Source organism: Populus alba, chromosome 3, assembly GCF_005239225.2.
Source record: "Populus alba chromosome 3, ASM523922v2, whole genome shotgun sequence".
Taxonomy (NCBI): Eukaryota; Viridiplantae; Streptophyta; class Magnoliopsida; order Malpighiales; family Salicaceae; genus Populus; species Populus alba.
The window spans coordinates 15491115-15554805 of NC_133286.1; the positions used below are offsets into that span (position 1 = coordinate 15491115).

At 34.8% G+C, this 63691-nt stretch overlaps 10 protein-coding genes across 12 annotated transcripts; 8 read left to right on the forward strand and 2 right to left on the reverse strand.

Annotated features, from left to right (window-relative positions):
- Positions 1-777: 777 nt before the first annotated feature.
- On the forward strand, positions 778-1775 carry LOC118028490 (protein LURP-one-related 4). The gene is made up of 3 exons (XM_035032082.2): positions 778-1046; positions 1160-1378; positions 1484-1775. The coding sequence occupies exons 1-3, from the start codon at positions 813-815 to the stop codon at positions 1616-1618; spliced, it is 588 nt and encodes a 195-aa protein (XP_034887973.1). The 5' UTR covers positions 778-812; the 3' UTR covers positions 1619-1775.
- A 3454-nt stretch (positions 1776-5229) lies between these two features.
- On the forward strand, positions 5230-6189 carry LOC118028489 (protein LURP-one-related 11). Its single transcript, XM_035032081.2, has 3 exons — positions 5230-5543; positions 5638-5871; positions 6004-6189. Exons 1-3 carry the CDS (start codon positions 5292-5294, stop codon positions 6136-6138), a joined length of 621 nt encoding a protein of 206 aa, XP_034887972.1. The 5' UTR covers positions 5230-5291; the 3' UTR covers positions 6139-6189.
- Positions 6190-8852: 2663 nt separating this feature from the next.
- Positions 8853-11870, reverse strand: LOC118028488 (tubulin beta-5 chain). Its single transcript, XM_035032080.2, has 3 exons — positions 11241-11870; positions 10532-10801; positions 8853-9741 (listed from the first exon to the last, which is right to left on the reverse strand). Exons 1-3 carry the CDS (start codon positions 11632-11634, stop codon positions 9065-9067), a joined length of 1341 nt encoding a protein of 446 aa, XP_034887971.1. The 5' UTR covers positions 11635-11870; the 3' UTR covers positions 8853-9064.
- Positions 11871-12905: 1035 nt separating this feature from the next.
- LOC118028487 (actin-depolymerizing factor 1-like) lies at positions 12906-17313 on the forward strand. The gene is made up of 3 exons (XM_073408366.1): positions 12906-12992; positions 16787-17049; positions 17163-17313. Exons 1-3 carry the CDS (start codon positions 12906-12908, stop codon positions 17311-17313), a joined length of 501 nt encoding a protein of 166 aa, XP_073264467.1.
- Positions 17314-22280: 4967 nt separating this feature from the next.
- LOC118028485 (probable copper-transporting ATPase HMA5) lies at positions 22281-27542 on the forward strand. Of its 2 annotated transcripts, none has more exons than XM_035032076.2 (7): positions 22281-22387; positions 23206-23539; positions 23995-25389; positions 25499-25753; positions 25968-26090; positions 26268-26747; positions 26843-27542. In XM_035032076.2, exons 2-7 carry the CDS (start codon positions 23246-23248, stop codon positions 27257-27259), a joined length of 2964 nt encoding a protein of 987 aa, XP_034887967.1. In that variant the 5' UTR covers positions 22281-22387; positions 23206-23245; the 3' UTR covers positions 27260-27542. The 2 variants fall into 2 exon arrangements, with proteins under 2 accessions (XP_034887967.1, XP_034887969.1); XM_035032078.2 differs by lacking the exon at positions 22281-22387 and adding an exon at positions 22765-22942.
- A 4126-nt stretch (positions 27543-31668) lies between these two features.
- LOC118028486 (probable copper-transporting ATPase HMA5) lies at positions 31669-36778 on the forward strand. The gene is made up of 6 exons (XM_035032079.2): positions 31669-32189; positions 33587-34978; positions 35084-35338; positions 35423-35545; positions 35646-36125; positions 36208-36778. The coding sequence occupies exons 1-6, from the start codon at positions 31905-31907 to the stop codon at positions 36622-36624; spliced, it is 2952 nt and encodes a 983-aa protein (XP_034887970.1). The 5' UTR covers positions 31669-31904; the 3' UTR covers positions 36625-36778.
- An 871-nt stretch (positions 36779-37649) lies between these two features.
- On the reverse strand, positions 37650-40943 carry LOC118028484 (glutathione S-transferase T1). Of its 2 annotated transcripts, none has more exons than XM_035032075.2 (7): positions 40748-40933; positions 40519-40592; positions 40251-40314; positions 39962-40015; positions 39346-39425; positions 38903-39108; positions 37650-38108 (listed from the first exon to the last, which is right to left on the reverse strand). In XM_035032075.2, the coding sequence occupies exons 1-7, from the start codon at positions 40810-40812 to the stop codon at positions 37953-37955; spliced, it is 699 nt and encodes a 232-aa protein (XP_034887966.1). In that variant the 5' UTR covers positions 40813-40933; the 3' UTR covers positions 37650-37952. The 2 variants fall into 2 exon arrangements, with proteins under 2 accessions (XP_034887966.1, XP_073264423.1); XM_073408322.1 differs by having other exon boundaries at positions 38016-38441; positions 40748-40943.
- A 3055-nt stretch (positions 40944-43998) lies between these two features.
- On the forward strand, positions 43999-48686 carry LOC118028483 (multiple C2 domain and transmembrane region protein 7). The gene is made up of 2 exons (XM_035032074.2): positions 43999-44028; positions 45269-48686. Exon 2 carries the CDS (start codon positions 45329-45331, stop codon positions 48356-48358), a length of 3030 nt encoding a protein of 1009 aa, XP_034887965.1. The 5' UTR covers positions 43999-44028; positions 45269-45328; the 3' UTR covers positions 48359-48686.
- Positions 48687-51078: 2392 nt separating this feature from the next.
- On the forward strand, positions 51079-53379 carry LOC118028482 (probable phospholipid hydroperoxide glutathione peroxidase). Its single transcript, XM_035032072.2, has 6 exons — positions 51079-51375; positions 51878-51954; positions 52226-52287; positions 52570-52688; positions 52865-53032; positions 53142-53379. Exons 1-6 carry the CDS (start codon positions 51118-51120, stop codon positions 53172-53174), a joined length of 717 nt encoding a protein of 238 aa, XP_034887963.1. The 5' UTR covers positions 51079-51117; the 3' UTR covers positions 53175-53379.
- Positions 53380-57432: 4053 nt separating this feature from the next.
- On the forward strand, positions 57433-59849 carry LOC118028481 (acid beta-fructofuranosidase 2, vacuolar). The gene has a single exon (XM_035032071.2). It carries the CDS (start codon positions 57806-57808, stop codon positions 59750-59752), a length of 1947 nt encoding a protein of 648 aa, XP_034887962.1. The 5' UTR covers positions 57433-57805; the 3' UTR covers positions 59753-59849.
- Positions 59850-63691: the final 3842 nt, after the last annotated feature.

The following is a 63691-nucleotide window of genomic DNA, read 5'->3' on the forward strand; positions in this document are numbered from 1 at the left end:
AAAAAAAAACATCTAAACTCTAATGATAACATTCTCATTATCATATATTAACCAACAAGTGAGTATGTTACTATTTTTAGATGACATGTGTGGCTGACCATTAGCTCTAAAATCAACTTGTCATGGTGTCCATGAATTAGTCTTGTTGGTATCTTTGTGATAGTGTTAGGAGTATTATCATTAGGGTTTTATTGTGTTTTCAGCATCTTATTTTTTTGTTTTTTTTTTATTTTCTCTTTTTTCTTTTGTGTTTTTTTGCAATGTCAATTTTTTTTTTTATAGTCATTGGATTAATTTTTTTAGCTGTGCAGAAATATTTTATCTCATCTGGAACTATCCTTAAGATAAGTCACAACTCCTCTTCCTTAGTGGGAACAAAACAAAGAAGAAGAAAAAATCTCTGAACAGCGACGGTGGCCAGAATAAATGAGAGCCGGAGGCACCTGATGTTAGGTTATACTTTAGAGCGTGTTTTAACTTTTAATTATGTCTTATTGTGATGGTTGAGTTGGTGACATGTCATCCACGTGTCTTACATTCAAAAAAGTGAATTCGACATCATCAAACTCTTGTTAATTTCTAAAATTGTAAAAGCGGAATGAAATTTGACTTTAAACAATGGCCGACGGCCAAGGAAAAACTTGAAATTCTAGGAAAGGAAAGGGTATCCGTAGGCACCTGATGTTGGATTTTTGGCATAAACCAATTAAATAATAATAAGTTTAACCGAGCCACACCAACTTCATTGGAACATAAATTACCCCTAATACATTACTCTCCATTTTCGAGACCAAGTTTCTTTCCTTACTTTAATGGCTAAAGTGTTTCCTCACAGTCAGGGACCTGTGTTAGACCCTTTCGTGTCTTTAGAAAAAGAAACATTCACTCTATGGATGAAATCACTTGTGTGCCAAACTAATGGCTGCACCGTCTTTGACTCCAATGGAGACATTGTTTATCGCATCGACAACTATGATAGGAAGTGCAGCAGTAAGGTCTATCTCATGGATCTTCGAGGCAGAGTTCTTGTTACAATACGAAGAAAGGTATTACGATCTCAAGCTAGCGAACTTGTTATAATTATTGGTTTGATGCAATTTTCTGATCATTTTAATGGATGGGGATTTTCTTTTTTCTTTTTGGATCGGTATCCATGCAGAGGTTATTACAGATTGTAGGATGCTGGTATGGTTATAGATGGAATCCTGATGCCGGCGAGGAGAAGCCATGGTTTCAAGTGAAAACATACGGCAGACTTATCTGTACGGGAAGCTCTGCCTGTCAAGTTACTGTAGGATTTGACAAGTATTGGGTGGTGAAATTGGGCAGCAAACAGGCATTTAGAATCGTAAACATTGATAGAGAGGTTATTGCAGAGGTAATTAGTATATATATATACCGTTTCTTCATATTGATTTTATGTTTTCCTTGTTGCAAGCGCAGGTTTAAGGTTTAAATTCTTCAGATTGCTGGTTTAATGCAGGTGAAGCAAAAACAATTATCTTCAGGAATTTCACTGGGGGATGATGTACTAACTTTGGTTGTGGAGCCTCACATAGATCATTCCCTGATAATGGCAATTGTGACTGTCTATGGGTTGATCAATTATAAACTATAGGATATTACTGTCTTTTGCTTTTGATGCACAGTGAGACAGCAGTGATATTCATAGCCTTCAAAGACCAGAAGCCACTGAGCATCTCAGCCATTGTAGAGGCAGCGAGAGGAGAGAAGTGTACTAGGATAGGTATGAAAGTGTATCGTCCCGAAATGTCCTCGTCGTTGTTATTTTTTTTATTTATTTTTGTAGAAAATTTTGCTATTATTTGAGCTTAATTAATCTGTTCTCTGTTCAATTGTTTGTCTTTTGCTAACAAAAATATCTTTCCAAAAGAGGGCTAATAGAGGTGCACACACGCAAATATTCATTTGATGATCTCCGCGAGGACATCATCAGCATTATTATGGAGAAATTTTTACGGAATAATAATAAAGGGATTACTCTCATACGGTGGCCAACCTTGATAATTGATGTTTCATTCCAAGAAAGCTGCATGCGTACGCATCTCTCTTTGAATACATGCATTTAGACAATGTCAAGAGCATCATATCCACTGTTGCATAAAATTATTAGTACCTTGTTTATATCATGAGAGACTTTGACTTACAATATTTGCATCTTTATTCCCTGCATTGGACACCAAAAACATTGAGAATACATGGTTGCATGTTCTCTTGTAATTATATAATGATGAAGTCCACGTACAAATATGATTTTTCATGCTCCAATACGTGCAAGTTGGGCTTCGAGTTTCGACTTTAGTATTCCTAAAATAATAAATCCTTGTGGAACAGGAGAAAAATAATGTAAAAGAAAAATGAGTTTTGCAATATAAGATAAAGTCTTGCAATGTAAAACAAACGGTGAGTAGATATTTATGACATGAGAAGCTATTAAAGATATTTATAAGTTTTGATCATGTTGGTTCATCTTGAACGTAGAGGGTAATGTTATGATTGATTGGTAAAAATGTTAATGTTCATCATATATTGTAGTATCTGACATTGTTATTGATAAATAGCCTGATGAATGTTCAAATTAATTGGTGGAAAAGTTAGTGTCTATCATAGGTTGTAGTGTCTGCTATTAATATTATATGTGTGGACTGTGTGTGGGTGCCGTGTTCTTACTTTTCAAAAAAATACCCCAAAAAAAAAAAAAAAAAAAAGAGCTGCTCGTTTGAGTTGGATCTAAATAATATGGGTGTTGCCGTTGAGATCACGACTCAAATGGTAACAAAGTTTGTTGTCATTTGAGCCACATTATCAATTAACTACAGTGATTTTTATTTTTTAAAAAAAAAACTATTTTGATTCGTGTAATATATATATAAATAAAAAAAAAACAGAGAAATGTGAGATTCCGCTTCTAAAAGTCAAAATTGTGTTGCTCTATATAGACTATAGTAGTAACATACAAAATTGTTTTTTTTTTTGTTATAAGAGCTATTTTTCCAAAAGGTTCTGCCCAATAATCAAAATTGTCATACAGAACAGCAAAATAGAAAATTAGCTACCAATACAATATTTCGTAAGAAAAAAATACCTACCCATGATTAAAAGTAGCTAGTAGACGCTAATTTCACAACAAAATACATTTTGACGATGATAAAGAGATTAATTTGCTAGCTGTATGAATAATCAAAACTATGGATTGGAATAATCAAAATGCACATGGCACAAAACTATGGATTAATCAAAATACTTATGGCACAAAACTATGGACATTAACACGTACAAATTAATTAAAGGTATAACATAAATGCTAGTTGTGTGAGTAATCAAAATTAAAAGAAACTATATTCGACTGATCTATGCATCAATTGAAATATCAGATTGGCCATAGGGTTCCGACTAATTATTTGAACTATCATATAGATTAATATACTTTATTCTCTAGAACAAGAAAGAAGTATTTGAAGATATCTTTCCACGACATCAATTCCCCAAAACAAAACAATAATTCTACAAGCTATAAATTATGCAAATCCCCCCGGCACCCTCCATGCATGTGCTACAATGTAGTATTTGCCCAGTCCTAAATATTTATTTTTTGAATTCAAGAAAACCTCACCTCTCAGAAAATGTATTTTGTGAGTTTAGATAAAGAATAAAACCATAACTATTTTAAATTTTTATAAAAAATGAATACTTTTTCGAATTCAGGACCTGCTGTGCAGATCTTAAACTCTTTATTATCATGTTACGCCCCCTGAAGACCCCATGTGCTAATAAACGTTATTAAACGTTATTAGGTATAGATCAAATGTACGTGAAAACTAGTAAATAACATCCCACCTCGGTCTTGTTATAATTTAGGTTTCCCTCTCTATATATAAATATTTTTGGTATCATGAACATGCGTTCTCAAAACATATATACTGTGTTCTGCCCTTGGATTTAAGGTATGGTATTGTTATCATTTTGTTGATTTCTGTTCTTTTATGTTGTTGCGAATACAGACACATGTAACATGAAGCACTTGAATATTTTTCTGGTCTCCGGTCTGCAAAAATATTATTTTCAACGACCAAATCAAACCAAGTACAAGCATAGCATGTGTGTTTCTTTACATTTCATACTTTCTTTAAACACCATTCGGTTTTTAATGAACACTAGCGCTTTGTCATCAGAACAATTTTAAATGTTGTGCATCAGATTCCATGAAAAAGACACCAGCTCCGTCGCTTTCTTTTCTATTACATGATCCAGAAAACCAAGTGTTTTTGCTTGTTGGATCAACTACATGAACATTAAACCATGCGGCTGAATCTCTTATATATAGGGTTATCAAGGTATATCTTTGAATGAGAAAATAGAATCAAGAAAACTCAGAAGCTTGGTGATAGGAATCACCTCCAAAAACAGTACTTGAATGGCTATGAGATCTAATTCATTTGACAAAACCCTTTTTGAGAACTTGCCAACTTCTAGAGAGAAGATCATGGCATATTATAAAGTTGGTAGTCCTCGAAAGGATGCTCTCTAGTAGTCTGAGTTTAGAATCCAAATTTGTTTCTCCCTGATCTTGAAGTCTCTTGGGAAAAGAGGCTTATATCATTTTCAAGATTGACTCGGATGAGCCGTGATCTGATACTATTCGACCAGCAATTAAAAAACCATCGAGTTAATTAATCACCAAAGTATAGCTGTCTTCTTCCTTTGTACAAATAGACAATAAATGTACTTGTTGAAACTGGTCTAGGAAAGAGCTACCTACTCTATCCATCTATATTTGTCCCGGTACAAAGAGATTAGCAATTGGATTTGATTAATTAAACCATGAAACAGTCATGGTTTGAGAAAAAAAATAAAGGATGGCTTTGGATTAGGTTGAAGCAGCAAGTTGCTGTTTCTCATGTCATTCAGAATCATCCAGATAGTGAAAAGAAAACAATCCCATTTCAAATCCATGGAAGTTTACCACAAACCAGTTCTGCCAAGTGAAGAAGACAAGGAATTAATGAACTGTCGTCATGGATGACAACCTTCGTGATATAATACGCAAACACATCGAAGAGTAAAGACCTGTGCATACCATATATAAACGTGTGAGATTGAAATAAATTATATATAACCATAAGCGTGTCCTTATCTTCTCTTTTAATGGCTTCACTATATATACACACATTACAACACGCATAAATGTTATCAAGTCTCATTCTCACATCAAGCATCTTCAAAAACCCAGCCTAACTCTTCATCCACTAGCTAACCAAGCTTTGTTTCAGATGGCCAAGGTTCATGCTTTACCACAAGTTGATTCTTCTTCTTGCTCTACCTCTACTACTTCTTATATCTCTTCAAAGCCGGAAACATTCACTATATGGATGAAATCACTTGTGATGCAAACAAACGGCTGCACTGTTTATAATGAAAATGGTGAGGTTGTTTATCGAGTAGATAATTATGACAAGAAGGGAAGCAATAAGGTTTATCTCATGGATCTCAAGGGCAGTGTTCTCTTCACTATACTTAGAAGGGTATGTTCATGATTTCGAATTGTGATCAGTCTGGTCATTTGAAAGACTGCCCTTTTGTCACAAGATTTAATGTTTTTATCTTTAATTTATGCAGAAACTATTCTTTTTCAGACAGTGGCGGGGTTATAAAAGTAATGGCTTAAAGTTAAGAAATCAAGAGCCTTATTTCCAAGCTAAAAATACAGAAATATTCCAAGGCAATTTATCTTGTCGAATTACTGTTCGATCCAGCGAAGCTCCTGATCAGAGAAGCCACTACAGGCTAGAATCCTTGGCTGGAAAATTAGCATTCAAGATTACAGACAGCAATGGTGAAATTGTTGCAGAGGTATCCTTCTGATTCTTCCTGAAATATAATTGATGATTTGGGACCCGGCTATATATTATATAGTTCGGTCTCTTTATACCTTATGTCATGAGAAATATTAACATTTAGTTTATGTGTTTGGTGCTTGGGCAGGCCAAGAGAAAGCAATCATCCTCGGGAGTATTATTAGGAGATGATGTACTGACCGTGGTGGTGGAGCCTCATGTTGACCACTCTTTTATCATCGGACTTGTGACTGTGTACGGTTTGATGCATCATAAACTGTGAATACTCTTCAAAATAATCACAAGATTTATATAGATCAGGAGATTTTTATATAAATCGATTTGTTTTTTTAATTTTTTACCAATTCAATCCATGAGAACTTTAGCCAATGTGTAATGGGGGTTTCTTTCTGCGCCCCTCCCTTTTTTTTTTTTCCGGTGCCAAATTTTATTCAGATTTTTCATTAATTCAAAGTCCTTTTGTAAAGTAAGACAAATTAGACCCATAAATTATCTAACTATTTGTCACTTAATATTCCATGTTAAGTGTTTCTTACCGCTACAAGCAATGCCTATATTTCTTTACCCAGCTCAATTCAAATTAAGTTGCATTAAAACTTTTTCTCAAGGTTGAATCTTGATCAGATAAATTGTCACAGTGCCTGCACTGTTTAGAATTGCATTCCAAATAGTATTTTATGAAAATTTCAAAAACAAGTTTTGCTTAAAATTATTTTTTTAAAGAGACCTGATATAACTAGCCTGAAGTATTTTTAAAATCGGTGAAAATTCTATCAAAAGCAAAAAAAATAAAAATAATAGAGTTAAATTTTTAATTATATAAATATTAAAAGATAAAACTGAAAAAAACATGAACTTGAAAAAAAAAAGGGAAACACGTAAGCCCGGACGAACCTCTAAAACCTTTGTTAATCTTGAAAACTCGCAACTCATGAATTCTAAAACTAGTCTTAATTAAAAAACTCAATTCTCAACTAATTTAATATTGAAGGATGAAATTAAAAAAAAAAAAAAAAAAAATTATCAAAGTAAAAAAAATAGCAATAAAAAAAATAAAAATCAAATTCTGATAGGAAAAAAAAATATACATAAATGATTGAGTAAAAAATAAATAAATTATGCAAAGCTGCATATATAAAAAATATTATAAATAAATAAATATTAAAAAATACAAATTTAATCTATATAAAATTAAGAAAAAAATAACAAATAAATCATACCTACCTCTTTAAAAATTAAATACACTTAATATCATTAAAAAAATCATCAAAAATTAATTAAAATATAAACACAAAATTTATTTGAAAAAAAATATCAACTAATGGATTAGTTTTTTTTTTAAATACAAATTAAAAAAAAAAGTATCATGCTAGGCCTGGTAGACAATGCCTAGTGCCTAACCCAATCAAACAACAACCCGCATAGGGGTCTATATATATATTTTTAAGTATAATGGCATGGATGACGCGTCGTCCGCCCCATGCATCAGGAAAAAAAATTAATGTGTTGCCTGCATCAGCAAACGATGCGTCGTCTATTCATCCCTAAAATCCAACCATTATAGTGGCTAGAAAAACAAGGCCTTTTGTTTTCTTACTCGAAAACTCATTTTCAACCTATATTTTTTGTCCAAAACACCTAGGAATACCCTATAAACCTTGTTAAACTAATTCATGTCCACGAAAACATAAAAAACCACCCTAAAACTTGAAATCCACCCAAACACAAAGAAACTTCTCAAGCTCATATCTGATTTTTTAAGTGTTTTTAAGTTTTAAAAAATATCTAGTTTTAATTTTTTCTCATCTTATGGAACCACTTAACATAAAAAAAACAACCTTTTGGTGGATGAATTCTTCACCAACAAGCATTTTTTCTCTCTAAGCCGTAATCTGACGCAATCCTCTCTCTTCTCCAACAAAAAAAAAAACTGAAAATGAGTAAAATGAATTTTTATACCAAAATTATATTTTATAAAATTCAAGGATCAGTCATCTAATAAATAAAAAAAATAAGGGACTCAAATGAATTTTGACATAGATTTTCAATATACCTATATTACCAATTTTTTTCACTTATGACCCCTTTTCTTTCAATGAACCCTCTTTTACAAAATAAAACATGCAATTAGACTCAAATTTGGTTTAGAAATGACTTAATTATACAAAAAAAAAAAAAGTTCAATATCAAATTGAATTTTTTTTAAAAATTACACTATTGTAATCAACGGAAAAATATGAGATGTTAAATAGTGTTTTGTGAACAGTAAAAACACCTTAGCCTTATATATATATATATATATATATAAAGATTTGTCTCACATGATTGGATATTTGGCTGAAACTTTGTCATACCTGTGGCCTTTTGGGCCAGAATCCAGCACCATCATTAAAATTATGCCCAAAACATAATCCAGTAATTTTAGGGCCAGATACCTAACTAGGAACTAATATTCTCGTTAATCACACTTCAAAAGAGGCATTCCTGACTAATTCTAATTTTCTTCTTCATTTTCAGTTTTTATTGTCAAATAAAAAATGGTTCATTCCTTACCGTCTCACCATGTTTTTCTAAGCTACAAAATTAGAGATAATCATATGAATTTACTTCATCATAGATAATCATATGAATTTAAAATCAATACAGTTTGAATATGAAAGTTTAAGCAACAAAACATATATTGAAAAAAAGAAAAAAAAGATATGCAAGGAATGGAAGTGAAAAGAGAAAAACACAACCCTTCATTCAATAAAGAGTTGGAGAGAATAAAAAAATGTTCTCCGAGTTACAGAACAAAACTAGAGAATTAGAAAACACGCTTTCCCAATTTTCTAATTAAAAAATTTTGAACATGAACAAGAAACTCTCTGTTTTCTGTTTTTATTTTTTTCCTGAAAAATTGGAGTATATCTGCAATACCGAGCTTCCTATACCCCGGCCGTTGAAAAACTAGAACATGCGCTTCTGGAAAAAATATGAAAAAGAAAGACCATTCAAGCCCAATGCGTTTTGTAAGCAGCGCAGAAAACAAAACCAATTTAAGAGATGCGCACACCCAGAAACAAGCAATGCACCATTGCTTGTAAATAACTCCGAAGCACATGACAGATAAAAAGCATACAACAGAAGGAAACCATACACCCGTATATCCTATAAGCAAACGAAGGAAAGACAGATATCTCTCATCTTTAATCCTCGTCCTGGTATGCTTCCTCGTCTTCATACTCGCCTTCCTCGTCAGCAGTTGCGTCCTGGTATTGCTGGTACTCTGAGACCAAATCATTCATGTTGCTCTCAGCCTCTGTAAATTCCATCTCATCCATTCCCTCTCCAGTGTACCAGTGCAAGAAAGCCTTCCTGCGGAACATGGCAGTGAACTGCTCGCTAACTCTTCTGAACATCTCTTGGATTGATGTTGAGTTGCCAATGAAAGTGGAAGCCATTGTCAAGCCTGTAGGAGGAATGTCACAGACAGTGGACTTGACGTTGTTGGGGATCCATTCAACAAAGTAGGATGAGTTCTTGTTTTGAACGTTGATCATCTGCTCATCAACTTCCTTCGTGCTCATTTTGCCACGAAACATCGCAGAGGCTGTGAGATATCTGCCATGGCGAGGATCAGCAGCACACATCATATTCTTGGCATCCCACATTTGTTGGGTGAGTTCAGGTACAGTTAGGGCACGGTATTGCTGAGAGCCACGGGAAGTGAGAGGTGCAAAGCCAACCATGAAAAAGTGAAGACGGGGGAATGGGATGAGGTTCACAGCAAGTTTGCGAAGGTCTGAATTGAGCTGACCAGGGAAACGAAGGCAGCATGTAACACCACTCATGGTGGCTGAAATCAGGTGGTTCAGATCCCCAACTGATAAACAAAATTTTCCAGTTAGTTACCATCAACGATAAAGGCATCTATCACATTGATCATCTCATCACAGTGAAAAATTATATAACATAACAGGGGAAGGAAAGTTTCCAAAGACCCAACTTTTTAATTCTGCGGTTGAAAGTTCTTTTTTTCTCAAAATGCAGGCTTATGAATGAGAGAAACGGTAACAAAAGAAGGCTATAACAATGAGCATATCAAAACAAGTGTTGGTTTAGCTGAAGCTACTACCAAAGCATTACTAAAAATGGCAAAAACCTATGAAACCTGACGTTTTATATCTTTATGAGCTAAAACAGCTACAGCAAGCGAGGCCCATGTGCACTCACAACTGTATTTGTGCATCGAGACAGAAGAATATGAAACCATGTGGCTAAAACCGTCCAAAGATGGTCACTGAAAAATTGAGGATATATTTGTGCACCGACCATGAGCACACGGTTATTCTTCTAGGTACACTAGAATATTGTTTCAATTATGAGACAGCGAGCTCCCCATTTAAATAAAACCCAGATCAAATTAACATATTACCATCTCACATAAATCATGATTATGAATACCTTTTTTGCCTTCTTCAGTGTCCAGGTATATGAAAGGGAAGAAACTGAAACCTTTAATTCAAGCAGCACATCTATGATAAATTAAATTAAAGCTCCTACTAAAATTGCAAACGAAGTGCACGACAAACACACGCAAAGAGAAGCAAATCAAAGGAAATTGAGACCGGGAAAAAAGAGATAACGAGAGGGGGAGGGGGAGGGGGCCTTACAGCTGGGAGTTGTGAGCTTGAGAGTACGGAAGCAGATATCATAAAGAGCCTCATTATCAAGAACCATACACTCATCAGCATTCTCAACAAGCTGGTGAACAGAGAGAGTTGCATTGTAAGGCTCAACCACAGTGTCTGAGACCTTTGGAGATGGGAAGACAGAGAATGTCAGCATCATTCGATCTGGGTATTCCTCTCTAATTTTCGAGATCAAGAGCGTTCCCATTCCAGACCCTGTGCCACCCCCAAGTGAGTGGCATACCTGAAATCCTGCATTTTTAAACCAACAAATTTATTTATTTATTAACTACTTATCAAAGCCAAAACACAGACAAGAGTCTCTTTTATTTTCTGAATCATTATCAGAAACAAATAGCCTTCAACGAGATTAGAGTAGCAGATGGACCGACAAATTTTATGAAAGCAACTCGCTTCTTTACTTAATTACATTAAAAAAAATCATTTATTATATTTTCTCTCTAAAACAAAAACTATAGTTAGAAACTCTTTGTTCCATTCTCCTCCATTTCCCTCAATTTCACGAACCAAACAAACCGTATAACTCAACTTTTCCTCATTTTCCGAAGAAACAAACAGAAAAGGAAAAAAAGAACTCCAGGTCCACTTTCCTGAGAAACAAACAGGAAAACCGTATCGCTTTCCATTCCACTTTTTTGAAAAACAAAAAATGAAGACCAAAACTCCTTACCTTGCAAGCAGTCACAGTTCTCAGCCTCCTTCCTAACAACATCAAGAACAGAGTCGATCAACTCCGCGCCCTCCGTATAATGCCCTTTAGCCCAGTTATTACCAGCACCAGATTGGCCAAACACAAAATTATCCGGTCTAAAAATCTGTCCGTAAGGACCGGATCTAACACTATCCATAGTACCCGGTTCAAGATCCATTAAAACAGCACGAGGGACAAACCTTCCACAGCTGGCTTCATTGTAGTAAACATTAACTCGCTCGAGTTGGAGAGCCGAGTCACCATGATACCGACCGGTTGAGTCAATCCCGTGTTCTGCACATACTACTTCCCAAAACTTTGCTCCTATTTGGTTGCCGCATTGGCCTCCTTGGATGTGAAGGATTTCTCTCATTTTCTCGGAAAAAAATTTGAGAGGGGAAAGTTTTGGGGGTTTTATATAAATATGATTTTTTTCTTTCTGTAGAGGAGACTGGAGAGGATGCAGTGTGTGCTCTGTGGTTTGATTCTTCCTTGTTTGTGTATAAAAAAGAAGGAATTTGACGGTTCTGTTAGTTGACGGCGAAGAAGGGATTGACGTTTGGTTTTAGTGGGAACTTGAAAATTTTAAAATTGGGTTATGTTTCTCTGGTGAGGTAGTAATTTATTAGGTTTGTACAGTTGGAGACGCGGAAGGAGGTGATTTGTTAATGGAGGAGTTTAATAATTTGGCGGAAAGTGGAATCTGGGTTGTAAATAAATGGTTGTCGATTGGATTGGGTTTTTTATATAAAATAAATTTATAAAGGGTGAATTATTTTATAATGTTTGTGTTTTGAAAATTAAATTGAATTATATTTTTAGTGTTAGGTTATATAATAGAAAATGATTTAAAAAACTAAATTATTGATATTTTTTTAGTTTATTAAAAAATAAAAACTAAAATTGATAGATGAAAAAGTGAAAAGATGATGAAATTGAAAAAAGATATAATTTTATAAGTTATTTCAAATAAAATAAATAATAATAATAATAATAATAAAAGTAATTAAATGTGACATATAAAAAAAATTGAAAGAGTATAAAATTAAAAAATAATTTAATTTTATAAACTATTTCAAGTAAAACAAATAGATATAAAAAAAACTAAATATAACAAATAAAAAAGTTAAAAGATTGATGAAATTAAAAATAAATAAATTTAATTTTTTAAATTACTTCAAATAAATAAATAAAAATTAAAAAATAAAATAAAAATTGTATTAAAAATAAAATTATAATAAAAGAAATTAAAAAAATCCAAATAAAATATATAATAATTTAAAAAATTAATTATTAAATTTAATATGATTTATAAATAATATAATAATAATAATAGTTGTTACGTTGTTAGTTTTGGGCTCTCTGGATAATGCGGGAGTCTGTGAGATACTAATAATAAGTAGTATTAATCAAAGATAAATGAATAAATTCATTATTGATTGCATCAAACGGCTAAGATTGGTTGGTTCTGCGTGGACCTGTCCCCCTGCAACTGTGTGGGTGGGTGGGGAAACTTGGGTGTTGCTTGAGCAGCGATGATCCAGTCCAGGGGACTGACAAAAGGCAGGGGACCACAAGCACAACTGCAAGTAGCAGAAGCAGGATTGCAAAGTGTACCCTAAGCAAAGAAAAGCTGTTAGGAACATGACAGCTATGAAAGAGAACGGACTTCTCTATCCATCACAGCCACGTGATCAAAGGTCAGAGGTCAAAGGTCAAGGAAGGGATGTGGTATTGGGCCTTGTCATGGATCCTATGTTGGGCATAATTAACGGGGCAGTGATGGCCCACTACAACTGATAATTAATATGCTCTTTTTCATTTTGCTGTGAGGCTACTTCTTTCTTCTCTTCTGACAATATTCCAAGTGGTAGCCTTCGACTGGAAGGCAAGCTAGGCTATCTTTATGCTCCTGCTTGAAAGCTCTTGGGTCATCTTTTGCTTTTTAGGTTTTTTTTTTTCCTCCATTTATTATTGGCCAAGTTTCCTCGAAATGGATCCTAAATTTCTAATCAATTGGTTTTCCATGCTTTCCCGTTACGTTTCACCAACGTCATGGGGTGAAGTCTCCTCCAACATGAATTGGGACGTACGATGATATTTTCTCTTGACAATTCCTTATTTGCACTAGGCAGGCTTATGGCAGTTTGAAATGCAGTATATAATCTGTGTTTTTAAAATAATTTAATTTTTTTTAATTAATATATTTTTAAGTGTTTTTGAATTATTTTGATGGGTTGATATTTAAAAATAATTTTTAAAAAATAAAAAGAGATCATCTTAATGCATTTATAAAAGAAAAACAATTTGAACACCAACCTCTACCATAATTCCAAAATAGTTAATTAGTAGTGTTTGGTGTTGTTACCATTTTAAAACCCAGCCTGGCAAGTCGATCAGGATCCGACTGATTCAGGGCTGGAATCGAGTTTGGTTTAAGAAAAAATAAGAGAAGTTAAAAAACCTGGTAGACCCAGTAGGTTAACCTGGTCAAAAACCCGATTGCAACCCATTAATTATTTATTTTTTAAACCAGAACAACACTGTTTTGATTTGTAAAAAAAATTGGGTTGACTTGGATGATCCGATGACCTAATCAAAACTATCTGGATCTTAGGGCGGGTCTACCATTAGACCGGGTTTTAAAACTCTAGATATGCTACCAGCCTCATTGCCAAACTAGTTCTTCAACTAGAGAATATCACAAGACAGAACATGGTTCTATTTAATGTTTGACTTCTTTTTTTAATTATCTTGATGATTGAATTTATTTTTGTTTTTGTTTTGATTAAAATGGGTATTCAGGTTAATTTATGTGCATTTTGACTAATCCTATTATTTCTAAAATTAATAATCATGTAAGTTTTTAATGACTCTAAAATTGATTGAACATTCTTTGATCATCTTATATGTTGCACTTTTACTTGATTATTGTCCAGGTTCCCTCAATTGTTTGAAATAAACTACAAAACAAATAGATTATTGGAATAATTCAGTGTAAGAATCCAATTTGATGGTATCATTACCAAACTTGCCAAATAATCAACTGGTCCAGGCATCTAATCCTTTTATGCAATATCTTAATCAGGTTTGATGGAAGAACGTTAAAAAAAGAAGCAACTTTAAACCAACATTCTCTCCTATCATGCTCTCATGCTCAATGTTCAGACTTTCATTCCTATATATTTAGACTTTCAATGTTGCATTATCCAAAACAATATTACAAAATAAATTGATTTTGCGGTGTGTCATCTGGTGGTCTAGTGGTAAAGAGCCTGGGATTGAGGTTCTGCTTCGTCTGTGGTTTCTCGACTAAGTTGTTCATATGATCACTGGAGGCTTATATGGTCATTAACTTTAATTAGTCGAGGTGCGTGCAAGCTGACCCGGACACCCACGTTAAACTAAAAAAAAAATGCAAAAATAAAATTACATTATTTAGTCCCTTAATTTTTTACTTTTATTTTTATTTGGTCATTATAGTTTTAGATATTCATATTTCACTCCAAAAAATTATTTTTATTATGTTTCAATTCTTAAGAGAAAAGACAAGAAGTCACGGCAAAGGAGGAAAATAGAGAAACATTTTATAATTCACATTCTAACAATAAAAAACATCAACCTTGGTGTAAATAGGTTTTTTTTGAAGAGGGTATTTAATGAAAGTGGTTTGGATCTTAACATGTAAAAAAAAAAAAGATCGGGTTTTGAATATATTTGATATGACTTATTTTTAGAATTCTAGATTAATTATATAGTGTTTTAGAGTTATAAATGAGGTTATTGAAGTTTATGTACTGATTTTTAGAAGTTTTAATGTGAAACTGAAATTAGAATTTTTAATTCAAATAACTTGAAATCTAATTATTCAATCATTGTAGATGGCTGAAATTGCCTATCAGCTGAGGCACATGAGCGCCTAGCCTTACTTGGCCCTCTTCTTCTTCTTCTTTTAACGTTCTTCAAATTTTTAAATAAAATCCTGTTTAAATAAATAAATGTAATTATTTTTCAAAAAATTTAAATTATATCATATTTCTCAAATAAGATTAGAGGATTTTAATTAATGGTTATATTTGTAATTGTTTTAATAATTGCATGTGAAACTAACATGCCTAGCATTAAAAAGAAATTACACATGAATATTCATTGATAATAAAATATTTTTTAATATCAATGTGTTTATATTATTTTCATGAATTACTTATTTTCTTCATGCAGTTGTATAAAAATGATTCGAGATATTATTTTTTATTTTTTAATGAAAATTGGTTCACAAGTCATGATAAATTTTGTTTTGAAAAATCATAACCCTGATAAACATCAAAATTAAAAATAGATAAATAACGAAAAAGGAGATTTTGCTAAGGAAATACATTTGTCCTTCTAAATTTAGATTTTTTGAATTCATATGAATTTGTATTTTAATTTCTTTAAGTTATTATTCAAAAAATCACGTTGTTGATGAAAAATTCACTGTTGCTTTAAATAAATAAAAAACGTTTACTCATTGAGATTCCTTCGAATATTTTTTTAATAAAATCGTTATAAAAAAATAAAAATTGATTTTGAGAATTGAAAAAAAAAAAACACCCTAAAAATAGATCGTTTCAGCTTAGAAGTCTAGAAGGTAAGACATAATCAGCAAGGAGCCAGAAATTTCCAGAAAGAACACCCTTCATTTTCTCCTCCAAACTCTCTCATATTTCACAATCTCATTCCACCCTAGAAATTTCACCTCTCAAGACTCCAAAAAACAAGGATCTCCATTCTATTTCTTATTCTTACAACTCTCATTGATCATCTTTGCTTCCTCTACCTCTTCACAATTCACAAGGCCCGACATTCTTTGGTGGCAAAATGGTATGTGCTTCCTTCCTCTCTACCTCTGCGTTGCACAACAATGTATCAAATATTGCTATTGAAAGCTACGATGCATGATGGCTGCTACTGCTAAACTTAGAATTTCATATGATTAGTTCATTCTGATAATGTCACGATCAACAGTGAAACAATTTAGTCTCGCAAACTTGTCTGGTTCAAGATGGTGGAGCATGTTGTTGATAGAGAGAGATCTAATATTTGTGTCTCATTAATCTTTTTTGGCATTAGTTTGAGTTCCTTTAAGGTGACATCCACCATCCTCTTTAGCCATTCTGAATACAAGATTATTATTTCACCTCAATTTATTTTTTCTCAATTTCAGGAAAAATTAACCTCCCCGTGTCTAATATTATATTGCATGAATCTTCCAAAGCTATATATATATATATATATATATATATATATATATATATATATATATATATGAAAGATGCATTAGATTTAGCAAAAACCAAAATTTGTATCGTCTGTGTTATGTTAAAAACAATATAAATGTTGATTTTTCATAAAATAATAACATAAAATGTTGAAATGATTACTAACAGTTCGTCTCAGCTTAAGCAATTTGTCGGTGACAATTAACTATTAACTGTATCGAGCTAAAGTTATATTTCTTTTTTTCTTTTTGGTCTATGGTATAGGCAAATTCAGCATCTGGAATGGCTGTTAATGATGGGTGCAAGCTGAGGTTCCTGGAACTAAAAGCGAAGAGGAGCCACCGATTTATCGTGTTCAAGATTGAAGAAAAGACTCAACAAGTGGTGGTTGAGACACTGGGAGAACCTCAACAGAGCTATGATGATTTTACTGCCAGTTTGCCAATCGATGAGTGCCGATATGCTGTCTACGATTTCGATTTCACCACTGATGAGAATGTTCAGAAGAGCAAAATCTTCTTTCGTTCGCATGGTAATTAACATCAAATATTGCAATGCAATCATTATTTTAATACAATTCTTTTATATATGCGAATTTATCCATTTCTTCATTTAAAATATCATACATATTTGGCTCCAGGTCTCCTGATGCATCGAAGATAAGGAGCAAAATGTTGTATGCTAGTTCAAAGGACAGATTCAGAAGAGAGCTTGACGGGGTTCAAGTTGAGTTACAGGCCACAGATCCCAGTGAAATAAGCTTGGATATTGTCAAGGAACGAGCGTTTTAAACAAAGGCTTGATTAGGGTTTCTTATACTTGGCACTCTAAATCATTAGTGCCAGAGTTTCTGTACTCTTACCTTACAAGCCTTATTATTGACCATGTATGGATCACTTGAGTTGTGGAAGAATTCGTCAGGTTACGACAATTTCTATTATCAACTGAATTTTTTCTGCTAGATTTGCGACAGTGGGATCTTCATCCTTGAACATGGCTTTCAGAGTTTATATACCCTGCCAAGAACTAGTGAGTAGTTAGCTCTGTAAGACAATCGGTGCCACTGCTATTTTAGAATCAACCTCAAGGTTGGCCATGCGATGCCGCCCTAACCCTAGGTGAGGTTTAGTTAACCTGCAGCAACTATCACACCCCACTTTAGAGACAAGAAATCATGTGTGAACTTAAACCGCTTTAGAGAGAGTGGTTCTTACTTCTTAGCATGCACAAACTGCTACGACTAGCTAGATGAAGAACATTTTATACAACTATATATGCATCAATGTTTACATATGATCAGGTCCATAACTTGCGTGAGCCGAAATGTTGCGGTCCTGAACTTACAAAATTAAGTACAAAAGGGCACTAAGGTCATAACTTTCCATCATTTGCGTTGTTTGATTATGTCATAAAAAATAATCTGAAAAAATAACTTATGAAGTAATTAATGAAATTAAAAAAAATAATTTCATAAATTATTTTAAATAAAATAAATAGAAATAAAAAAATCCGATATATGAAAAATTAAAAAGATAATGAAATTAAAAAAAACATAAATTATTTTCAAATAAAATAAATAGAAATCAAAATTAAGAGGATCAAATTTGATAGAAAAAAAAATTCAATTAAAAAATAATATAAGAGAAAAAATAAATAACAATAAAAAGAATGAAAACCAAAATTGATATAAAAATAAATTAAATCAAAAGATTGATGACCAAATTTAATATAATTAACCTATAACAAAAAAAAATTTTAATTTTTTATAATTTCTAAAAAGTAATTTTTTATACGAAATAAAAGATAAATACTTTATTGAAAACAAAACCAAATTTTTTTTAACTAAAAAATATTTTTTATTCATCAATTTTTTAATAATAAATAAATATCTAAAAAACAAATTTTAAAAATAAACGGTACATGATATGGTCAAACAAAGTCCAAAAACCTGGGTTTCGAAGGTCAAGGGTCAAGAATTGCAGGGCGAGGATAATGAAATGGAGCAAGGCGAAATGTTTGGAAGGGTTATCAGGCTCAAACATTAGGGAGTTTATAGGGCAAAAAAAAAAAAAAAAAAAAATCTAAATCCAAATCCCAAGCAAGTTAAAACAGTACATTAAACGTTGTCAGCTAATTTCTCGTTAGGCCAAGAGTCAATGGTAGGTAGGGATCGAATTAGAAAATGTCTTGTTCTTTTTTTAAGGAGTTAATAATGTCAACAAAAGTAGGATGTGAGAGTTTGTGTTTGAATAGAACACTTCAAGGAAAATGATTAACAAATTAATCAGCCTTACCAAGTAAATTAATTAATTAGCATTTTACATCGTACGTTGTCAATTGCTATATGGTTAGTTGCTGTAATCAATCTTGCTTCCGATCGAGGATGCCATGAAAACTCATCAAGCATTGTTTATTAGCTGCTATGGCGTCATTCTAGGAAAGAAGAACTCTTTGAAGTAACACTACGTGGGTCAGTCAAATAAATTTAATAATGTTTTAGTATTATATATATATATTGTCTGTTTTTCTTCCAAGAAGTTTTAGATTCAGGCAACATCTTACATATACTTATAACAATAAATAAATACGATATTCTTCGTTGATTTTTGTATTTTAAGGGAGTCATTATCAATGCAGTTAATTGATTTTTATACAAAATACAAGTGCTAATCCATTTCATTTTGATTTTTGACCGTAGAATTCTCCACTGCTTTTGCAAGTAATTAAACTGTACGTACTAAGTGAATTAAATCGCATTGCCAATGGGAGGCTGGATGCATGCGAGAACCCAAAGGACACTGGGATGATCTCTAGCAGCTAACAGGGTCTCCATTACGACCATAGCCTCACTTGAAAGTTAACTTTCTCTGAGGTTGAATTTGTGTTTTAAATTATTACTTTTGATTTAAAATTAAATTTTTATATTATAGATTATTCTGATATATTAATGTTAGAAATTATTTTTTTAAAAAAAAATACTTTAAATTATAATCACTACTACTACTAGAATATTGAATCCATGGCTTAATTAAAAAATTAATACGAGGTTTGAGTTTTTACTAAGCAAAGCACCAGCGGGGGAAATGCTGAATAGTTACGACAGGGTGATAATTTATAGATTTTCAAACACCACAATCACAGTTATTTCATCAATCATCATCGAATGACTCGTATTTTCGTAGCAACTACGGCATTGACTATTTGAATGAAGCCAAAATTTTGGCCGAATTAAAAAGTGTTATTTGTCAATTTAATTACATATTTATCTGTCTTCTTTCTTTGTTTTTCTTAATTAACATGAATATTTAAACCAATTTATTTATGCTTACATTAACTAATTTTTTAAATTTTAAAATTAACAATTATATAAATCTTCAACAAACTAACAAAATTAATTTATAAATGTCTCAGACACAAGCGCAAATTCAGCATTAATTAACGAGTTGTCGGCCCACTAAAAACCTAGTCAAAACTCGTTGGAGTTTGCAAAATTATGATGATACCCCAGTGCCTTACTCCATCCATTGACCATTAGTAAATTAAATTACTGATTAAACCTTCCAGTATCTTTTAAAACTAATTTTTGTGTTTCCTATTGTTATGACTTCGTGACAAAAAGCAATGTGATTGATTAATTTATTTGACACAAACTTCAAAGGAACCTCCTTTAGGGGTGACCACTATTCAAAAAAAAAAAAAAAATCCATCCAAAATTCTTAAACCAATTCAGTTTAAAATTCTTCCTAGAAAAGTATATTGCTTACCATAACTCCGGTCAATGTAATTTTTTTTTTCACGATAAAAACAATGAATAAGTTTTGAATATAAGCAAATGAAATTTAAAGTTCACAAAAGAGGAGGTTGCTTGTAAGATAATATTGACGATAAAATCATCAATAAAAATGCCTTTGTTTTGGTGGTATCGGGTTTTTAAATTTTTTAAATAGAAACTTACAATTAATGCTTGGTTCGGAAAGTTTCAAGTTAGTATATGTATAAATAATTTTTTATTTATTTAATTTGGTTAGTTTTAAAATTTTGATAAACTAATTATTTTTTTAAAATTGATATTGTAATAAAAAAATTTACTTGTCAGGAGGCTAACAATATTATTGCTAGGAGAGTATGAGAGAATTATACGTTATTAGTAAGATTGAATTCAAATTGTGATATTTTAAAAAAATTGTTCAAATTTTATTTTTCTTTATCTTAACTAATAATATTTTTCTATGAACCAGGTTGCATGATTTATGGTAAGGCGTAAAAAAAATAAAAGAAATATGCAAAAGAAAGTGATCTTCCTAGGTTTAGAAGGTATGGTCGTGTGTAGGGATTTCAGACATCCACACATCTCGAAGGCTATCTGGGACGCTTATATACAACATGTAACATCTAAACGTTTCGTGTAGTGGTCGCAATCTAGTGTAGATAACTAGAACAAAGAGATTCATAGTCTCATTACCAAGCACATTGACAGATCTATTCCATTCGTTTTGCATACAAAGCGGATGATATGCTTTTTTATAAGGTTTTTTTTTTTAAAAAAAATTTGTTGTAGTATATAAAAATATTTAACTAACAATAGCTTTTTTTTGTAGGCTATGGTTCTTGAATGCGATCCAAGATCAATGAAGCTTTATGTTGAAACTCACATGCAAAATGAGAATGTCGGGATGGGATGCAGAAACTCATGGATAATCAGGCTAAAAAGTTCATGGTAAGTTGAATTTCAACAATTTTTTTTGAAGTTATTATTTTTTTGAAGTTTGCTGACTTGTTTTTTTTTTTTTTTGATAAAATATATAGCACCCGATTATAGAAGAGATATGAGGATGATCCTTCGATACATCCAGAATTTAATCTAGATTTGTGGTTGGAGATTGGATTGTTATGTGAACCCGATAGAAATCATGTTTATGGTATCTCCAACACTACAGCCGAGGATATGCGGATAGGCTCTCATGTATTGACTGTTGGTCATAACCAAGTTCGAACTAACAATCTTTGGTTGTCTAGCCGATTGTATGAGAACAAGTTAGATCTCAGACGATCTGACTTAGTGTTGAGACTTCCCAACTTAGGTTTGATATGGTCAACCTTAGAGATAAAAAGAATGTCCTCGAACATTTTTTGTCAACCCTCACTGGTACATGCGGCCAACATCAAGGCCCTCCTGGTTTCGGCGAAGACCAGTCTCCTCTTCCTCCTCCTCTAGCTTCTATTCATTAGATAAATTGTATTTACTAATATTTTTAAAAAAATTAATGATATTTTTTTTTATTTTAGTTTTTTTTTTATTCCTTTTTCCTCGTTTTGTTTTGCTTATTTTAATTTCAATTTTTTAAAAAACTATTAAATAGAATACTCATGGAATCACTGCAAACTTTACATCATCGACGAACTAAGTTCATTGGAGAGTTCCAGAAAGTTGAAAATAAATTGCAGGACTTTACCACTAACAGTTATAGTTAGAATTACCGATGAACTAAGTTTATCAAAAAATCCCTAAGAGATGGAAAAAAAAAATTATAGGGTTTACAACTGTTAGATGTAATTTTATGATAATTTATTTTTATTGATAATATGCATATGATCACCAATAAAATTGCCAATAATTTATTTTGTTGATAACTATATCCACGGGTTGATAAATACTGTATATATCTTATTATAATTCCCTAGCAGTTTTTCTTTGGTGGCTGTTATGATTAAACGAGATCCAAAGGGAAAGGAAGGAAACAATTAATTTAATTAATTATTAATATTTTGTTAGAATGTTTGGTGGTTCGAGTCTATATAAATCAATGCTTGGAAGGCAGACTACTACGAACAGGAGTGTAAATCAACCGTCGACATTTCTTTCAAGTAAAGTTTCTCTCTCTTTCACTCGCAATAGTCTCTAAAGTTTTCGCTAGTGCATAATTAATGCACTCTGCACAAGTTTTCACAGATGTATAATTTTCCTGTGCATTTGCTTACTGAGCATGCTTGCAGCTGATACTGGTTTTCTTAACCGGCATCAAGAGCTTCCGCTAAACCATTCGGATATGTCCTCTTTACAAAAGCAGGCTAGTATAGCTTTTCATTTTCGTAACAGGGCCAATTCAGTTCGTTACAATAATACAACTCTTCCACTTTCCTTGTAACTACTAATTATTATGATTAACTCTTTAATTGTTTAATCATTGATGTGGGCGGCAATAATACTACTATATACAGCAGAAGAAGAAGAAGAAGAAGAAGGGTTTACGTGCAGTTCAAAACTATCCATTAATGTGGACGGCAATAACAACACTTAAAAGAAAGGATTTGAATATATAAATAGTTTAAAGATTGATAGAATATTGAATTTCTTCTTCCACTAAACTTGCGTTTATCCTATACAGACAAGTATCGAACTTGAGCTCCTTTCAATATATAGTAAGTGATATATTGTTTTCCTCGCTCAATTTAAGGATCGAGCTATATATTCAAACCATTAAAAAGGTGCTATCAGAGGTCAAACTTCGAAATTAAGCTATGAGAATTCATATTCTCATGAATTTCTTAATCATAGAGACATGGAGTGAACAGCTAGCCTGCCTTCTAGTATATGAAAGTCTCCTCCATTACAGAAATCCCCTTTCTTAAGATTTCAAACACAACAACATCTCCTATATATTTATGTCTATATACTTGTGCAGGTAATTGAAAGAACGTACGTATACATAAACACTTTATTTCATGGCAACCAAATTCTTGGCATTAGCATGCATTCGCAAAGAGAGTACCTATGGGGATTTATCACCAAGGCCAAGGTATCCTTCGATGCCGAAGTACCCGAAAGGGGTTTCAGTTCGAGAAACGAACGTGGAAGGATCAGAGGCAAAGGCAGTGTTTTCTGTGATGGGAATGACATGTTCTGCTTGTGCTGGATCTGTTGAGAAGGCTGTCAAGAGGCTTCCTGGGATTAGAGAGGCTGTTGTTGATGTCTTGAATAACAAGGCTCAAGTTCTGTTCTACCCCAGTTTCGTTAACGTAAGCTATTAATCTTTTCTCGATCCAACTTTTTTTATTTTGTATTATGCGTGAAGGAAAAGCAATTGGAATTCTTTAATGTTCTTAGTTTGAAATTAAGAAAAGCGAGAGGCAGAAGGAACTTTTATCATTTGCTCTTCTTCTTTTGAATCTTACAGTAATTTGTAACTAATTTGTTTGTAATTTTAGATATTAAGTTCCTTATTGTTAGTTAATGCCATCTGAGAGTCCTTGTTTTTGTGAAAAAGGAGAGAGTTATTTAAGGTTGAGACCATGTCATGTTCCCAATCCCCAACCTTCAAATATGTAGATAATAACAAAGTATGCTCAGTTCCTTATCATTAGCTAGCTATAGATGGAATACAAACATGTCTAGTGCTCCTTCTAAGTTGTAAAATCTTAAGGTGTATTTCCACTTCCATCAATTTGTTGACATATTAATCGGATAATGATAGGAAGAGACCATTCGTGAGACTATTGAAGATGCTGGGTTTGAGGTTACATTGATTCAAGAAGGGACCAGTGACAGATCCACTCAAGTATGTCGAATTCGTATTAATGGAATGACTTGCACTTCTTGCTCCTCTACTGTTGAACAAGCTTTGCAAGCAATTCCAGGTGTGCAGAAAGCTCAAGTAGCCTTAGCAACCGAAGAAGCAGAAGTTCATTATGATCCAAATACCCTGAGCTACAATCAGATATTAGAAGCAATAAACGATACAGGATTCGAAGCCATACTACTTAGTACTGGCGTAGACATGAGCAAGATAGGGCTCAAAATTGGTGGAGTAAGAACACAGAATTCAATGAGAATAATTGAAAATTCTCTTCAAGCTCTCCCTGGTGTTCAAAGTATAGACATAGATCCTGAAGTCAACAAAATTTCCATTTCTTACAAACCTGATGTAACTGGTCCCAGAAATTTTATCAATGTGATTGAATCAAGTGGGACGTCAGGGCGATTCAAGGCAACGATATTTCCTGAAGGAAGAGGAAGAGAAAGCCATAGACAAGAGGAGATTAAACAATATTACCGATCTTTCCTATGGAGTTTGGTTTTCACAGTTCCAGTGTTTTTAATATCCATGATTTTTATGTACATTCCTGGAATTAAGCATGCATTAGAATCCAAAATAGTCAATATGCTGTCTATAGGAGCAATCTTGAGGTGGGTGCTATCTACTCCAGTGCAGTTCATCATAGGCCGTCGATTTTATACAGGTTCTTATAAAGCTTTGAGGAACGGTTCTCCTAACATGGATGTGTTGATCGCCTTAGGAACAAATGCAGCCTACTTTTATTCAGTCTATTCGGTGTTGAGATCCGCTACCTCTCCAAGTTTTGAGTCCACAGATTTCTTTGAGACTAGCTCAATGCTTATCTCATTCATTCTTCTCGGGAAGTATCTTGAGGTTCTGGCTAAGGGAAAGACATCCGAAGCCATTGCCAAGCTTATGGACTTGACACCCGGCACTGCAACATTGTTGACTTTGGATGATCAAGGAAATGTGATCAGAGAAGAAGAAATTGATAGTCGGTTGATACAAAGGAACGATGTGATTAAAATCATACCTGGTGCCAAAATAGCTTCAGATGGTTTTGTTATTTGGGGGCAGAGTCACGTCAATGAGAGCATGATAACAGGAGAAGCACGGCCAGTTTCAAAGAGGAAAGGTGACACAGTGATTGGAGGGACTGTGAATGAGAATGGGGTGTTGCATATTAAGGCCACGAGGGTTGGATCGGAGAGTGCTCTTTCACAGATTGTTCGGCTTGTTGAGTCAGCTCAGATGGCTAAAGCTCCTGTCCAGAAGTTTGCTGATCGTATCTCCAGATACTTTGTTCCTCTTGTAAGTATTAATTCGAATTAACCATTAATTTCATAAGTTGATTTGAACTTCTGTCACCAGTATTTCGCATAAGCATTCTACCTTGTTAATTTCTGGTCAACGTTTGCAGGTCATTATTCTTTCCTTTTCAACCTGGCTTGCGTGGTTTTTAGCTGGAAAGTTCCATGGATATCCAAGCTCTTGGATACCAAAGTCCATGGATAGCTTTCAGCTTGCTCTCCAATTCGGAATCTCTGTTATGGTCATAGCCTGCCCTTGCGCTCTTGGATTAGCAACTCCAACTGCTGTCATGGTTGGTACTGGAGTCGGTGCATCTCAAGGTGTTCTAATCAAAGGTGGCCAAGCTTTAGAAAGTGCACATAAGGTTAGCAAGAAATTTCAAATTTCTATTTCTATTTACAGAACCATGAAATTATAGGCATTGTCCTGAAGAATCCACGTAATTCTTCAAGATCATTTCTGGCAATCTGAGAAACTGAAATGTGTTCTAGTTATTAAACTTTTTTTCAGTCCTATGAAATTCTGTACATGAGGCACTAGCCTTTCAGGGACTCCTTTCCTGATAAATGATTTTTCAGGTGAATTGCATTGTCTTTGACAAGACAGGAACTCTTACGATTGGAAAGCCTGTGGTTGTTAGCACAAGACTCTTGAAAAATTTGGCACTGAGGGATTTTTATGAGCTCGTAGCTGCAGCTGAGGTAAGCTTTTCTCCTTATATGAACTCACTGTTAAGGTGTCTGCTTACCAATATAATCTAAATCTTTGGCCCTTCTAGTGTCTCTAATGAAGCATAGAGAACCTGGGTTAAAGTATCTGCTTAATGTTTAATGCGTGATGAACATTGATATAAAGTCGGTGTTGCGCAACCACCTCAGGTAAACAGTGAGCACCCATTGGCCAAGGCCATTGTAGAGTATGCCAAGAAATTCAGAGAAGATGAAGAGAGCCCTAAGTGGCCAGAAGCACAAGATTTTGAGTCCATTACCGGACACGGAGTGAAGGCTATCGTCAGAAACAAGGAAGTGATGGTGGGAAATAAAAGTTTGATGTTGGAAAACAATATCCCCATTTCAATTGACGCAGAAGAGATCCTCGCAGAAACTGAAGGGATGGCTCAAACTGGGATTTTGGTATCCATTGATAGGGAAGTGACTGGAGTTCTAGCAATATCAGATCCATTGAAACCGGGTGCTCATGAAGTCATTTCCATTCTCAAGTCCATGAAAGTTAGGAGCATCATGGTGACAGGTGACAACTGGGGAACTGCAAATTCCATTGCCAGGGAAGTTGGGATTGAAACTGTTATTGCAGAAGCTAAGCCTGAGCATAAAGCTGAGAAAGTGAAGGAATTACAGGTACATAATTGAACTTTGTTTTTCCTTTTCTCCATTAATATACTAGTTAAGAAGATTTTTTCTGTACTTCAATTTTGTTTTTTTTTCATTCATAGGCTGCAGGCTATATAGTGGCAATGGTAGGTGATGGTATAAATGATTCACCAGCACTTGTAGCCGCAGATGTTGGTATGGCAATTGGTGCAGGCACAGATATTGCTATAGAGGCAGCTGATATAGTTCTAATGAAGAGTAACCTTGAGGATGTGATCACTGCCATAGACCTCTCCCGGAAAACCTTCTTCCGAATTCGCCTGAACTACGTTTGGGCTTTGGGCTATAACCTCCTGGGCATTCCAATAGCTGCCGGGGCCCTTTTTCCAGGCACTGGATTTCGCTTACCACCCTGGATTGCTGGAGCTGCAATGGCAGCCTCTTCAGTCAGCGTTGTTGTGTGCTCACTCTTGTTGAAGAATTATAAAAGGCCCAAGAAGCTGGAAAATCTAGATATCGGTGGAATAATGATCGAGTGATCAATAACTACAATGGTTTTGATTCATTTTTATTTTTTTTCCTGTGAAGGAGTGGAATTTGCCTTGTAATAAACTTAAGCATGTGTTGCTTGAGCAGTGTAGATAGCCTGCACAAAGTTGTTGATGCTTGTTATTATTTTTTCTGTATAAATACATTTGCTAGTGGTAACATGCACCGTCGATTCTTCTTAAATGCCAATGCAAGTACTAAGTATCAAATGAAGGCCTTCAGGAAGATCAGCAACCAAAAAAACCTTTTCTGATGCATGTAATTACTTATTCAGTTTGCTCTTTTTTCTTTTTCTTTTTCTTTTTTTGATAATCATCCCAGCAAGACTGATGTAAACCTGCAATTTCCTTCGTAGTTTTTGCTGCCGAAAATATATATAGATGTCTCATCGACAAATGGCTGTAATCTGTGGCAAGCCATAGCGTCCATGCATGCTGCAGTTGTTAGGTTGAGCAGCAGGTGATGATCTCAGAAATGTTGATAAACAGAAGGGAGTCCTGTGGGGTTAGCGAAAAGTTCATTAATTCAGACGCATTGCTAGACATTTTGTGCTCATGCATTATACGGAATAGGGTCTTTATCCGTGACCTAAATATTCCATGGGGTGTGGAGGTTTCGCATTCTCATCGTCATCTTTTCTTATTCTGAAAGAGAGAAATCTTTAATGAGCAACAGATGATAGAAACATGGACGAAGTGGCATCCACTTGCTTGCAGTGAATATAAAATCGAAGCTGGATTTCGTTTTCCTAACCACACTCAGCATTTCTGGAATATTGCTCAGCGCATCCATTCCTATATCAACGTGGGGAGAAAGTCCAAACTCCGAATCTTTCCTTCTTTAATATTCATTATAAAAATGAGGACAGAAAGGCTTAAAACCTTCCTTTTCCCAATTCAAGAAATAAATTAAATTATTCTTGTTAGGTATAGACATGACTCATGAGGCAAAACCATTATCGGTATAACCACTATCAAACCATAGTGGCCTGCTTGGCTCCTTTCGTAAGTTGCCATTTTCTTTGAAGCAGCTAATCCCGGTTGCACTCATTGGCCTGTGCTTGGTATGCGGATAATGATGTCGTACTAGATAAGATAAGTTTTTTTTGGAAGTTGTTTGGTGTATTTTTAGGTAATATAAAAATTAATTTTTGTTATGTCCAAGTTGTTTTAATAGAGAAATTTGTGCTCCACTAAAAGGGTAGGACAAGCTTATCTAAATTTTGTGCAATGGTTATTCTACATTATTTGGATTAATACAAGAATAAAAATAATTGTTTTCGTAGTTTTAAAACTCAACTAGAAGTAAACACGAGGCAAGACTCGAGTTATGGATCGAGTTGACTATTGATCTATGTCAACATAAAGATAAAAAAGATATTATCATAATTTTAAAACTTAACTCAGAAGTCAAACCAGTGTCGGACTCGGGTCATGTGTTGAGTTGAATATTGACTTGGAATAATGTAAGTATAAAAATGATTACTATTATAATTTTAAAACCCGTGACCCGAGGTCATAGTCGAATCACGAGCTGGGTTGACCATTGATCAAGGTTGATATAAGAATAAAAGTAGTTATTAATTATCATAATTTTAAAACCCTACCCGAGAGTTGACCTGGGGTAAGACCTAGACCATGGGTCGGTATGGTCAACCCAGGTTGACCCAAAGCGATATAAAAATAATTATTATCTTAATTTTAAAACCTGACTTCTGAGTCAACTTGAGGTAAAGTTTAAGTCACGGTTTTGGAGGGTCAACCCAATTAAAAAAAAAATCAAAGCAATCTATTTGACATAAAAAAATATAAACAAATCAATTGATTTTTCACTCGTGTTTTATCTTGTGTTGACCGGGTCATAAATTGACTAAGTTTTTGATCAGGTCAGGTCGGATTAGTCATTCCTCTATTTTTGTTTTTTAACTCGGAATGGTCTACACCTTGGGTTGACCAAGTCTCATCTAATGTCTAGCCAACACAAAATAAAATAGATTATCTAGTCCAATCCAAAGCATATACCTAATTTATTGTTTTTATTTTCTTTTCTAGTTTTCCTTTTCCAATGAAAAAATGGGAAAACATTTTTATTTGTTGAATACCAAAACAAAATTTTAATACATCAAGATTATAATTATTTTTCACAAAAAAAACTATAATTTATATAAAAAAATATCTTAATATTTTATATTTATAATAATATAATGGTAGAAAATTAATTTTATTTTATTAAAATTCAACCAATTAGTGAATTGATGAATCAAGTTCGGATAATAATGTCTCCAATTTCAACAAATTATCCCAAGAAAATATAATTTTCAGACATATATTTGAAAATTTATGTGTTAGGTTCTACCCTACTCGATAAATATTAGACTTTTATGTGTGCTTGTGTGTGTGTGTGTAGTATCAAAATAATAGAAGTATTTACTTTATTACACCGTGAATCTGCTTCTGTCCGTTCCCCTTGTTTGTGGTGTTCTTGCCACGTAGGGGGTAAGATTTTCCCGAGTCAACCTGCAGGATTGACTTCCAGAATTGGCAAGTAATTGATAATTTGCTGATTGAAAACCAGCAAAGCTAGTGGCATCTCCTGACTTGTCTATTTTTGTCTGCTGTAATGGTGGGCTGCACGTGTATCGATTGGCCCAATGTTCGGCATTTTTCAGCCCATTAATAATTTGGGTTTCTCAGCCACTCAGTTTTCAACACTATATGAAAACATTGCTCATCCATTTCTCATGAAAATTTAATCCTATTCATTGGAGTGATTGGTTTCTTTCTCAATAATTGTATCTTTTTCTGGAGTTCTTAGTGTTGAGAACTCATGAATGAATCCATTTCTAATATACATTTTAAATATATTTCTCTATGAATTATTATTTTTTAAAAAAAAAAAAAAATGTATTATCACAATATCTATTTGATGGAAATTTTTATTTTTACACTTCACACATGAACATCTAATTTTACCTACACTAATATTCTTTAGATTAGAAAATATAAAATTAATAAAACTCTCAATCCATTTACAATAATCTTCCATGTACAACTTTTTTAATGAATCTTGATACATTCAAGAATCATCATCCATTACTTATAAAATCTATATATTATATTGATAATAGCATTTTTAATAATGTAACCATCAACTCAAAATTTCACTTTGGTAATTAGCAATAAATTCACAATTTAATAATTAATTATCATTTGTACATAAATTCAATGTTGCGTCAAAATATGAACTAGGCAATTTATCAAATTATTTGTCGTTTATTCAATTTAAACTTATTCAATTTAAATTAATACCCTTTAATTATTATCAATCCCACAAATATTTAATTTTTTCTAAATTTTCAACTTAACAATAAAATTGATAAAATGTAATTAGTACTCATGAAATAACTCTAAGTTTCTTTTGGTACAATACACCTAAGTTACAAAACCAAACTCAATTTCATCCAATGACAAACAAATTCAATTTCCCTTAAATCTCCAACAAACTCTATCTTACTATTCATACTTTAATATAATAAGATTTATGAAAGAAAAAGTTGTGAAGCACTTAAATATATAAGCAAATTATAAATACTACACCAATAAATTAACCTAAACATAAATATATAGATTTGCTTACTTTATACAAAGAATATTTAAAAAAAAATTAAACCAAGACAATGATGTTACACTATTAAATATTGAGATGGCTGAATATACTAGGATGAGAGGTAGATTGTGGCAAGATAGGGGGAAGGACAATTGTTTTCCGCATTGAAAGAAAAAGAGGAGAAAAAAGAAGATATGAGGGGATGAGGCTGTTGTTGATTACAATATTTTTAAGTTTACCGACATAACTTCCAATGAGAATTGGTGACAAAATATTTTCATCGGTAATTTTATCTACAAAAGTGTTATATTATTGATGGAATTCTCACAAAAAATTATTTATTAATTATTTTTATTTTTTGGTAATTTTGTTAGTAATTACCAACAAAAGTAATTACTTACAACGCATGTTCCAGCACTAATTATATCAATTGTATCCAACGAATATCTTGTATCATTGTTGTTATCGGAATCGGTAATTTCATTGCTATATGATAATATTCTAGTAGTGATAATGCTATCCATTTTTCTACCTTGATTGCATTTAATTAATTTTGAAAATCATGAATGATAAATGCATAATTTTTACTTTCGATACATCCTTCGTAGAACCAAATAGTTCCATGTCATGAAAGGAAACAGCAATAACAGTTATATTAAAACAACTTAGAAAATGGTAGGGGGCCCTCAAGATGGTACAATTTGTATGGCCCATTTAACCATCAACTAAATTCCATACTTTTTAAATCAAACCATATCATAACTCCACTCAACCTAAGATTCTCAAATCATAAACCATTTAGAAGAACCTTTCTCTGTAGCCACTACCTCTCGCGAAGAGTCCCCCAGCTTTCAAACTTTGTTATAAAGGAACACAAAATACAGACAATGCAGTCTAGACAATAATGTTGTCTTGCTGAGAAATTGCTCAAAGTTTCAGTATTTTGATGTTTTGTGCAGCAATATCTAATTAGCTGCCAAAACTACGAGCTCCACAAGCATAGAACGCAGCCACCTTTCTAGCATTTTAATGGCTACCATGTTCTTGAAATTAACTTGTTTACGCAGGGAGAATTGTGGGGACCTGTTGGCAAGGCCACGCTATCCATCGATGCCAAAGTATCCGAAAGGCGTGGCAGTGGACGTGAAGGGAACAGAGGTGAAGGCAATGTTTTCAGTCACAGGAATGACATGTTCTGCTTGCGCTGGTTCAGTTGAGAAAGCTATCAAAAGGCTTCCTGGAATTCTTGAAGCCGTCGTTGATGTCTTGAACAATAGGGCTCAAGTCCTGTTTTACCCCAGTAGTCTTGTTAATGTAAGTATGTTCTGTTTGCTGTTTGTTTTCCAAGAAAATACTAACAAAGATTAGGCATACATGCTTGGTTATTTTCCTTAGGCTGCATAACTCATTTTCTAAATCTGTAAAGTTATTAGCATGTTGCAGGGGGGTTAATTTGTATGTTCTGTTGCTTTGTATTGTGTCAAAAAAAATAACCCAACCTTGCTTTATTTTTGTTCCTGAGTGAGAGTTCCAATTTATCTTCATTGCAAAAAGAGCATTCTTTGTATTGCGTGTCGGACACAATTAGTATCTTTAATGTCACGAGAGAAAAAGGGGTTCCTCCTTTAATTTGTAAATTTCTTTCTCATGATGGCCTCTAACTCTTGATCACTAGAACTTTTCCTAGTTGATGAACACTGCTTAGGAGCAAAGCTATGGTCATCCAGCCGCGAACCTTTTTCTTTTTTAATCGAGACTCAAACTGGATTATCATAAGACATGAAAATGACAGCATGTCAACTAACCTACCATTACAGTGTAGAATAGTCAAAATACATGATATATTTTTAGCTTTTTTTTTTTTTTTTTTTTCATTTCATTTCTTTTTCCAATTTCTTTTGTATAGATAGCAGCATATCATGGTTTTGTTTTTTTTGGTAGTGGAGTTGAAGCAGGATGAATTTGATCTTGGCAACTATCCATTCGGCACATTAGGCAAATGAAAATGCAAATCCCCTACACTTTTCCCTTTACCAACATGTCATGTTCCCTTTTCAGTTAGTGCACCAAGCAAGTGTTATCTTTTTCTCGATTGACAGATCATGAATTCATCATGATTGTGACCTCGAAGGGCCACCTCTTGGTAGAGAAAAAAAATTACAATTCATATAAGATTTCTGAGTGTTTTTGGGATTATTAAAAACTTATATAATTGTTAATTTTAGAACCTTTGTATTAGTGAAGATATATATAAACTAGTTTTAAAATCTATATTAATAATAAAAAAAATACAATTCACAAGACTCAAATATAAGGGGTTAGGAGTTTTGGTAAAAAAGAGAGAAGAAAAAAACACCTCTTGAGAAAAGGGAACTTGCATTATTTGATCATGGCTTTTCTTAACGGTCAAGGTATACCACTACTAGAACCAGACTAAAGTGCCTTCCCAGGTTCATTCATGACAAATTTCTGGCAGCCCCCCTTAGATTTGTAGTGGTGTGATTTGTAGTGGTGTGTTCCTTATCATTAATGTCGCTAATGCAAATGTTTGAACAGAAAAATGGTTGATGTTGCCTAAAATTTATTGATTGATTGTTGTTTACTGACTGATTGCTCCTGGACTATAATTGAAGGCAGGATATTTCCACTGGGTTTTGAATTGAGGCTGTATGTGAAAATAATTTTCCCCGTTCTTTTCCATCATTTTTTAGGAAGAAACTATTCGTGAGACTATTGAAGATGCTGGATTTCAAGCCACGTTGATTGAAGATGAGATCAATGAAAGATCCAGTCAAGTATGCAGAATTCAGATCAATGGAATTAGATGCACTTCGTGCTGCTGTACAGCTGAAATAGTTCTGCAAGCAATTAATGGTGTACAAAGAATCCAGGTAGCCTTGGAAACTGAAGAGGCTGAAGTTTACTATGATCCAAAGATCCTGAACTACAACCACCTACTAGATGCCATGGAAGATGTAGGATTTCAAACCATGCTTGTTAGCGCTGGAGAAGACGTGAGCAAGATAGATCTTAAAGTTGATGGTTTAGGGGCAGGTCATTCAATGCAAATAATAGAAAATTCTCTTCAAACTCTTCCAGGAGTTCAAGCAATCGAGATAGACCCTGAACTCGATAAAGTTTCCATCTCTTACAAACCAAGTATGACAGGTCCTAGAAAATTCATCAAAGCCATTGAATCAGCCGGGTCTGAAAATTTCAAGGCACTTGTATATCCACAAGGAGAAGAGAAAGACACTCACAGACAAGATGAAATCAAGCAATACCGTAGCACCTTCTTATGGAGTTTGGTTTTCACAATTCCTGTGTTTCTAATTTCCATGGTATTTATGTATATCCCCATAATTAACTGTCAGCTAGACACCAAAGTAGTCAATATGCTAAATGTAGGAGAGGTATTGAAATGGATGCTATCCACCCCGGTGCAATTCATTATAGGCCGGCGATTCTATACCGGATCTTATAAAGCGTTGCGGCGCGGTTCAGCTAACATGGATGTGTTGATTGCTTTAGGAACCAATGCAGCCTACTTCTATTCAGTCTACTCAGTACTGAGAGCTGCTGGCTCTCCAGATTTTGAGGGTACCGATTTCTTCGAGACTAGCTCAATGCTAATCTCAATTATTCTTCTTGGGAAGTACCTCGAGGTAATGGCTAAGGGAAAGACATCAGAGGCCATTGCCAAGCTTATGGACTTGGGACCTGAGACGGCAATATTATTAACCCTGGATGATTATGGGAACATTTTAAGCGAAGAAGAAATAGACAGTAGGCTGGTGCAAAAAAATGATGTGATCAAAATTCTTCCCGGTGCAAAAGTTGCTTCCGATGGTCTTATCATCTGGGGGGCAAGCCATGTGAATGAGAGCATGATAACAGGAGAAGCAATACCAGTGAAGAAGGGGGTGGGTGACCCTGTGATTGGAGGCACTTTAAATGAAAATGGGGTCCTCCATATTAAAGCAACGAGGGTTGGATCAGACAGTGCCCTTTCACAGATTGTCCGGCTTATTGAATCAGCTCAATTGGCTAAAGCTCCGGTGCAGAAATTTGCCGACACTATATCCAAATACTTCGTGCCTCTGGTAAGTCCATAACGAGCACGAATACATCTCTTTAGTTCATTTATTAATTTCTTTTTTATCAACTAGCTGAATTATTCATGTGAACAACTGACCCTTTTTTTTCAGGTCATCATTCTTTCATGTTCAACTTGGCTAATCTGGTTTTTAGCTGGAGTGTTCCATGGCTATCCAAAATCATGGATACCACATTCCATGGATAGCTTTCAGCTGGCACTCCAATTTGGAATCTCTGTCATGGTCATAGCCTGCCCGTGTGCTCTTGGATTGGCCACTCCGACTGCTGTTATGGTTGGTACAGGAGTTGGAGCATCTCAAGGTGTTCTAATCAAAGGGGGGCAAGCATTAGAAAGTGCACATAAGGTTAACCAGAATATTCGATTTTCTATTTACAAATTCTGGATCTTCACAGATTACTTGTCATGGAGGTGGTTAATGATCTTGTAGGTGAACTGCGTCATCTTTGACAAAACTGGAACCCTTACAATTGGGAAACCAGTGGTGGTCAAAACAACACTGTTTAAAAGCATGGTACTTCAAGATTTTTTTGAACTCATTGCAGCAACAGAGGTAAACTTTTTTCCGTGGAAAACCTACAGTTTGCCTTAAGTATACTACTCTTCTTTTATGATGACTGTAAGTTAGCACTGGGGTTGCATATCTTTCTCAGATGAATAGTGAGCACCCTTTGGCCAAGGCTATTGTAGAGTACGCAAAGAAGATCAGAGAAGATGAAGAAGACCCTGTTTGGCCTGAAGCAAGAGCTTTTGAGTCCATTACTGGCTATGGAGTGAAAGCAACTGTCAGAAACAAGGAAATAATAATTGGAAACAAGAGCTTAATAGTGGACCAGAACATTGCTATTCCAGTTGATGGAGAACTGATGCTTGCCGAAACTGAAACAATGGCTCAAACTGGGATTTTAGTATCTATTGACCGGGAAGTGACTGGAATTCTAGCCATATCAGATCCTTTAAAACCTAGTGCCCGTGAAGTCATTTCGATTCTCAAGTCCATGAAAGTTAGGAGCATCATGGTCACAGGTGATAATTGGGGAACTGCCAATTCAATTGCGAAGGAAGTTGGGATCGAAACTGTTATTGCAGAAGCCAAGCCTGAGGAGAAAGCTGAGAAAGTGAAGGAATTACAGGTACATTTGTGCACCTTGCACCCCCTATTTTCCCAGGATCTTGTTAGCTGTGAAAGTTGTTTCCAATCTCTTTGATTCACAGGCTGCAGGCTTTACAGTGGCCATGGTAGGCGATGGCGTAAATGATTCGCCAGCACTTGCAGCAGCCGATGTTGGAATGGCAATTGGTGCAGGCACAGATATTGCTATAGAGGCAGCTGACATAGTTCTGATGAAGAGCAATTTGGAGGATGTAATTACTGCTATAGACCTATCTAGGAAGACCTTTTCCCGGATTCGCCTAAACTACATATGGGCTTTGGGGTATAATCTCATTGGCATCCCAGTAGCTGCCGGGGCACTTTTTCCCGGCACCGGACTCCGTTTACCACCATGGGCTGCTGGAGCTGCAATGGCAGCATCTTCAGTCAGTGTGGTTCTGTGCTCCCTCTTATTGAAGAATTACAGAAGGCCCAAGAAACTGGAAAATCTAAATATTCATGGAATAAAGATCGAGTGATTAATAACACTAGTTAAGACTCAGGTTTTCTGAATAGATGTTGATCGGGAGTTGATTGAGAACAATGGAGACGATACGTAGAAAAGCGTTGCCAATTGACTAGTGCTCCATGAGATATTATATAAAGGAAATTTGCAAGAAAGATTTTAAACAAGACGCATGTTTGAATTTTGTTCATGTTTTAAGTGTTCGTTTAGGATTCATCTTCAATATGTTTTTTTTATGAAAAAATTTTAAATTTTTAAATATTTTTAAATTGTTTTAATATGATAATGTAAAAAATGAATTTTAAAAAAATAAAATAATATATATATATATTTATATATATTACTTTAATATATTTTTAATAAAAAAACATTTTAAACACTCCTAAATGATAATCACCACAGCAAGACTAGTGAAATACCGAGCAGTTTTTAATATATGTTGTTATAATAATAATAATAATAATAATAATAATAATGTAAAATAGCCCATTACAAGCCTTATTTTTTGGTTGAGGAGGGTAAAATTGGAAAACACAAGATTCACTGTGGACATCCCATTATTTCTCCTACACGGTAGAGTTTCTTTTAATTTTAATTAATTATAGTGCTTTAGGACCAGCACCGTCAAGCATTTCCCAAATATTTTGGACAAGAAGCCTCACCCTTCAGCTTTTGCCGATGAGAAGAAAACATCGCCAATGCATGGTGAAGTATGTGCTTGGATACTTCCACCAAAACAAATTGGATGTTGTGTTTGCTGATAACCCTCGTGAAGATTCATGACGTCGATTCTGTCGCCACGAGTCTCTTACACCCTAGAAAAACTTCAATGCAATTGACAACACTGTAAATCAAAATTGCATAAGAAATGAACGTGAAGTCTAGAATGCCAGCAAAATACGGATGCAGTATAGGCAGTATAAGCCATTGGATTTGAATGGTGATATAAAAGTCAAATCCAATGGTTGCCGATGCTCAGCATTGTAGCTAACCCCAGAATCGAATAATGCTAGGCTGACAATCTAATCACTCAAGAGCTTAAACACCCACTGACAATTTTTTTATCCAAAAAAGTTCCACAACGATGGTTCTGGTGTCTATAATAATACATCATCTCTTTCAAGCCCGAGATTGTCATTACAAAACATCACAAAATATCAAAAGTACTTGCATTAATACGTTGTGGACTGTGGTCCACTCATTATTTGATCCAGTCTTGCTGCATTAAATCCTTGGCTCAAAGTTATACATGATGAACCAATAAATATTTATTGCATGTCTTGTGAAAGACTTGAAAGCAAAGACTTCTTACATATCTTGCTCCACCTCACAGTTCTTACTCTATTTACGTTGCATCTGTAATTTAACTTTGGCTGCAAAGAGGGTTTGATGCACTTCATCAAAGTGTGGTTTTGTTGCACTTTTGGTATCCTCAATCCACTGCTGAATCTTCTTGTGTGGACCAAGTATGCGATTGCGATCCGTTTCATCTGCAAACTGAAGCCCAAAAAAAGTTTTACTTTGAGATAACAAATGCCTTTAGTTTAGCAACTTCATTTCCTCGGTATCAAATAGGAATAGGATGTTCAAGGCAAGTTTAAAGCAACAAAGATTCCCAGCTCACCAAGTAATAGTCTATGTGTGGGCGTGTGCGTATGGGTATGTATGTTTTTGAAAGAAAAAGGAAAGGAAGAAATTTCCCCCCAGCTCCTATCATGAATTAGTGGATACAAGATGAACTACCATTAATCCTAAAACAATGACAAAAGCAGCTTGGTCTAGGTTTCAGCTCTTTTTGAAGAAACATATGAAGTTGAGGTGCGAGGCCTCCTACACATCAACAAAGCAGGGAAGTTAACTCAAAACATCAGCTTACTGCTATTGATCTAAACAGTCACAGAAAATCAATGTAAAAGCAAGCAGCTGGAAAAAGATTCCTCTCTCTATGTCAATAAAAATATAAGGCGGTGCTCTAATGAAGAGAGCTAGATTTCAAAATACTGCCAAGAAGACATCAAACACATTGCTACATATCCATATCTTATCTCTCTCCATAATGTTTTGTTGTGGGTGTGATTGTGGGAATGGAAGAGCCCTTGGGTGGTGTTGTAAAACGGAGGAATGAGGAAGTGGGGGTTTTTCCTTGTGTTCAAATTAAGTAAATCCTCACACCCAAAAAAACTATATTCTATCAAAAATTTTGGCTAAATCCCACTATCCATTGAATTTTCTCCCGTAATAGCAGCAACACTAGTCATATTATATAGAAATTAATGTTCATAGCTACATACCTCTAGTTGCATTATCTCACAGACGAGGCATAGATCAGCTATGGATGGTTGGCTACTGCCTAGCAAGAACTGGCCACTCTCTTTAAGCCACAGAGCCTCTATCTTTGACAGGGATGAAGACAAAACTTTCTCGGCTTCGGCAGCTGCTTGTGGATTCAGAGATCGGCCAAAAAGAGGTGCTAGCAAGGTATTCTGAATAAATCCAGCTGAAGAAGCATTAAGTTGAAAAACATTGGTTTCATCAGAACATAGTTCGAGTGGGAAAGGAAAATAAGTAAAACCTTAAAAATGGAAGTTGCAAGGACAGAAATAGGGTATCTAGCATGAATGAAATACAATCCAAATTGCTTATTTCAGCATTTAACAGGTCAGAACAAGATGACATAGACAATATGAGATAGCACATCCGACAAATGTTTCAGATTAGATTTACAATGACATACTTGAGCCGTGACGTAAGTTGGAGTGATGCCAATCCAAAATTGAGTGAATTTCAGCTCTCCTGTAAAGATCAGCTGGATACCTAACAGTTGAGCAAAACCTCTTAAGAACTAGTCACAGCATACAATCTAGTAATAATATTAAAAAATTCAATTAATCTTCAAGTACACTAAAAATCCTGCATCTGAAAGCACATGCAAACCAAACACACAGTGTCACCTGCATTATACAAAAACTAACATGCTTTTTTTAGTGTGATTATAACAAATATCCGATTCATCAGCAGCAGATAGGTTTTAGAACATAGAAAAATGACTCACGCTTTCCATTTTTACATTTATATCCTAAAGTGAAGTGATAATGTACAAAAGCTGCTTTCCTTAAACAAAAGATAACATATCAAGAATGTGGCCCAGAACTCTCAAAGTGCCAAGAGAGTTCCTGGTTCGTTGGACACATTTTTATGTATTGAGAACATAAATGCTTACATAAACTCTATGTCATTTTCAATAACCATTTCATTCACTTTCCAATTATGTATTTCATATTTTAAGCCATTCATCTCACATACAAATATAAAAAAAAAAATCATCACAATGGATATACAACTGTACTAACCAGTGATCAGCAACTCCAGGAAATGCAGAAGCAAGAAAGATTAGGATGGCGTGACTGCAAAGACCAATCAACAATTTAAAAACGAAATTGATGAGTAAAAATTTCATGGGTCGAAAGGGAGTACAAGTTCTCACACGGTAGTAAAAATTTATGCAAGGTGGACATATATAAACTATATCATAGAGCGAAGTGGCTCGCAGCAAGCTCGAATCTTAGATTTACAGGAACCAATACCTGAGAGATCAATCACAAGAACGAGCAAGCAACTGACAGTTTGTGCTTAGATTACCTCTCAAAAAGCTTGAACTTTCCATCAACTACAATAGCTGGCACCTTTCCCATAGGATTTATTTCTGAAATTACAATCAAGAATTACATGCTAGAGATCATTCATTAGCACAATTTTAAGCAAACAAAACACTTGATCAACATAATTTCCATCTGGGGTGGTCTCAATTTGCAAATAGAAAACAAAAGCCTCAATTTTTAGACAAAAAGACACCACGTCAACACATATATAAGCATATGGAGAGAAGAAATACTTGATTGAGGGGTACCTTTGAATTCAGGAGTTAGATGCTGACCCTTTAATAACTCAATTCCAACCTCTTCAAAGTCTATCTTGTTTACCCTATACAAAAAAACATGTGAAACTCAGATCAGATCAATTACGTGAATATAAAAAGAACTCAAGTTCAAAACATTTTCAGTACGTGATGATTACATCAAAGAAGAAACCATCACAGAGGGAATTCAAAAGGGTCTTTTAAAAAAGTAAAAAATTACTTGCAGAAGATGACGATTGCCCTTGATGGCTGTGACAGACGATCTACATATACTTTCAGCTCCATTTTCTTCAATCACTCTTGGTACTGATTTTTCTTCGTTTTTTTTTTTTTCCGAGCAGTGCAACTGATGATTGATTCTCACAGTAATCTATTCTTTTATTAGCCTTTGAAACCTTACCCTAGATGTACATTAGTCAAAGGAGTTTTTCTTTCTCGAAGATAGCATTAAAAAAAAAAACTTATTAAATGGAGGCTTCACGGTCCAGATGTGCAATGATCACTGCAATATTATATTTACTATTTTACCTTTTCAAAGAAAAATAATTATCTTGACTAAATTACATTTAAAAACAACATTTACTTTATTAAAGCCTAAGACAACTTTAATTATCTTGACTAATTATTTTTTATAATATTATTAAATTAATCAAGCTTATTAGATGTAATCAAATCAATAATCCAACTCTTGATTTTTTCTTGGTTTTTTTATAACATCATCATCACTTTAGCAACTTTTTTTATATTAAAAAAGTTTAGAACATGCTATCAATCCAGTAATTGTAAATAAATATACCTTATATAGCATAATTCATGGAGACATAAAATCTATAAATACTTAATTTGAGATGTATAGGTCTTACATCACCTCCTAACAAGTTTTATTTTATTTTTATTTTTATTTTTAATTTTGTTTGACATATGTATCAATAGATCTAATTTTTTATGATTGACATATATAATACACGCATTAACAAGTGAGTATATTGTCGTTTTTATATTTGACTTATTACTAAGATTAAAATTAATTTTTTTTTAATATTTATAAATTTATCTCAATGTCTAAATTTTTTAATAATCTTAATGATATTATCATCAGAGTTATAATATATCTCATGTCTCATTTTTTTTATTTTTTTTTCAATCTCCTGTCCTTTTGTGTCATCTCATTTCTTTTTATAGTCATTGGATTGTTTTTTTTTTTTTTTTATAGCCATTGCATCTCCAAAAACGCATGTATGTTAACTTTGGTACATTTAAATGCTTGGAGAGGAATTATTTTATATTGGAATGCATAGATATGCAGAAGAGAATATTGAATTGGGCACATCATGCAGGTCGCATCTACATGTTAAGGTGGGTTGCCCGGGTGAGACCTGCGCGTCTCATAAAAATGATCTATTATTGAAAATAAAGTTTGGATATATTTTTTAGTCATTGTGAATGTTTTGTTTAAAAAAAAAATCAGTCAAGTGGCCATCAAATTTAATTATTGGTGAGATTATTCTTATAAAATATTTAGATTTTTTTTTTTTTTATAGTAAACATTAGATGAATTTTTTAAATTAGCATAGCATTTTGGTACCTGAAGTTTTTTGAATTTTTTCATCTTTGATCAAATGTTATTTTTAATTATAGTATTTTGATCTCACAACTTTATTTTATTCACATCTTTTAGAGAAAAAGACACCAAAAAAGAAGATGAAAGACAGAGAATTCAACTTCATATAGCTTCAGGAAAAAAAAAAAAAAAAGTCAATTTTATGCATTTTCAGTAGGTTTGTCTTTGAATAATGAAGTTTTGATGGAGATCAGCACATCAATAATAAAGTTTCACTTAGAAAAGCATGCATTTCCAATAATGATACTTTATTTTATTTTTTAAAAATTATTTTTAAGATCAGCCACATCAAAATGATTTGAAAACATCAAAAAACATATTACTTTAGAGCAAAAAAAAAATTAAATTTTTTTGAAAAGTGCTTTTGGACCACAATGCCAAAAAGCCAAAACAAACCTCAATTTTTCTTAAAAGACAATGTTAACGTTAAAGTTCACTAGTAAAATGGTGGAAAACTTAAAACTTTTTTTATGTCTTAAATGGAGGCACCCAGTGATCATTCTCAAATCATGGAGAAATTGAGAAGGAAACTTTTAAATAAGCTAATAATAAATGATATTAATTACATTTGACGCAAAAATTGATAAATTAAAAGATTTAAGACTCAGTTGATAACATGGTAATACTTTGTGGGCTGAAATGGGATTTGTTTTAATTATTTTATAACTATGCCTATCTACTGAAATTGAAAGTTGAAATCTAATTCAAATACCAATTTGAAAGTTTATGCAGTGAGATGTTTAGGATTATGATTTCTCCATGTTTTTTTAAAGTTTTTTTTATTTAAAATAATTTTATTTTAAAAAAATTTATTATTAATATTATTACATCAAAATAATAAAAATAATAAAAAATTAAAAATTAAAAATTTTTAAAATAATTTTTAACAGTTTAAAATATTTTTATTTAAAAATATATTAAAATAATATTTAAAATTTTTAAAATTTATTATTAATACCAACACATCAAAATAATAAAAAATATATATAACTATAATTTAAAACAGAAAAAAATCTGAAAAAATTTTCAAAAACAATTTTTAACCTTAAAAACAAACAATTTTTGCTACGTTAAATTAATTTAAAAACGCTCAGCAATAAGACTATAATTTCAACTTTAACGTAGGATTTATTGATCATGAAACTGCGTTCGTAGCTAAGAAGTGCCGTTTCGGAAAGAGAGGTAATGTTACAATCACAGCTGTCTATTTACAACATGATAGACCCTCTCTCCCAACCGTTCGATTAAGTCAAATAACCCCACTCCCTTAAAACACCTCTTGATCAGCGGCTGACGCCGACAGAACCCATAAACCTACAAGGAATCCATCGCGTGGTAGCACTACCCTTCCCCGTCAGACACCTGACATTTTATCCATGGCACAAACAACTAAATTCAAATCAGTTACTTACGGCAGTAACTGGACCACCAAAAAGAAAAAAACACAAGCTCATGACAAGCAAAAATGAAATGCGCAGCAGATGATTTTCTCTCTGCTAACACCGGGAAAACTGGAAAAAAAAACACAAGAAGAAGAGAAGGAGCTGGCTTTTCTCGCACCTTATAGCTGCTGCTGCACCAGTAAGTAGAGAGACACTTGTAGAATCAATTACAGAGAGAAATTAGATATGTTCTCTTTCTCTCTCTAAAGCTGCATTGGTTTGGTTCTCTCTCCTCGTTTCTCGCGCCCAGCCATAACACATGCATCTCTCTCTCTCTCTCTCTCTCTCTCTCTCTATCTATCTATCTATTTCATGGAGGGCCGACTTAAATGCAGCTGCAGGCACCTTCATGATTGCTTGAAAATGTTTGCCATCTTAAGTTTTCTTTCCTTTTTTTTTTTTTTTGTTCTCGCACTGACGAAACCAATTATAAAAAAGGTGAAGCTTTTTCTTTCTCTGTTTCTTTCTCCATTCCTTGTTGTTTTTTTATTGGAAAAAATGAGCTCAAAGAAGCAATCTTTGGCTTTTTATTTTTTCTATTATCAAATTGAATCGTGAAATGTGAATGATGTTCGCTACAATCACTTTTCTGTACTTCTTTTTTAGTTTCGATGAATGAACCAATGCATGAACATGCGTGCTCTTCTTTGATTTCGTGCCTTTTGCTCTTTGATGTATCCATTCCTGTTTGGTTGCCGAGAAAATTGAGTAAAATAGAATGTTATTCATTGAATCTGCCGGTTCAGTTTGATCTGATTTCCATAATAATTTGAAACTCTTAAGAAATGCATGATTTTGAATTTTTTTATTTTATTTTCCTTCTTTTTGTTAGCTAGCTGGGGCCCAAAAGTGTGGAAAACCCTCGTGGCTTCTCTTTTTTTATTGTTTTCTCAAGCCTTTATAATAAATATATTAATATATTATTATTAAATAGAAATATTCATTTGTGATGAAAAAGGTCATGTGTCTTAAGCGTGATTTTTGGATCTTTAATATAAAAGAGTGGACTGACTGATCATATGATAAATAGTTAGCTGGGTACGTACTTGGTTTGATCTTCTTCTTCTATTCTTTTTTTTATTTGAATGTGTTTCGATCTTTTCAGTAGGGAGTCTATCACATGCATCAATTTAATTAAGCATTTGACTTGTGTGCCTTTTCTATTAGAAGTCCTTAGATTTCTTCTTAAGGTCTCAATTTCAGCAAATTTAAGTCAACTACTAGCACTTTCCTAAAGGAATTCTTGAGGGGTTATTAAAGAAAAGGAGTTGTCATTTGCTTAAAAGATAAAAGTACTCTAGTGGTGTTTGCTCCATCCACTTAATTTCCCAGATTCATGGGAAATTAGTGCTATTTTCAGGTAAATAATCTGTTAATTTTCGAATGGTTAGGTTTAATGGTGGAATTAATGAAGCATGTTGAACAAATTAGATGAAAATGTTTTAGAGCCTTCATGATTGAATTGTCCTGGATGGACACGAGCTAAGGTAAATGCTACGTCTACGAGTGTTAGTTCCTGGGATTTTTTGAATGACTGGAGATGGTGTCCTTTCTGCTTGATACAAATCATCCTAATGTTTTCTTTCCTCATTGCATTACTTCCAAAGTACATTTCTTTGATATTTGCAACACTGATGTTTGTTAAAAACAATAATCGTATTTGTTTTCTGCACTGCAGTCTTCTTAAATCTTTTCTAGTTCACAATTTTAACTGAACGAGCCTAGCTGCATCGACGTCATGATGAGCAACCTTAAGCTAGTGGTAGAAGTGGTTAGTGCGCACAATCTTTTGCCCAAAGATGAGCACGGTTCATCCAGTGCCTTTGTAGAGCTCTGCTTTGACGGCCAGAGGTTCCGCACAACCATCAAAGAGAAGGACCCCAATCCTGTGTGGAGTGAGTGTTTCTACTTCAACATCGCTGACCCTTCCAACCTACACTATCTTACTCTTGATGCCCATGTTTACAATAACATCAGAGCTACCAACTCCAGGTACTTCCTTGGTAAGGTTTGCCTCACTGGGAATTCATTTGTACCCTACTCGGATGCTGTTGTGTTGCACTACCCTCTGGAAAAGCGTGGAATTTTCTCCCGTGTAAGAGGAGAGCTTGGCCTGAAAGTTTATATCACTGATGATGCATCCATCAAATCCTCTACCCCACTTCCTGCAGTTGAATCTTTGCCAACAAAGGATACAGGCTTAACACATGCCGTGGCTCCAATGGGAGACCCTATGACGAATACTGTATCTCATAAGAGAGTTGAGAGACACACCTTTCATCATCTTCCTAACCCAAATCACCAGCAACAACAGCATCAGAATCATTCTTCTGCTCCTTCAATCACCCATCATGTACCAAAGTATGTGGCTGATGAGATGAAAGCTGCAGAAACACAGCCTCCAAAGTTAGTTCGAATGCACTCTGCATCATCATCACAACCCGTTGACCATGCCCTTAAAGAGACAAGTCCCTTTCTTGGAGGGGGAAGAGTTGTTGGGGGTCGTGTTATTCGAGGAGACAAGACTGCAAGCACTTATGATCTTGTTGAACGGATGTACTTCCTGTATGTAAGGGTTGTTAAGGCTCGTGATCTTCCTGCCATGGATGTTACAGGAAGTCTCGATCCGTTTGTCGAGGTGAGAGTTGGAAACTACAGAGGAATTACAAAGCACTTTGAGAAAAAGCAAAATCCAGAGTGGAATCAGGTGTTTGCTTTTTCAAGGGAACGGATGCAAGCTTCTGTTTTAGAAGTTGTTATTAAGGACAAGGATCTTGTTAAAGATGACTTTGTAGGCGTCATAAGGTTTGATATCAACGAGGTTCCATTGCGAGTCCCACCAGATAGTCCTCTAGCTCCAGAGTGGTATCGGCTTGAGGACAAGAAGGGAGAGAAGATAAAGGGCGAGCTAATGCTTGCGGTGTGGATTGGAACCCAAGCAGATGAGACCTTTCCTGATGCGTGGCATTCTGATGCAGCTACTACTGTAGATAATACACCGGCTACCTCCACTGTTACACGTTCAAAGGTCTATCATGCACCAAGGTTGTGGTATGTACGTGTTAATGTTGTCGAGGCACAAGACTTGGTCCCATCAGAGAAGACACGTTTCCCTGAAGTGTATGCTAAGGTACAGATCGGAAACCAAGTTTTGAAAACGAAGACATGTCAGGCACGAACTTTTAGTGCGTTATGGAATGAGGATCTTTTATTCGTTGCTGCTGAACCCTTTGAGGACCATCTAGTTCTTTCAGTTGAGGATCGTGTCGGTCCTGGAAAAGATGAGATAATCGGGAGGGTCATCATCCCATTGAGCTCTGTGGAGAAGCGTGCTGATGATCGGATAATTCATTCTCGCTGGTTTAACCTGGAAAAGCCAGTTGCTGTAGATGTAGATCAGTTGAAGAAAGACAAGTTCTCTAGCCGTATTCATCTTCGAGCCTGCTTAGATGGAGGATACCATGTTCTTGATGAGTCAACTCATTACAGAAGTGATCTTTGTCCAACGGCAAAACAGCTTTGGAGGCCTCCGATTGGGATACTGGAACTTGGCGTCTTAAATGCTGTGGGACTCCATCCTATGAAAACACGAGATGGGAGGGGTACAGCAGATACGTACTGTGTTGCAAAGTATGGTCACAAATGGGTCCGGACACGCACCCTTATTGACAACACGTCTCCAAAATACAATGAGCAGTACACATGGGAAGTTTTTGATACAGCTACAGTTCTTACGGTTGGTGTATTTGACAACAGCCAGCTTGGGGAAAAAGGTTCAAATGGAAAGGACCTAAAGATTGGGAAGGTTCGGATTCGCATCTCTACACTTGAAACTGGGCGTGTTTATACGCACTCTTATCCCTTGCTGGTTCTTCATCCTACCGGGGTTAAGAAGATGGGGGAATTGCACTTGGCGATTAGATTTACATGCATATCTTTTGCAAACATGCTTTATCAGTACTCACGACCACTTCTACCCAAAATGCACTATATCAGGCCATTCAATGTGATGCAGCTAGATATGCTCCGCCACCAAGCTGTCAACATAGTGGCATTACGGTTAGGTCGGGCAGAACCTCCTCTTAGGAAAGAAGTGGTGGAGTATATGTCAGACGTGGACTCACACCTCTGGAGCATGCGTCGAAGCAAGGCAAATTTTCTTCGCTTGATGACTGTTTTCTCAGGATTATTTACAGCTGGAAAGTGGTTCGAGGATATTTGCACGTGGAAGAATCCTATCACTACTGTGCTTGTTCATGTGCTCTATCTTATGCTTGCTTGCTTCCCAGAACTTATTCTGCCCACAGTTTTTCTTTACATGTTTCTGATAGGCATTTGGAATTACCGATATCGACCAAGGTACCCTCCCCACATGAACACAAAGATTTCACAGGCTGAGGCAGTGCATCCTGATGAGCTAGATGAGGAATTTGATACATTCCCAACAAGCAGGAGCCCTGAGCTGGTGGGAATGAGGTATGATAGGTTACGAAGTGTTGCTGGAAGGATTCAAACTGTCATAGGCGATATAGCAACCCAAGGGGAGCGATTTCAAGCACTGTTAAGCTGGCGTGATCCACGGGCCACTGCCATCTTTGTTATATTCTGCCTTGTAGCTGCACTGGTTTTGTTTGTGACACCATTGCAGGTCATAGCAGCTTTGGCAGGCTTCTACATGATGAGGCATCCAAGATTTCGCTACAGGACACCATCTGTGCCCATTAACTTCTTTCGAAGGCTTCCTGCTCGGACAGATAGTATGCTGTAAATTGGAATTGGATGCTCGCACTTGCTTTGCAGTTCTTGTTTACAATGGATTGGCTATGAAAGTTGTAATCGCGAAAATAGTTTGCAAATAATCTGTATTTGGCATGTGTGGCCACAGAAAAGTAAAATAAGGAGTTGTTAAATGTAATTTGATTAGCAAAAACTTTGTCCATGTTCTATAGTTTTCTTTCTAGGTTTTCAATTTGATCCGAGATTGTCTGATCTGACGCACCATACTCATATGAAAATGTTTACAGAAGTCGGGGATTAATTATGAATCCAGTCTTACCCTCAGTTTTCTCTATTAAGCTTCAAATACATTGCCTTCCCACCTTTTGTTTTAGGTGCTTAACATTTGCTCGCCCGCTTGATGTCTTCCAGTTTGCTTCACCAACTGCCATATAAACTTCGTCTGATATTCCACCGAACTGCCACGTCTGATTTATAAGTGCTTCCCAGAAGCCGGTTACCGATGCTGGAAGCAATTTGGTGACACAAGCCATTGTCAAAAGCTTAATTTGTAGAAGACAACTCCTGATTTCAACGTCGTTTGCTCATTCCTAATCCAAATGTTAAAAGATTAACGGTTTGTCCGGGGAAGAATAGAGGGGTTGGAAAAGGAGAAGAGGGAAGGGACTCTTACGCGGCAAATGTTTTTAGAAATTGTGTTGTGATCTTTCATGGTGACGGTCTGTTCATAAGAAAACACATCCAGGACAAGGACAAGCATTTCTTTCTTTTTCCTTCTTTGTTTGATAATTATGCTCGTGCATTTTAAAATAAATTCAACAACTCTTCAATAGCGTGCAATCTTTTTCAATGATCAACCCCATTGCATAAGGTCAATATTGATTAATCAGAGCACTTCCACAATCAGTGACGACTGCCAATTTTTGGATTGTAAATCAGGTGGATGTGATCAGCCTGAATCAGTTACAAAGCTGTTTTTGGAGTCTGAATTCTGCTTACAGCCTCCTGGTGACAGTCCAGCAAGAAAATCTGTATTTGATCCAATTTTTTGAACCTTTTACAGCCTATTACCAATATCCATGGCAAATACCTGAGGATCATGGTAAAGATTCAGGGTTCATAGACCAAGAAGAAGCGAGGCAAATGAAGGTGAACGCGGTGGAGAGGCTGAGCAGTATTTCTGCAAGGGAAAGAGAGGATACGAGGAGGTACGTAGTGTATGAAGTCCTGCCTGAGTTGGTGTGTGGTGATTCGAGTTCTCGGTTTGAGGATGCAATTTCCATAACAGTGAACACCTGCTCGAGAGGGTTAGCAGAATGCAGTGAATTTTATATTATCACATCACATAAAATTGGAAAACACCAATGGAATATTCCATCTGTGTTTACGTAAAACTTACATCGGAAAATACAATTCTTCTGGACTTTTCGACGGTATGTCGGTTCTGTCGGTCACTGGATTTTTTTATGGGATCACCGACAGAATATTTGCAACAAAAAACAATAGATTGTACTGCTCTTTTTTTCATCGGTATTTATGTCGACAACCTTCATTATTAACAGACTATTCCGTATGCAAATTTTTTTGTTTTAGTTTAACGTGAGTGTCCGGGCCACGACTAATCCTACAAATCCTGAAGTTAATGACTATGTAAGCCTCCAGTTGTCTTTATATATGCAATCTAGGATTCGAACCTAAGACCACAAATCATTCTTAATTACCGACAAAGTATTTCTTCAAAACTTTACCGATGAAAAAATTCATCGTTAATTTTGTTGAAAATACCAAAATCTTAAATAAGTATTTTATAAAATTATGACCAAATATTTTTGAAGAAATCATCAATAAAATAGTTCAATTTGTTAGTGATCACGTTATAACGTCAATTTTTTTTAATGTGTTGTTTAGTTATTATGATTATAACAACTAAATAATTATATTAAAATTAACCTTAAACTCCCAACAACAACAAATTTCCATTAAAATTAAAATGATTTTCATGTAAAAAAATATATTAAAATTCATTCCATGCACATAATAATTATATTAAAATGAGTTTCATATACAATGAATTCCATACACAAATATTCCAAACAACAGATTAAAATTTCTATAAAGGTTGTGGTGGGAGGAAAATATCCTGAACCTAACCTAGAAGCTCCAAAAGGAGGAGAAAAATATTATTATTATTATTATTATTATTATTATTATTAAAAAAAATTAAAAAACCACATTTATAGTTTTATTCAAAACTCCATTCTCCTTAATCGTGTATGTTAATTAATCATACATCATGTTGCTGGAACATCACACAACACAATGAACCCGGATTTTATTTTTTTTTTCCCACTGGGATGCAAAGTCACAATCTTGACCGTCCCATAACCTCAAATTTGATTCAAACCTGAAACGTGGCTTAAAACCTTTCCACGTGTAGTCATCTCCACCCACAGCGTGTTAATCTTTCCACGTGTAGTAAAATCCACCCACAGCGTGTTTACATTGAAGATGCTCTGCAGCACAGTTAGCCACGTGTTTCTTAAAATTTTGATTTTTTTTAAATTAAAATTAGTTATTTTAGATATTTTTAAATAGTTGTTATTATTAAAAATAAAAAAAATATTATTTAAACATTTTTTTTTAATAAAAAAAATTAAAGAATAACTATTAGCCAGTAATAAAAAAAAAAATACATTTGCATCTTCATTATCCACATATATAACATAACCCCATTGCTGCTATTTGGCCATCAAAATCCAAAGATCGTCCATTTCTATTGGGACGCATTCCATGCTCGCTTCTCGCTCTCGCATTCTCTCTCAAAAATATCTCAACTTTGCATCGTTATCTGCTTCTGTTTTATTATCAAAACAGTCATCTTTCAATTCCAAGCAAACCCTCTTGCCATCTTTGCATAACTCGCTAGTTTCTTTACATTCTCAGTCAATCAAAGCAGGGGTTTCAAGGCGTTTATTGGGTTCTGTAAGATTCAATCATTCAATGGCTAGCCAATCCAGTCCTCAATCTGCTCATGATTTCACTGTTAAGGTAGCTTTTTCTGTGTTAATTATGGTTTTTTTTCCTTTTAGTTTTTGTCTATAAAGTTGCTTGCTTTATGCTGATCTTGAGGTTCGGGTAACGTAACTTTCTTGGTTCTGGGTTGTGTTTGTGTGATTTGAACGGTGCTTAATTGTAGTCTGATCAATTTTTTTTGGCTGCTGGAAAAATTTTTTTTGGCTGCTGGAAATTGAGAGGATTACTGTAATTGTTATTAAGAAAAAATGAGGCCTAGGTTGGTTTGTACGCAAGGAAGGTTCTTTTTTTTTTTTTTTATTTAAGGTTGCTGAGGTGGTAAGAACTTGTGTAATTTGTTGGTGTTAAAGAATATGGAGGGTGTCTTTTAATTTTGTTCCTTTTGAGCTTTTCAATCTGTGTATGCTCTAGTTTTTTGACATTTCTGTTGCTGTTGGACCATCGAATGTGTTATCTTTGATTCTTATGTCCGACGTATCTATATCTCTCCTATGCTTTTGCTCTATCTTGATTGTAGGATGCTAAGGGAAATGATGTTGACCTCAGCATTTATAAGGGGAAGGTCCTCTTGATTGTCAATGTTGCTTCACAATGGTAATTCATTTCCCTACTTTTCATTTGTCCTCGATGGGAAGAGATTGAAGGGTTTTCTGGCTCTTATTACCTTTTTATTAAAGAGACGCTCCTTGACATAGTTCCAATCAAAATCCTTACTGTTGCAACATCAGTGTTAGTCGGTGGGTTCACTCACGGATTCACTTTGCTGAAATCCTGTCGCAAAACAAGAGTGCACGAATGTAAACTCATTTAAGTTTGGAAATAAGGAGTCCACTGTTTACTTCTATGACCTTTAATTTTGATGCAGTGGCTTGACCGATTCAAACTACACGGAGCTGACCCAGCTATATGCAAAATACAAGGATCAAGGTCAGATTCTATCTTGTTTTGTATTGTGGCACTTAAGTTTGTAGACTTGCAAGTTTTTTTTCATAAGTTAGCTTCTGCTTAGGAACCAATGAACCCCTATTAGTGTGTACTAGATGGGTTAGTATATGGGTTTGCCTTTATCTTTGGATGGCTTCTATATGTTTCCTTGTGAAGTTCAATTGGGAATCAAATTGCTTGACATGGCTAATCATTTCAAGTCATTGCCATTTTTTGCTGTATGGCTGTTCTTTTCTCTGATTGCTTGCCTTTGTACTGATGCAGGTTTGGAGATTCTGGCTTTTCCGTGCAATCAATTTGGATCTCAGGAGCCTGGGAGCAGTGAAGAGATTGTGGAGTTTGCTTGCACTCGCTTTAAGGCTGAATATCCCATATTTGATAAGGTAAGCTAACTCTTGCCATTTTACAGCCACATGAAAATGGATTTCTTAATTTGTAATCAGTTTTCTTTCTGACATGGCTGCCAAAAATTTTCCACCTGGTAATGTTCGTGTCTTTGGTGAAAATTGTCAATGAATCAAAGTTCACTTTCTTAAGAAGCGTGTTATTCTTGGTATAGGTTGAAGTGAATGGTAACAACGCTGCTCCAATTTACAAATACTTGAAGTCTAGCAAGGGTGGACTCTTTGGGGACAACATTAAATGGAATTTTTCCAAGTTCCTGGTAGATAAAGAAGGCAAAGTTGTGGATCGTTATGCTCCCACTACCTCCCCTCTTAGCATTGAGGTAAAATTTGGTTCTGGTATTTCATTCCCCATATTCAGCGACTACATTTGATTTCAGATGTCTGATTAGTAACTTATATGATCCTGGTCAATATCGTTACTCTCTGCAGAAAGAGGTGAAGAAACTTTTGGGGATTGCTTAATTGCTCAATGCTTGGTTTGCTTAATCGGCTATGGAAAAAATAAAAGAGTACGCTGCACTACTATGAATAAACACCATGTAGTTGATGCTGGGGGTGTATTTATCTGGTCTTTTTCACTTTTGTGAGCTTGTTAAGACATGAATTATAGTTAATCTTCAGAATTCAGTTTCCAACTTTATACTAATAATCTTGTGTTCGCTTTAAATCTTCATCGTGGATTATATGCTCTTCTTTTTGAAAATGAATAAGCCTGTCTGCATCGTAGGATGTGTTTTGGCTTATTGATGTACCACTCTCATCTTCCTAATCTGAATGCGGCATCTTGGAAAGAAAAATGCACAAGATATGTTTTTTTTTTTTTTTTTAAAAAAAAAGGTAATGTCTTTTCATTATTATTTCGTATCTTTAATTTTTTTTATATTGATTTAAATTGCAAAAAAATTTCTATATGCAATAACCAACGGAGCTAAAGAAAAAAAAAAAAATTATACTAACAATTATACTTTTTCTACGTCTTCTTCACCACCATTATTAAAAAATATTGTAAATGTTCACTTGTAAAATATCTTAGCCAGAACAAACAACCCTAGAGTCAATCTAAAGTACCAAAGCTATGAGGTGTCCAGGTCCTTGTGCCGTAGTTGATCCTTTGTTGGAAGTGGCCGACAAATTACTTCTTTAATTTTATTACATGCCAAACTGAGTTGTGATCAAGCTTGCATGTCGTGAACATCATGAGCAATAGTTATATGAAAGCAGTAAAACTAAAAGAAAAAAGAAAAAGAAAAAAAGCAAAATTTGCCACAGCTTGTCCTGGTTTAGAGTTCCATTGTTTCTCTCAAGTTTTAAAATTATTTTTGTATTATTTTTTCATATTTGTTCGCTACTATAATTTTTAAAATTGAAGAGAAAGATATGAAAATTACTTGGAAAATAAACAATAAAGCTACAGGTGCGAGCAATATTCAAAAGATCCTTGATCTGAACTATCCAAATAAATTCAGATAAAAAGTTCTTAAAAGTTTCATATTATTAACTGAAATTTATTTCAAATAATTTGTGCACTGTGAAAAATCAGATTATCCAAATCATATTATAAACTGGATTGTATTTTATTAATTTTCCTTGAATTTTATTTTGGTTAGATAATTGTCATTTACATTTTAAATATAAAAAAATCCGAGTAATTCTAGTTATATGAATTATCCAAAATACTTTATCAAAAAAAAAAAAAGGGAAAGAAAAAACTAACTTAAATTGAATAAATGAAAATAAAATAAAGTATAACTTTTTTTTCATTCAAATTTATTGATCCAAGGCTCATCCCTAAAGACTAACAAAAGACAATGAAAACTAGACGTAGGGCATATATTATTTTTTCATCAATTTTCTAGCACATTACCGAAATTATATAATTTGATATGACGTGTCCCTCCCCCCTAAACACTACCCTTTTTCTCCCATCACCCTGCAAAATGTAAATGTTTGGTTTATGAATAAGAGTTACAACGTTGGTGAAGTAAGTATGAGTACTGGCAACAATAGTCTGATTGGTGATCAAAGTAGTGTGGGTGCTAGCAACAACAGTTTGATCATTAATTTGGGTAATGGTTGTATTTGTGTCTAATGCCTCTTTTTTGTTCTGATATTGTCATAACTAGAGTGAATTTTTGTTTTTGATGGGTACAATTTGTGTTTTTGGTATTGGATAAGTCTTATATAAGATTGTAGATTTTGATAAGATTTCTTAGTTTGTAAATTTCCAGGTTAATTGATGTTATGTTATCGGTTTTTCTAGGCTTGAAAATCAATCCTTAAATTAAGGGATCAGCCTTCTTTTGAAGTTTGTTGCAATGTGGTCATATTCATAGTATTAGCCCTTTTTTCATTATTATTATTAAATATGGACGTCCGAGTCAGCTTGCGTGTATCTCGATTAATCTCATAAGTTTTAAAGTTAACGAACATGTAAATCTCCAGTGGTCCTAAATTTTATGGGACTTGGACTGATGACCTTTAAAGAACAAATTTAGAATATAATCATAATATTGGCTTTTGAATTAATTGAATGAAGTCATTATTTTAATTTATATGATATAATTATTTTATTACAAATTGCTCTTATCTGGATAAAATCCAGGATGTAATGCATGTCCTCCCACTTTGAGCAAATATTTTGATTATCTAAAAATATTTTGCTTTTATATTCAATCCTACCCTAACCATACTCAATTTTAGGCTTTGTAACTCAACAACCACCAATATGCAGCTTCAAAACACATGTTCTGGAAAGCTCATCTAGGTTCAAAATAAAACCATTAGGGTTTGATTCAATTTTAGGCTTTTAATTTTTTTTTTCTGACGTTAGTTTTTTTTAATATATTTATCCTGTTGTTGTCTTTTCAGAAATCATCCTTTTCGGTTTTTTTTTTCTTTTTAAATGAAACTATGTTCATTTCTTATTGCTCTATAATGTAATTCATTAATGCATGCCAATATTTACTTGCATGTGTCCACATTAGATTTACTGCAAGAGCAAGTATTCTTCAATTAATTGTCGATTGTTCTAAAAAATTAACTTAATGAAATACAGATATATGTCCCATAAATTATTTTAATTCAAATTTAACGTCATAAAGTCTGACCAGGAGAACCAAAGGAGAGAAGGCTAGACAATGCACATAAAGTCCTCAAATCTTTAGTTCAATCAGCTAAAAATTTGATGAAAATGGTGAATTTTTCAGAATAGTGAACCAACTTGTACAATTCAACACGGAGCTAAACCATCATTCGGCCCCCTTTCTTTTTATCTCTGGTCCTAGGAAAAAAAAAAAAAACCCTCTGAATTTTATGCTTGCTCGCATATAAGTAAAAAATCACAACAATATATCTTGCTGCATTAACACCTGTGAAGCTTTTAGATTTTACCGAAGTCTGGTTGATTTAGCCCGTTTATTTAGCATCTGAAGATTGAAATTCTAATTTTAATGAGAACTGTGCAAGATAGTATTCTAATCTTTCTCCCATGTTCCCTAGATTGACGTACGTGAATGGTGAGAATCCGTCTCCACTGTATACAAGTTCTTAAAGTTGGGAAAATGGGGAATTTTTGGTGATGATATTCAGTGGAACTTCGCCAAGTTCCCTGTCAGCAAGGATTGCCAAGTTGCCGATCGTTTCTACCACCACCTCTCAGTCTTGAGGTAATAGAAAAACTCGCTTATATATAGAAACGTGTTTGGATCTCTAGTTTATCTCAGTTATGCTGGCTTCTGTTGGTTTGTAGCGGGAAATCTCAATCCTTTTGATGTAATTGCAGCGTGACATAAAGAAACTGAGAGAGTTATATTTTAATGCACAAACCATTTAGCGTTGAATCTAGTAAAGTAACTCAGAATCAAGATACATAGTTGAGTCCAGAACCAGGCTGGTTGATTTTTTGCTGAGTCCAGAACCAGGCTGGTTGATTTTTTGCATGATTTTTCTCTGTTTGGAAGGTTTTGTGCAACAGCTTATTTTCATACAAGGGGATGACAATTAGTTTTCTGAATCCTTTATAAATACCTGTCATTTCTATGAATTTTAAAACGAGGAGTAAATAAGAGGGAAGGTTAGGAAAACACTTACACATACATCATCATCATGCTTGAGAGTTTTATGAAATTTATCAGCTTTCCATCACCTTGTCTTTCTCACAGAGCCTATTCTTTAATGGATAGGGGAAGGTTATACGCTTGCTCGTTCTGGTGCTTCATGTCTTCCTCTAACCTTCCATGATGATCATGAAGGCATTCCCTGCTGTCTCTCACTTTGCAGTACTGGATACTTGATATTCCAAGCATCAACAGGCTTGTTCAGCCACTATCCAAACCACTCTTAATGCAAGAACTGTGTAATTGTTACTTTGTGCCCAAATTTTAATATCCTCTCAAGGATCCCAATATTTTAGGTGCTGCTATGTCTAGGGATGAACTGCACAATCAAACGTTGAGCCCAGTCAGACTTGGAGCCCCATTTTCTGATCACCCATCATACTGATGTTTCTGTAAAAATCTTTTTTTCTAAGGAATCATTCAAGATTCCAAGTACTCCTAAACCATCATTTCTTTTGATGAGGTTGTGATGCTCGTTTACGACCCTCCGTTTCCCATCTGTATTTGACATTTTTCTAGGGGTATGGAACTCCTGTTTATGAGCTAGCCCAGATGATGACAGCCATGAATAAATAAATATAAATATATATGGAATGATGCAGATCCTTCATCTTGCCTAGTTATCCGGCATTAATTTCAAAACCCCAATTTACAACTCCAAATTAGTCAAGTTACATTAGGCTAATCTGATCATAAAACGTTGGCAGACGGACAGTGAATACTCATATGCCCTATTTATAGTTCTCTACTCACTGAAACAGTTCATGTAAAGAAACAAACGGTTACACCCAGGCCAGATTATTTTTACAGCAGAAAAAACTGACCCTCCATTGAAAAAACCCTATACATAGCACTACTTGATAATCTATTTTACACCCAAACTAATTCCGCTTGTTAATCGGTCCCTTTTTTCTCTTTCTTTGCATAAATTTTCTACCCAAAATCATCTTCTTTCTTTTTCATCTACGCCTAACATACATGGCAGACACAAGTCCATTGCTTCCATTTTCCCATTCTGTGGACCCTGGTTCCACCTGTAGTTCTATTAGATGGAGATCCAGGAAAGTACTTCTCCTGGTATTTTCTGGTTTGTTTCTTGTTCCTTTAATTGTATCTATAGCTAGTAATGACAACGGATTCAAACAACATGTCCAATATTTACAAGAAGATGATCAAAATGTATCTTTGTCTCCGCCCAAAGAAACGACAAGACCGCAAATGTTGAGGCCAGGATCACGGGGGGTGTCAGCTGGTGTGTCAGAGAAGGCCAACGTGAATTTGAAGGGTGCACAAGTGAAGGGTTATCCTCGGAACGATAGCATGTTATCATGGCAAAGAACTTCTTTCCATTTTCAACCTGAAAAGAATTGGATGAATGATCCTAACGGTCCTCTGTATTACAAGGGCTGGTACCACTTTTTCTACCAGCACAATCCACATGCTGCAGTCTGGGGTGACATTGTTTGGGGCCATGCTGTATCAAGAGATCTAATCAACTGGTTCCACCTCCCCTTGGCAATTGTTGCCGATGAATGGTTCGATATAAATGGTGTATGGACTGGCTCGGCGACTATTCTTCCTAATGGTAAAATTGCCATGCTATACACAGGATCCACTAACGAGTCAGTACAGGTACAAAATCTTGCCTATCCAGCTGATCACAATGATCCTCTCCTCCTTAAGTGGGTCAAGTACTCTGGCAATCCAGTTTTCGTCTCACCACCAGGCATTGATCCCAATGACTTCCGTGACCCGACAACAGCTTGGTACACTTCTGAAGGGAAGTGGCGCATCACAATAGGGTCAAAAGCTAACGATACTGGCATAGCTTTAGTCTATGATACTGAAGACTTCATAAATTTTAAGTTAAGTGGGGTACTTCATGGTGTCCCTGGAACTGGAATGTGGGAGTGCGTGGATTTTTACCCTGTGTCGAAAACAGGTCAAAATGGATTGGATACATCGGCTAATGGTCCTCATGTGAAGCATGTGGTGAAGACAAGCCTAGATGATGTTAGGAAGGATTACTATGCTCTTGGGACATATGATGACAAGACTGGAAAATGGTATCCAGATAATCCAGAAATTGATGTTGGTATCGGAATTATGCTCGATTATGGTATGTTCTATGCCTCCAAGACCTTTTATGATCAAGATAAAGGAAGAAGAGTGTTGTGGGGTTGGGTTGCAGAGTCTGATACTGAAGCTGATGATGTAAGGAAAGGATGGGCATCTCTTCAGGGCATTCCAAGGACTGTTCTGTTGGATACAAAGACTTGTAGCAATCTGCTTCAATGGCCAGTAGAAGAGGTAGAGAGGTTAAGACTAAAAGGCAAGGAATTCAACAACATAGAGGTTAAGGCAGGGTCGGTTATGCCGCTTGAACTTGACGGTGCCACACAACTAGACATTGCTGCTGAGTTTGAGTTGGACAAGAAGGCCTTAGATAGCACAGCTGAATCCAATGTGGACTTCAGCTGCAGCACCAGTGGTGGGGCTGCTCAACGTGGTGCATTAGGACCGTTTGGTCTTCTGGTTCTTGCAGATGACAGCCTAGCTGAGCACACTTCTGTATACTTCTATGTTGCTAAAGGAAATAATGGCACCCACAAAACTTTCTTCTGCACTGACCAGTCAAGGTCTTCTGTGGCAAATGACGTTAAGAAAGAAATTTATGGAAGTTATGTTCCAGTTTTAGAGGGTGAAAAATTATCTGTAAGGATACTGGTGGATCATTCGATAGTCGAAAGTTTTGCTCAAGGTGGTCGGACAGTTATCACATCACGGGTTTATCCAACAAGGGCAATCTATGGTGCTGCTAGGCTTTTTCTATTCAACAACGCCATTGAGGCTACCGTCACTTCCTCACTCAAGATATGGCAAATGAATTCTGCATTTATACGTCCTTATTCTAACGAACAGTAGCTGCCACCTTTAGTCTACCTAATTTGCATCCATTTGTACCAAAGTTTTGTTTTCTTTGTGATGCTTTTTACCCAAATTTTGAATAAGATTCCTTCTTTTTTTTCCTATCAAAGAGAAAGGTAAAGTGTGTTGACCAAGAATGACTCTAGAAGCAAAATAAAATCTCAGTAGAATCTAAGTTTGTTATTCAGTTAGTAGAGTTTGTTTCTTGTTGCTAGTCTAAAGGCTATTTTCATTCCATGTAACAGAAAATCATATCTCCTAGGAGAATATCTTGCAATTCTGTTTTTCCTTATTGCATAAATAATCGTATTGAAATTCAATAAAGAATATGTTTTGCTGCAACTACAATTTATAGCTTTTGTTTTCTCTTCAAAATATACAACAAATTGGTATCAGAGCTGATTTTCTTGAGGGACTTGTGAGATTGAGAGATCCTAAACACAACCTTCAAACACTTGAGAGATTGAGAGAGCCTAAACACAGCCTTCAAATACTTTTCATCTAAACACAATACATCCAGTATGAACACAGAAATGCCATTTACTGCAGTTGCACCTCCAGTATTTGATGGGATCAATTATCAAGTATGGGCTGTTAGAATGGAAGCCTATCTTGATGTTAATGATCTATGGGAAGCAGTTGAACAATTATATGAAGTGCCAACTCTGTCAGACAATCCAACAGTTGCACAAATCAAAAATCACAAAGAGAAGAAGCAGAGAACATCGAAAGCAAAAGCAACTTTGTTTGCAGCAGTCTCACCCACCATTTTCTACAGAATAATGACTCTCAAAACAGCAAAGGAAATCTGGGATTTTCTGAAAGGAGAATATGAAGGAAATGAGAGAATCAAAGGGATGAAAGTGCTAAACTTAATCCGAGAGTTTGAGTTACAAAAGATGAAAGAATCAGAAACAATCAAGGAATATTTCTAACAAACTTCTCAGGCATTGTTAACAATGTAAGACTTCTTGGCACTGATTTTTCTGATTCTAGAATAGTTCAAAAAATTCTAGTAACAATTTTCAGAGAAGTTTGAGACAACAATCTCATCTTTAGAAAATTCTAAAGATCTGTCAAGCATTACCTTGGCTGAGTTGTTGAATGCACTACAAGCACAAGAGCAAAGGAGGCTGATGAGGCAAGAAACATCTGTAGAGGGTGCATTCTTTATCAAATCTCAAAACAATCGTGATGGTAAGAACAGAAAAAAACAAAACAGCAAGTTTGGAGGTTCTGCATTCAACACCAGAAACAACAAAACCAGCAATATTCAAAGCTTTCCTCCCTACCCTCACTGCAAAAAAAACAATCATCCTCAGAATAAATGCTGGTGGAGTCCTAATGCACGTTGTTTTAAGTGTGGTCAGTTAGGGCACATGGAAAAGATATGCAAGACTCAACAACAACAAACTGAAGCCAAAGTTGCCGATGATCAACATCAGGAGGAGCATTTGTTTGTGGTATCATGTTTAGCCACAAATAAACTCACAGAAAATTGGCTCATTGACAACGGCTGTACAAATCACATGACTCATGATGGAAAGCTCTTCACAGAGCTTGATAGAAATATTATTTCCAAAGTCAAGATTGGAAATGGAACTCATTTGAAAGTAGAAGGCAAAGGAACAGTAGCCATTGAAACACACTCAGGTTTTAAATTAATTTCAGATGTACTATATGTTCCTGAAATTAATCAAAACTTGTTAAGTGTTTCCCAGTTGCTAGACAAAGGCTATAAAGTGTTGTTTGAAGATAAAAGTTGTGTGATTGAAGATGCTGAGGGCATAGAAGTCTTCAATATTCAAGTGAAAGGCAAGAGTTTTGTGCTGGATTTTAAAGAAGAGCAGGTTGCTGTACACAAGGAAGTCAATAATTCATTACTTTGGCACAAGAGAATGGGGCATTATCGTTATGAAGCATTATTTTTCATGGAAAAGAACAACATGGTGAAAGGCTTGCCCAAATTAGAGAAAGATCTTCCAACATGTGTTGCCTGTCAATATGGAAAGCTGTCAAGACTTCCATTTCAACAAAGCAAAGCCTGGAGAGCTACACAGAAGTTGCAACTAATTCACACAGATGTTGGAGGACCAATGAGCACATCATCTCTAAATGGCAGTAAGTACTATGTTGCCTTTATTGATGATTATTCCAGAATGTGTTGGATTTACTTTATGAAATTCAAAGCTGAAGTTGCCAGCATATTTGGAAAGTTCAAAGCATGGATTGAAACTCAAAGCAACTGCAAAATTCAGGTAATCAGATCCGATAATGGAACTGAATACACTTCTGAAAAATTTAACAGATTTTGTGAAGATGCAGGCATTGAACACCAACTTACAGCACCATATTCTCCACAACAAAATGGTGTTGTGGAAAGAAAAAACAGAACAGTGATGGAGATGACGAGATGCTTGTTACATGATAAGGGATTGCCTAAGAAATTCTGGGCTGAGGCAGCTAATACATCAGTATTCTTGTTGAATAGATTGCCAACAAAAGCCCTGCAGACAAGGACTCCGTTTGAAGCCTGGTTTGGCTACAAACCAAAGCTAATTAATCTGAAGATATTTGGTTGTTTATGTTTCTCTTATATTCATCAAAATAGGAGAGACAAACTGGACAAGAAGGCTGAAGCTGGGATTTTTATAGGCTACAGTGTTATTGCAAAAGCCTACAGAATCTATATACCTCAAAGAAACAAAGTGATCATCAGCAGGGATGTTCAGTTTTTCGAATCTGACAACTGGGATTGGAAAGATGAGAAGCAGATTGAAGATCAAAATCAGAAGAATGACATAGATGATGTACCTATGAGAGGAACCAGAACTCTTGTTGACATTTATCAAAGATGCAATGTTGCTGCAATAGAACCTGCAAATTATAAAGAAGTTGCAACTGATCAGAAATGGTTAGATGCAATGAAGGAGGAGCTAAAGATGATTGAAAAGAATCAAACGTAGGAATTGGTGGACAGACCTCAACACAAAAAAGCCATAGGAGTCAAATGGATTTTCAGGACCAAATTGAATTCTGATGGTTCTGTGAATAAATACAAGGCAAGGCTGGTTGTCAAGGGATATGCTCAGATGTTTGGGGTGGATTTCTCTGAAACATTCGCTCCAGTTGCAAGGATGGATACAATAAGGATGTTGCTGGCACTTGCTGCACAAAAAGGCTGGACTTTACATCAAATGGATGTAAAGTCAGCTTTTTTGAATGGTTACCTGGAGGAAGAAATCTTTATTGAACAACCTGAAGGTTTTTCTATTGCAGGAAAAGAGAATCAGGTATATCAACTTAAAAAAGCCTTATATGGCTTAAAGCAGGCTCCAAGAAGTTGGTACAGCAGGATTGATGCTTACTTGCAGAACTTAGGCTTTATAAGAAGTCTAAGTGAATCTTCTCTTTATGTAAAAGGAGTTGAAGAACAGTTACTTGTTATATCTCTTTATGTTGACGATTTGCTGATAACAGGAAGTTGTAGAGAGCAAATTGACAAATTTAAAGAAGAGATGAAGTCTGTTTTTGAAATGACAGACCTTGGAGGGATGACATTCTTTCTTGGCATGCAAATATTTCAAACACAAAATGAAATATTTTTGTGTCAGCACAAATATGCAAAGGAAATTCTCCAGAAGTTCAACATGGATCAATGCAAGCCAACTACAACACCAATGAATCAAAAGGAGAGGTTCTGCAAGGAAGATGGAGCTGTAAAAGTGGATGAAAAGCTATATAGAAGTCTAATAGGTTGTCTAATGTATTTGACAGCAACCAGACCAGACATCATGCATGTTGTAAGTCTATTATCTAGATATATGCATTGTGCAAGTGAAATTCATTTTCAAGCAGCAAAGAGAATTCTCAGATACATAAAAGGCACAGCTGATTATGGGATCAAATTCAGTCAAGTTGGAGAATTCAATCTTC

What these genes read in the sequence shown, in the direction of transcription:
- LOC118028490 (XM_035032082.2), top strand. Translation starts at nt 813, where the DNA reads ATGGCTAAAGTGTTTCCTCACAGTCAGGGACCTGTGTTAGACCCTTTC. An exon ending in TTGTTACAATACGAAGAAAG is followed by an intron (nt 1,047 to 1,159) that starts GTATTACGATCT and finishes GTATCCATGCAG; the next exon opens with AGGTTATTACAGATTGTAGG. An exon ending in ATAGAGAGGTTATTGCAGAG is followed by an intron (nt 1,379 to 1,483) that starts GTAATTAGTATA and finishes GGTTTAATGCAG; the next exon opens with GTGAAGCAAAAACAATTATC.
- LOC118028489 (XM_035032081.2), top strand. Translation starts at nt 5,292, where the DNA reads ATGGCCAAGGTTCATGCTTTACCACAAGTTGATTCTTCTTCTTGCTCT. An exon ending in TCTTCACTATACTTAGAAGG is followed by an intron (nt 5,544 to 5,637) that starts GTATGTTCATGA and finishes TAATTTATGCAG; the next exon opens with AAACTATTCTTTTTCAGACA. An exon ending in ATGGTGAAATTGTTGCAGAG is followed by an intron (nt 5,872 to 6,003) that starts GTATCCTTCTGA and finishes GTGCTTGGGCAG; the next exon opens with GCCAAGAGAAAGCAATCATC.
- LOC118028488 (XM_035032080.2), bottom strand. Translation starts at nt 11,634, where the DNA reads ATGAGAGAAATCCTTCACATCCAAGGAGGCCAATGCGGCAACCAAATA. An exon ending in GAACTGTGACTGCTTGCAAG is followed by an intron (nt 10,802 to 11,240) that starts GTAAGGAGTTTT and finishes TTAAAAATGCAG; the next exon opens with GATTTCAGGTATGCCACTCA. An exon ending in CAAGCTCACAACTCCCAGCT is followed by an intron (nt 9,742 to 10,531) that starts GTAAGGCCCCCT and finishes TTTGTTTATCAG; the next exon opens with TTGGGGATCTGAACCACCTG.
- LOC118028487 (XM_073408366.1), top strand. Translation starts at nt 12,906, where the DNA reads ATGACAGCTATGAAAGAGAACGGACTTCTCTATCCATCACAGCCACGT. An exon ending in AAGGTCAAGGAAGGGATGTG is followed by an intron (nt 12,993 to 16,786) that starts GTATTGGGCCTT and finishes TCTATGGTATAG; the next exon opens with GCAAATTCAGCATCTGGAAT. An exon ending in AGCAAAATCTTCTTTCGTTC is followed by an intron (nt 17,050 to 17,162) that starts GCATGGTAATTA and finishes ATTTGGCTCCAG; the next exon opens with GTCTCCTGATGCATCGAAGA.
- LOC118028485 (XM_035032076.2), top strand. Translation starts at nt 23,246, where the DNA reads ATGGCAACCAAATTCTTGGCATTAGCATGCATTCGCAAAGAGAGTACC. An exon ending in TCTACCCCAGTTTCGTTAAC is followed by an intron (nt 23,540 to 23,994) that starts GTAAGCTATTAA and finishes GGATAATGATAG; the next exon opens with GAAGAGACCATTCGTGAGAC. An exon ending in CCAGATACTTTGTTCCTCTT is followed by an intron (nt 25,390 to 25,498) that starts GTAAGTATTAAT and finishes CAACGTTTGCAG; the next exon opens with GTCATTATTCTTTCCTTTTC.
- LOC118028486 (XM_035032079.2), top strand. Translation starts at nt 31,905, where the DNA reads ATGGCTACCATGTTCTTGAAATTAACTTGTTTACGCAGGGAGAATTGT. An exon ending in ACCCCAGTAGTCTTGTTAAT is followed by an intron (nt 32,190 to 33,586) that starts GTAAGTATGTTC and finishes ATCATTTTTTAG; the next exon opens with GAAGAAACTATTCGTGAGAC. An exon ending in CCAAATACTTCGTGCCTCTG is followed by an intron (nt 34,979 to 35,083) that starts GTAAGTCCATAA and finishes CTTTTTTTTCAG; the next exon opens with GTCATCATTCTTTCATGTTC.
- LOC118028484 (XM_035032075.2), bottom strand. Translation starts at nt 40,812, where the DNA reads ATGGAGCTGAAAGTATATGTAGATCGTCTGTCACAGCCATCAAGGGCA. An exon ending in GCAATCGTCATCTTCTGCAA is followed by an intron (nt 40,593 to 40,747) that starts GTAATTTTTTAC and finishes TTTTTTGTATAG; the next exon opens with GGTAAACAAGATAGACTTTG. An exon ending in TCTAACTCCTGAATTCAAAG is followed by an intron (nt 40,315 to 40,518) that starts GTACCCCTCAAT and finishes TTGTAATTTCAG; the next exon opens with AAATAAATCCTATGGGAAAG.
- LOC118028483 (XM_035032074.2), top strand. Translation starts at nt 45,329, where the DNA reads ATGATGAGCAACCTTAAGCTAGTGGTAGAAGTGGTTAGTGCGCACAAT.
- LOC118028482 (XM_035032072.2), top strand. Translation starts at nt 51,118, where the DNA reads ATGCTCGCTTCTCGCTCTCGCATTCTCTCTCAAAAATATCTCAACTTT. An exon ending in CTCATGATTTCACTGTTAAG is followed by an intron (nt 51,376 to 51,877) that starts GTAGCTTTTTCT and finishes TCTTGATTGTAG; the next exon opens with GATGCTAAGGGAAATGATGT. An exon ending in TGCAAAATACAAGGATCAAG is followed by an intron (nt 52,288 to 52,569) that starts GTCAGATTCTAT and finishes GTACTGATGCAG; the next exon opens with GTTTGGAGATTCTGGCTTTT.
- LOC118028481 (XM_035032071.2), top strand. Translation starts at nt 57,806, where the DNA reads ATGGCAGACACAAGTCCATTGCTTCCATTTTCCCATTCTGTGGACCCT.